The 72,089-nt window shown below is 44.1% G+C and overlaps 1 pseudogene; it reads left to right on the top strand.

The window, feature by feature from the left end:
- Positions 1–31,900: 31,900 nt before the first annotated feature.
- LOC142766272 (uncharacterized) lies at positions 31,901–70,529 on the top strand (annotated as a pseudogene).
- The last annotated feature ends 1,560 nt before the right edge of the window (positions 70,530–72,089 follow it).

Raw genomic sequence — 72,089 nt, 5'->3', positions numbered from 1 at the left:
ACGAGTTCAAGTTAATAAACACCAAAAACTAGTTTATTATTAGCAAACTTGTTTCCTAAAAACTGGGTGCGAAATTTGATGAGTCCGCTAGAGCATTACAAACAAAAACTGTATATCTGCTAACGCGTCGTCTTCGTCTTTGCAGATGAAACTCACACTGAGTCATGCCCGTGCACGAGGGGCCCAAGTCACATGGCCAGAAGCACGAGCGGCCGCGAGACTGTGGATGCTGATCATTCATAATATCAAACAACGTAGTTAGTCTCTGTGGCATTAGTCTTCCTTTGAAAAAGGCATCACTCCGATGCGTGATAGAAAGATGAAAAAAAGGGAGCCTTTCCCTTGTCTATGACAATATGGTTCATGCGGACAACCTGTACGACTTCCGCACTATTTCCCGTTTTGAACGGATGTGTTCATGGGCGATGACATTGTAGTTTAGGTCGCTAATTCATCCTAGAACCTTATACGGACCGATGTATCTACGAACGAGCTTTTCTAATAGGCCGCGGCGTTGGATTTGTGCCCTTATCCACACTCGCTTATATGGAATGTACTGAACTTTTTTTTTTGCGGCGCAGGTTGCACTAGCTTGCATCCTTGTGTTGGTGTTGGTGTATTCAGTGCCGTGGCAATCTACATGCTTCTTCGTTCCATTACAGAAAGCTGTCAACTTCACAAGACTCGCAATTGTCGTTGTCGGCGTCAAGTGTCATAGTGGCAGTGCGGCTGTAGACCAGCTGAAATGGTAATACGCGAATGGTCTTTTGAATGGCCATATTGTAGACGAAAGTTGCGTATGGCAAGATTTGATAGGATATATGGGGTTTAACGTCCCAAAACCACCATTTGATTATGAGAGAAGCCGTAGTAGAGAACTCCGGAAACTTCGACCACCTGGGGTCCTTTATCATGCACCCAAATCTGAGCACACGGGTCTACAACATTTCAGCCTCCATCGGAAATGCAGCCGCCACAGCCGCGATTTGAACCCGCAACCTGTGGGTCAGCAGCCGAGTGCCTTAGCCACTAGACCACCGCGAAGGGCCAAGGCAAGATTTCGTCCCACAGTTTGTGCTGAATGTCAACGTACATCAAGTGCATGTTAATGATGGTGTAGTTCAGGCGTTCCAACAACCCGTTAGTTTGGATATGGTAGTTTGAATGGTCTTCCAGTGACTGGTGTTATCATTGTCAATAACGACTACATAAATCAGTCGTGAAAGCTGCTCTTCAATCGGTAATCACGACGACTGGGGCTCCATGGCGAAAAACAATGTTCTGAACAAAAAACTTCGTGACCTCTGTTGCCGTTCGTCGCTCAGGACAGCCGGTTTCAGCATCTCATGTCAACTAGTCAGTATCAACTATGATTCATTTTTTTTCTCAGGCAAACATAAAAATGATCAGAGAAGGTCCACTCCAACCTGTTGAAATGGAGTCATAGGAGGCTCTATCGGCTGGTGAAGGCCGGCCATCTTTGCGGGTGGTATTTTGCGCTTTTAACACTCTCGGTATGTCTTCACCTAACGCTTCGGGAACGTTAGCAACTTAGGCCAGTAATAATTCTGATGAATTCTGGTGAATGTTCGGCTCACTCCCATGTGACCTGCAGGCACTTTATCTTGACAGGCTTCCGAGAATTACGGTTTAATAGATAATGCTACCACGTGTAAAAACTTCTCTTTGCAGTGTTCGAAATTCATCTCGTAGAGTCCATTAGCTCGGAGGCAGAATGAGGATAAGCCTCTCTGAAATACACGAAGAACTTTTTCGTCATGTCCGTGTGCTCAGATTTGGGTGCACGTTAAAGAACCCGAGGTGGTCGGAACTTCCGGAGCCGTTCACTACGGCGTCTCTCATAATCATATGGTGGTTTTGGGACGTTAGATCACCCATATCAATCAAACTTGTTCGTCATGCTCTTCGAGGTACTCTATCAATGGGAGCTTTCATATCAGCCCGTTGATGTGCGGCAATTTTCGAAGTTTCTAACACACAAACCAGTGGGAAGTCCTCCTCTTATGAATGAGCCGAGTCGACTGGTGAGCCCGATAAGCAGTCAGCAGCATCATTTTTTCTACTACACTTATATATGACCGTACTATCGTATTGTTGGAGCCTCCAACTCCACCTCGCAAGCTGTCACGATGGATTTTTTCAGCTTGCCAACCAACAGTTAAGTGAGTGGTCGTCTCTCACGGCACGAAACGGCCTGCCGTAAGACATACATATGACCTGAACTTTCTGATCACCCATGTGACTGGCAAGTACTCTTTTTCGGTTGCCAAATGCTATCAGAATTTGAAAGAATGCGGTTAGTATATGCTACCGCTTTCTCTTCTGTATTTTGCCATTGCACCAGGACCGCACCTAGGCCAAATTGCTGGAATCTGTATTAACTTCTGTACCTGCGGTTTCGTCGAAGTGGCCAGGATAGGTGGGGCTTGCAAACGTTTCATTAGTTCGTTGAAAGCGTGCTCTTGTTCGGTGCGCCGAATAAATGGACGTCCTCTTTTCTGAGTCTTTTTAGAGTATTCAATGTTGAAAATGCCTTACTAACTTATACAATGAAGTCTTGGTCAATCCCCTGAGTGTATATAAGCCATATGTAAGGTATCATTGTCATATTATTTATCATGTTTGAACTACAACGCTGTCTTCATTATTTTTGTAGCACCTCATCCTTTTCATAGCAGTATTAGATGTTTTAAATGTTCTTGGGGAATGGGTACTGAGCATGAGAAAAAAAGTCTGACCAATTCGGGCACAACTCGACTGTAATAAGACGTCAGAAGCCAATTTTTCAAATCAAGAATATAACCCAAACAAAAGCTACCTAGAGTTTCAGTGCACACACTGTCATATCGTACAATGATCTCATAGAAGTTACGACGGCGTACAAGTTTCCATTGTTTCCTTCTTCAACAGTAGGCAGGCAGACCAACGAGGCTTAGCCAATACGCGCTGTAAAAAACAGTTCGTTTGCTGACTAACATGAAAATGACAAAGCCGTAACCCAAAGCTAACAATCTAGTCGAGTATGTTCACCATACCAAATGAAAGTACCCCAGAACGAGAGTACGGAGGTCAGAGAAAAAAGACAGAGGATGGTTGTGATAATATAGGCAGTAGGAAGAGACAGAGTGGTGTGGACAAGAAATAATACAGCGTGCCAGGTCTGCACATTTAATAGGTCTGCGTTTACGGACAACGGCAACAAAAGACCACAATCTCATGCTCCAGGAAGCACCCGATTTTTCTCTCCGACTAGACCAAAGCTTTCTAGCCAAGCCGGCGTTGTTGGCGAGCAATGGCTTCTTTGAAAAATTGCCGTGCTCTTGCTACAGCCCACATCACATCCGCTAAAGGACAATTCAGACAAGGAAGAGATGTGCGCATGTGAGATAGAAAGTAAGCGAGAGCACTGTGAATGGAAAGTACAGGGACCCAAGTTTGCGTGACAAACTGCGTAAATAGCATACCAATAAAAAATACAGCAAAAACGCAAGCAAGAAAGTGGCGGGGAAAACCGGAACTAAGGTTTTTGGCGCCAGCAACCAAGTGAGAGAAGCTAGTAAGCAACTATAGCGGAATGGTGAGGAGGCAATGACTGCCAGAGTTGCTTGGTTACACTTTGTTGCTTGCTTTTGAATCATTTCGCATGGACAGTGACGAATTGCTGGCATTGTGGCCGCAGGACATGGGCCTTATAAGTTGTTGCTTCGTTTGTGTGAGTGTTGTGGCGCATGCATTGTGTTCGTTTGTTCACCTACTCATGGTTGATCTTTAAGTGTCTCATTAGCGGTAAACACTTCAGTGCTGTATTTTGAAAAGTTCATTGCTATAGCTGTTATGTATGGCATCTTTTTGTTGATATCAAAGTCTATAAGATTGAATAGGCACAGCACAGCAGTGGTATATAATTCCTGTTTCTGTAAACCTCCACTAAAGCAATCATGAGTCATAAGGATAGTTAGAAACTTGCGCACAGCACCAAAAGGAGAAGGACGATTAGACGCAGTGACAATGCATTTGAGGTACCTTTAACATTTAGTTATGTGATGAAATTTTATTTTACTTCTAACATTTTTTCAATGAGTCTGTGACAGCTATACATAACCGTAACTAAGTTCAGTGCATAAAAATAGGCACATTTACTATATAGACGGTTTCATGGTTCCAAGTGTTGTACCCCAAAAAGCTTCTGGTCACCTCACTTACCAGCTCTTCTCATAGAAAGTGGAAGCGCGTTCTACACTTCTTTTCAAAGGTAAGCAAAGTCTCTCTTTTGTTTTTCACATAAAAGAAACGTGCGTAAAGTACAAGAGAATCGGTTAGAATTCCTTGTAGCACAAAACAACATTTATTTCATTATTTTTTGTCAAATATGTTGGAGAATAGCTGATTTCTGGCACTCTGCCTTTCACAAACAATACATGAGATAATTACTTCAAGGCAGCTGTTTAAATAGCTGCTTCGGCAGTCCATCGACCGTTCATACTAGATATGCAAAGCAGCATCAAATTACCAAATTTTATATTCCCATAAGAAAGGGATGACAAGGGCTTCAATAAATACAGGCCAGTCATCTTGCTTTCCGTACAAGCTTTTTACAAGCTTTTACAAAGGTAGTTTATACCAGAATTAGGACAACATCAGAATTGAATCAACCAAATGATCAAGCAGGAGTTCGTAAAGGCTACTCAACCATTCAGCACATTCATATCATCAATCAGGTGACAGGTAAATGCTCCGAATACACCCAAGCACTCTACGTAGCCTTCATAGATTAGAAGAAGACGTTTGATTCAGTACAGATACCATCAGTCATGTAGACAATGCGGAATGGTGGCGTAGGACAAGCATGTATAAACAACCCGGAAGAATTCCACAGAGGATCAACTACCGCCATAGTGCTCCATAAAGAAAGCGACAGAATCACCATTGAGAAAGGGTGTAAGACAAGAAAATACAATCTCCCCAATGCTATTGACGCGTGCTTACAGGAGGTTTTCAGAGGCGTAGAATGGAAAGAGTTAAGGATAATAGTGCGAGGCCTGTGCAGAACGTGTAGCACAGTCACAGCGGAAGCAGCAAAAGCGTCCCTTCCGAGCCTTTTCTAAATCCTCTTAGAGCAACTGCTACAAGCACACTTGCTGGACACCCACTACGCGGTAAATAATAATAATTTGTGTGTAGTAGGCCAGCATTCTCTATGCTATTCTTGGTCATTCTCTGGAGAAGCGCGCTAACGGCTACACACTTTCTAAGAATTTTGTCCAACTTTTTATGCACTAGCTGATGACGGTTGATAATTATGCCTGTATGCGCCACAGTTATAATCCAGAACAAGTTTTCTAATGGGTTACAGCATTGTACGACCCACTCGTTACGCGAATCACATTGTGTGCCACCTGGTTGTTCTGGCGATGTTTTCAAACACTTTGTTACTCATATTAACGCGATTCCTTTCCCGACATCAAGCCTGTCTCAGTCCAGTTTAGACACGAGATCCAAGCACAGGCGTGGCTCAGTGGTAGAATACTGGGCTTGCACGCAGCGGACCTAGATTCGAATTCCATTGCGTCATCGTTCTTTATTAACTCCGTTTTTTCTATTCTATTCCATACTTATACACCAGCAGTGACAGCGGAAAACTTCGACGTCACACGTAAATCGTGCTGTTAGGACAGTTTTCACTGTTATAGTAATAGAGAGTACCTTAGTAACACCCCCCCCCCCCCTCATCGCTGATAACATCTCATTGCTGAGTAACCTAGGGGATGAAGTGCAACTCAGTGATACAGAATAACACAAGGAGGGCAGAAATATGGGCCTTAAAATCAATCTGTACAAAATGAAAGTAATGTACAACAACATCGGAAGAGGTTAGCGCTTCGAGATAGGTAACAGTTCATTTGAAGTGATAAAAGAGTACGTCTACTTAGGACATGAGGTTACCGTGGAGCCGAACCACAAGATTGAAGTAACTAGAAGCATAATAATGGGTTGGACCATAATCGCCAAGCATTCTAATATCATGATTGGTCGGTTACGACTAACCCTCTAGAGAATGTTCTATAATGGCTGCATCTTGCGGTATTTACCCAGGAGCAGAAACCTGGAGGCTTACAAAGACGGTTCAGCTGAAATTCAGGACTACGCAGCGAGCGATGAAAATGAAAATTTTAGTGGTAGCCTTAAGAGAAAGTAACAGAGCAGAGTGGATCAGGCTACAAACTTGGGTTAAGGATATCATAAAGGTGCACATTGGCTAGTTGGAACATACTCATCTTGATCATCACACAAAGAACAAAAACATAAGAAAGTGCACAACACAAGCGCTGTCTAACAACTGAAAGTTTGATAGAGAAAACATATCATATATATGCAAACATGAAGCCATAGAACACCTGAGATCTGTTATATTTCCTACGCCTTCATGTTTGCATACATATGACACGTTCTACTAAACTTTCTAATAAACATTTAGTTGTCGGACAGCGCTTGTGTCATGCACTTTCTTGTGTTTTTGTTGTTTTTGTGCGTGAATCGAGACGAGTGAAGGATATCATAGTTGAAATCAAGAAGAAGAAATAGACAATGGTGTAGCACGTAGCGCGTAGACAGGATAACCACTGGTGATTTAAGACAACTGGAACAGTAGGCAAGCGGTGGAGAGGACCCAGAAAGTTAGGTGGATAGATGAGATATAGGAGTTTGCAGGTATAAAGTGGCAGCTACAGGCACAGTACCGAGTTCACTGGAGGAACATGAGAGATGCTTTAGTACTGCAGTGGGCACAGCCAGACTTGTGATGATGATGATGACGGTAATGACGATGGCGTACTAATGTACAAAACTGCTGTTTGTAGAGAGGCATGCAGAAAGCAAGAACAAAAAGAAATCGGCAGATCCCACGTCCTGCGGGAATTGATGATATGCGAAGCACGAATGAGAAAAGTTCATATGTGACTTTATTATCAGCACAACATTACGAGGCGAATTTAAATTATACCTACGTTACTTCCATGGACTGATTATCATGTATGAATATGTCATTCACCTTTCACGTGATACCAAATTTGTTATCTCTTGAAGTGACATTTGGAGGTAGCGAAACGGCCGCGAGCACGCTATGAGCTTAGCATCAAGTCAAGACTTACATCACACGCATGTCACAATTATCATGTTTGGGCGTGTCATGAACCTCCGTCGTCTATCCACGTCAAGCGATACCAAATTTGGTATATGTGGAGCTAGCGAAACGGCCACAAGCACGCTGTGAACGCAGCATGTAGTCATGTTTTGCATTACACGCATATCAATATTATCATATTTAGACGTGGCAATTACCTTAGTCGTCCATTCACGTCTTCTCATACCAAATTTGGTACAAGTGGAGCTAGCGAGAGAGCCGCGAGCACGCTATGAGCGTGCCTGGAGCACGCTATCAGCCTGGCAATTCACGGGCGGCTGTGCCAGCGCTAGACATATGCCTTGTTCAGCTTAGGAACTGAGCACTGCTCTCGGTGAGTCAAACAGGCGCACATCACCCGGCCATGACGAAGTAACCTGTGAAGCCATTGCAAAGCTACCTTACACGTCCCGCCTACTACTCCTAGAATAATATAATTTTTCGTCGATGTCTGGAGTGGTCCCCACTGAGTGTAAGCTGGCGAAAATAGTGCCCATTTTGAAACCTGGTAAGTAGCCTACAAGCTACACCTCTTTCCGGCCTGTCGCCCTACTGAGTTGCATTGGCAAACTCATGGAGCGAATGATTGACAAATGATTGCATGGTTCCTAGAAAGCCGCAACAAATTTCCGCAAGAAATGAGTGGGTTTCGCCAAGGCAAGTCGTCTATCGACAATGTCATCGCACTTGTCTCTTCCCTTGAAAAGAACCGCTACGCAGGTCGAATCCTGACAGCCGTATTTCTTGACATCAAGGCAGCTTTCCACTAAGACTTTCACCGTGGCGTTCTCGCAGCCATGGACGATCTTCACCTAGGAGGGAATCTATACACATGAACTGAGAACTATCTAAAAGAGCGAAAAATATACATAAGCCTTCCTAATAGTCCGACACAGTTCTGTACAGTAGAGAAGGGTGTACCCCTGGGTGCCGTGCTGAGCCTGCACCTTCCAAAAAAAATCTCACCCTAATACACATAGCAAAGTCACTTTCTCGAGGAGTACACATCACGATTTACGCCGATGACATCTGTATCTGGAACGATTCAAGGTCACGTTACATCACCAAACAGCCACTACAAAAAGCTCTAGAGAACATCTCCACATATCTAGCAGCCCGAGACATGCACTTTTCAACAGAAACGAGCACAGTCATTGCTTTCACGAGAAAGAGAATGAGCAAATATGCACTACTCCTAGGTGGAGGGCCGCTGACCTATATACTGTCTCAAAGATTTTTGGGAATCATCATCGACAGAAGTCTTTCCTGGTCTCCTCATGGCAAGAAACTTCGAACTAGAATAGTAGCAGCAACCCAACTTTTCAAATTTATGGCTTGAACACGATGAGGATGTAGATGCCGCTCAATGGTATACTGCTTGAGAAAGCATACATTGAAGGAACATTATGCTATTGCCTACCCGTGCTTCACCGATTATCCACAGTAAATAAGAGAATTTTGGAAGCCGCACGCAACAGCTGCCGGCGAACATGTCTAGGGCTCCCGAAGAGCTTATCAGCATTGGGAAGTGTAGCGGAAGCAGAATGTCTTCCACTGGATGTCATCTCCATCCAAGAAACCGTGCGTACCCATCTTCGACATGTATTACAGAGGTAAAAAGCATTTGCTGTACCAAGTTCACCTAACGCACAGCAATTGTGCGTTCAGCCAAGCTGCACGAATGTTTCAATTCTCCCCTGTTAGTCCGCGACATAAAATAATGCCTGCAACATTTCTTCCCTCGGCACTTTCGCCACTAACTATAAATTAAGTTGTAGCTGGCATCAATGGGGCAAAGAGACGAATGTCACAGGCTGCGGTGTTGCAGACAACTCTCCTCTTTTTAGCCGAGAACTATGCTCAGCACTCGCATATTTTTACCGACGCCTCAAACACTCAGGAGACTTCCGCTTGTGGACTTTATGTACCTTCTACAAAACATAGGCTATCCTGTCGACTGCAACGGAAGACATCCTCGGCAGCAGCAGAACTTCATGGCATCAAAGAAGCTGTCCTTTACATTTTGCGCCAAACGCCGCACCGATGAGTAATTTTCACCGACTTCAAGGAATCACTACAGATGTTGTTCAACCCCCCAAATAAAACTAATTATCACCCCGTTTCATTCGACATAGCATACCTACATCACCTTGCTGTTACCGCAGAGAACTTTATCACATTTCTGTGGATACTGGAGCATTGTGGCATTTCCGCCAAAGAAAAGGCAGATGAAGCAGCACGCAAAGGTCTCCGACACCACTATTTCAGACGAACCTATTTCACTAAGTTATATGCTGCTCAGACGGCTAAAAAACTTGCAGTTAAAGAAAATAAGAGACGCTGGAATCTTCCGACACACCATTATGCTTTCGTTCACTCAATCGACTCCTATATGAGAACAAGACTCCCATTCAAAATTCCTCGACATCTGAAAACGTTATACCATCGTCTACGTCTAAACAGTGTCTATGTTAACAGCCTACGATTCCGCTTCGCTCAGTCAGCGAGTCCGTATTGCAACAACTGTGGCTCCTTCGAAACTGTGAAACATATATTGTTTAAGTGTTGAGCGTATGCTGATGAGCCTGCGCTTTATGAACATTGCATGCATTCTATAACCAAGAAACCCTTCTCTCTTGGCTGTGTGTTGGGACCTTATGCTTGCCCCGATTTACAGAGGCGTGCCATGAAACTTTTGTTTGCGTACGTGGACAGCATCGGTCAGTTAGACAAGCTGTAGCTGTAGCTTGCCACAACAAAAACACTACTAACGCGTGTCCTTATTCATTAGTCAAACAGATGGCCATTTTCTTTCTTTTTTATTCTATCTTCTACATATTTTGTCTTTTTGTCTCTCTCTCTCTCTTCTTACTCGTACTTTCAATCCTCAATCCCCGTCCCCACGCAGAGTAGCAAGTCAGCGAATTTCATATGGCAGCTAAATTCTCTGTTTTTCAATAAAGAGTTCTCTCTCATTCTCATGTTTTACATATAAGCCACATGTCACAATTATCATGCTTGGACGTGTCATTTACCTTCTACGTCTATTCACGTTACCTAATACCAAATATGGTAGAAGTGGAGCAAGCAAAACGCCGGCGAGCGCGCTGTGAGCGTAGCATATAGTCATGTTTTACATGACACGCATGCCATGGTTATCATGTTTGGACGTCTCATTTACATTCGTCCTTGATTCCCGTCACGTAATGACAAATTTCGTTTTTGTGAAGCTAACGAAAGGATTACGAGTGCATCATTAGCGTAGTATATTGTCTTGTTTTTACATGATACTCATGTCATGAATAATATGTTTTCACCAGTCATGTATTTTCGGCATCTATTGACGTCACGTAACACCAAATTTGTTATCTGTAAAGCTAGTGGAACAGCCTCGAGAGCGTCATGAGCGTGACATGTAGTCATGTTCTTACATGACAACCGCTTCATGATTATTATTATTGCACCTGTGATGTACCATCGTCATTAGTACACGTCTCGTAATACCCAATTTGGTATACGTGATGCTAGCGAGATGACCGCGAGCAAAGCATCAGCGAGGCATGTTGTCATGACAGTCCACAAAACTTGCGAATAGCTCACTGTTATAAGCGATCTCGGTCTGTGTCAACATAGAAATAGCAGCAGCACGTGCTGCTGCCCAAGAAACTTCCAGTTGCTTCAATTATCGTGCCCCAACGCTGAAACAGATAACGCGTTTTTTTTTAGTTGTGCCAGAATAAGAAAAAAACTCTTTTTCCGCTTTCTGGTAAACGCAAGGCGCTGAAACTTAATTACCAACTCCAAATAGAATTCCTTGCTTAGAAGGGAATGTATTTTAATCATTTGGCGAGACAAAGGCGAGAAAATTGTTTGAATAAGCGGGTTACTCGCTAAAGCAATCGTTCTCCGCCAATGCCTCTAGGCTACGCTGGTGCATAGAACCGAAAGACATCCAGCATGTTTGCAACTAGTGAAAGGGTTGGTTGGTTGGTTCCTCAACACCTTGGCACAACCCACCTATGGGGATAGGCCATGAATGGGATGGTACCTTGCGTTTTAAATAATTCACTCTTTTGAAAGGGAGGGTTGGAATAATTAGGTAATATAGGTAATAATATAAAGGTGCTAAATTTCTAGAAAAACAAAAACCTTGAAAAGAAAAACATGATAAACACACAAAAACGAGAAACAAGTTTTATACATAAAATAACTGGTTATTTATTTTTAGCATTTTAATCTTTTAGATTCTCGTAAGAAATTTGTAACAGCGGTAAAAAGGCTCTTGTGTGTGAATCCAAATGCGACTGCGCAAAATGAAGCTAAACCTCTATGGCCTGGTATCCAAACTAGTCGCACGAGTCGCACCTGTTTAGGAATGAGCGAGTAGGAAGTTTCTAAGGTACGAGAAAATGTTGGTGAGTTTAAGGCAGTAAAGACCGAGAGACAGTCTGTTAGAACAATCACCGCTGATAGATCTTGCAGCACTTTACGCAACGCTAGGACTATTGCCAGAAGCTCAGCTTGGTAAATTGGGGGAAAGTTGGGTAACAGAATTGAGAAAGCCCAATCTGGAGAGAGTGATACGATTCCTACGCCAGCCTTTTCTTCATAAACAGAAGCGTCAGTCGCTGTCACAATGGATGTTTCTAGATAGGCCAAATGATCTTCCAAAATGCCGTTTATATACTGATATGGTAATTGTTTTTTGCATTCTTGGGATATATATCGTCAAATTCAATCCTAATTGCATCTACAGTGTTGAGCACAAGTATTTCCCAAAGGTTAACTCTTGAGGACTCCAAAAGTTTCTGTGTAAATATTACTTGAGGGCACCGTGATTTAGACCGTTGGTGGTTAAAGAATGAGATCTGCTGGTTAATGAGCACACACTGTGACCTCCGCTAAGGTGATGCATAGATTTTAAGGAATGTACGTACTGTTAAAATATGAAATCTTTTGATAAGAGAAGGCAGGCGGGATTCTTCATATACGATATTGTTCGCAACATATTTAGGTAGCCCTAAGCATAAGTGTAAAGATTCGCGTTCTAACAGAATCAGTGGTCGAACTTTGTAGGCCGGAGTGCCAGAAAACAAAACACAGCCGAATGCTAATATCGGTCGAATGTACACGCAATATATCATGACGAGCAAGTCCCTACGCCAACCGCCACGATAACTACTAAGCCTGCGCAGCATCTCTACAGCACGTGCTCCTTAGCAGCCATGTTCTCTATGTGGGGACTCCAGCTAAGTGTTCCGGTGTAGGTTAACCCCATGTACCTAATTGACTCGACTGGATGTATGGCGTCTTGTCGGTACATTAGTGAAATTCGCACTGGGGCATTTTGTGCGAAAACTATAATTTTACTTTTGTTTGTATAGAGGCATAGATTGATAACCTTGAGCCAGGTTTCCGTCTATTCATGTATGTCTGCAGAATCAGATACAGTGTGTGAATGTCCGCTGACGCAGCAAAAAATTGCGATATCATCGGCCTACACATAGACCTGTACATCTTGCTGTATGGGAATGGTACATAGTATTGCATTAAATAATAAGGGCGATAGTACTGACCCTAGCTGTATACCTCTCGTTTGCCTATATATTGAAGAGATGACACAAGATTGCGAGCAGTAAAATTTTCTATCACCTAAAAAAGCATCGATCCAGGCCACAAATATTGAGGTAGTCCTAAGTTCTGAAGTGAATCTAACAGCTTCACGTGCTCTACGCTATTATAGGCTTTTGTGATATCTATAATTACCAAAGTGGAGTATTGTTTCTGATATCGAGCATGTTCAATTCTGCTTTCGAGATCCACGTGCTCACACCAACTGGAGCAACCACATCTGAATCCAGTTTGACATGGGCTCAGTGTCACTTTTTCTGACATCCATTGATCTATACGTTTACATAAAAATTTTCAAAGAGCTTTACCATTTCGATGTAAGTGCAATGGGCCTGATATTATCTAAGGTAAGCCCAGCGCCTTGCTTTTTTGGGGGCGAAGCTCCTTAAAGCGGCACCCGTTCGTCTCTTGTAGTAGTAGTTGTGGTCGTAGTGTGTAACTAGTCTTAAGTTTTGACCTGCAACGTGGTGCCGGTGGGAGATTTCTCCTGTGCGTTGTCAAAAAACAAAAAAAAATCGCAGCGTGCGCGTTAACTAAAAGCCCAATTCTCCTGTCTCCCATTCCCCATTAGCCTCAATTGACATGTACATTGAGCACTATCTGACAAGAAAGGGTTGCTATGTTATACTCGCTGGGCGTAAGTTCCTTATTTTTAGAGAGGTTTAGCGAGCGTTGGGCCGCAGTGCCATGAATAATACAGTGAACTAGTATATACCATGAACTCGAGGTGGTTAAAGGTGGGAAGTAGACACAAAGCGCAAGCAGTAAGAAAGTGTGCGTGTGCCACCTCTCGTTTAGTCTTTGGAATGTCCGCTGGATGGCGATGCTTCTATATGGGGAGTGTATAATGAAAAGATGCGAGATGGTGCTGGAATGTTGAATAGATGGACGAACGGACACACATACATATGCTTGGACAGACGCACGGATGACTGCACGGACGGATGGACGCATGAATGGACGCAGGGGCGAATGCATGGACGAACGCAAGGACGGAGAGACAGATGGCTGTGAGGACGCACGAACAGACGCACGCATGGAGGGGTGGATGGATGCATGGATGGTCACACAGCGGACGCATGGACGTACGGAAGCAAGAACGAATGAATGAACGGATGCTTCACCCAACTCTCCATCATTCAACCCGTGGATATGCTGCCATTTTTTTATTTATTTAACTTTACAGTACTTGGGACGCGCTAGAAAGTTCCGCCTTTTAACACGTACCTCAAACGCTAAGCAGCGTCTGCGTCTACATGAAACGCTGATAGCGTGCCATCGGCACTTTCCACAGCGTTATGAAACGCGCGCCGAATCAGACCACTTTGGGTAGGGCTACATGTACAGGGGCTCCGCCCCCCCCCCTTTAGCCTTTCGTTTAATACCAAGAAAAGTTGTCACCGAGTACAATGTAACACGTGTGACAGTGCACATCTTACAGAAAACAAGAATTGACAGCCTGGCGGCTTCCCCTCACCAAACAATGCATGTCAGCACATGCTTTAGAAAAGACAAAAGTCAGCAAGCAGTGAGGTAGCTTTCCATTGCCAAATAAACGCCTGCGGCGGTGCATTGTTTACAAGAGACAAAAACTGACACACGCTGTACGGAAACCAAAGGCTAACAATGGGGTAGCTTACCCTCACTAATCTGGTACGTATGGCGATGCACGATTTACAACAAAAAAAAAACGAACACTCAATGTGTGAAGGCTTCTCCTTACTCATAGACCTCGTGTGACAGTGCACAGTTTACAGGAGACAAAAATTAAGTGGTAGCTTTTTTTCGTTGGACTGTACAGTGGACCAAATTTGGACTGTCCATGGCGAAAAAACTACCAGTTAGTTTTTGTCTTCTGTAAAGCGTGCACCACCACACGTTTTGTATGCGTGAGGGGAAGCGACTACACATTTAGCGTTCGATTTAAGGGCGAAGCTCCTGAAGGTGTGGGTCCATCCATCCCTGGTACGTATGTTGTTGTTGTTGTTGTTGTTGTTGTTGTTGTTGTTGTTGTTGTTGTTGTTGTGGTTGTTGTTGTTCTCCTATTGTTAGTGGCGCATACCCACTGTGGGGGATTGGCCAAGAATCGAGTGGTTTCAAAATTTACTGTTCAGATTTGGAATGATGGAGGTTTAACAGAAAGATTACCGATAGCCTAGGAAATGGTGGTGCTTAATGTGATGCATTCAAATATTTACATAAACGACTTTATTCTTAGAATATAGCAATAATCTGATTTTATACGTATATAATTATGTGTACCTGTTAGGATAATGAAACTGGCTAATTAGTAAACCTATTAGTTTCACCAATATAGTCCCGGACGGCCGCGTATACTGTCGCATTAGAGAAACCAGAAATGGAAGCTTCAAAAGACAACATCACAGGCAGAGATAACTTCATACCAATACCACGTAAAGGTATTTCTAATAGGGTTTTTCGTAATGTGTTAAACCGCCTGCAGGTCAAAAAGAAAAGGTCTATTGTTTCCAGTTCATCACAGAATGCACACAGTGGGGAAGGTGCCTGAACAGACCTATGTTTATAAAAATTTAGATTTGGTACCCGGCAATGCAGCCTTGTGATAGATACTTCTTGTTTTCGAGTGCGGCAAAAGTTTCTTCGCCAGGGATATATTAAATGGCGAACTTCTGTAGAGTTTGTTAGTGCTGAACCTTTAAAGACTTGCATAAGCGCACGTCTGCGAAATCGAGCAGCAGTCACATAAGGGAATGATAAACAGAGCGCTACAATTGGTTCGCTGATTGACGACTTAGCTAAGGAATCGGCTATTTCATTTAGAAACAAACCTGTATGTTCAGGCACTTAAACTAATCATACTTTTCTCAAATGCGCAGGTACCAGTGCACGGAACGCCTTTGTTACATGATTATCAGCACCAACAGAAAGTGCCACACAGAGAGATAGGGAATCTGTTATTACGACAGCTGATGTAATTGTTGTACCTAACTTCCGTAAGGCGAGCACCACTGCCAGAAACTTAGCCACAAAAACGGGTATGAAAGCGGGTAGTCGAAGGGAATAAATCCAATTTAAAATCGGGCTGAAAATACCAACCTCTGACTTTTCGTCGTATAGCGATGCATCTTTAGCAATAATAACGTTCGTTGTAATACGGCGCAGATGATCTTGTAGTAAACGATCCAAATCATTATGGGGAAGTAATGTGGCAATATTAGGAAAAATGTCGTCGAATTGAATTTCCACCGGGGCTAAATTATCACGACTCGGCATGATGTCGCATATACGTACGTTTAGAGTCTGCAGTAAATTTTGCACCAGTTAAATTTGTGGCGTGTGAAATCGCAGCCATCTAGCAGCAAAAAATGGTTCCGTGGTGGAAATAAAGGCTGTTTCTGAATGTCGTAATGGTGCTTCATAAATTCTTAAGAATGTCTGAACAGTCAGAAGGCGAGTTGTACAAGAAAGCGGAGGGAACCTCGATTCGAGATACAACACATTGTTGGCAACTGTTTTGGGAAGGCCAAAGCATAAGCACAAAGCTTCTCTTTCCAGAAGAATTAGAGGCCGCAACTTGTAAGCTGGAACTCTAGAAAAAAGTACACAACCAAATTCCAAAATGGGACGAACGTACATACGATATATCATTACCAATGTGTCCCTTCTCATACCTATGCGGTAGTTGCTTAGCATACGTAATATGCAAATGGCCCGCACACCTTTTCCGGTGATATATTCGATATGAGGTCACCAGTTAAGCGATGTGTGATAAATTACTCCAAAACATTTAACAGATTCCACCTGTGGTATATCCTCATGATGGTAAGACAGAGAGATGTTTACAGGGTATTGCAGCGGGAAAACAATGACGGCACATTTACTCGGATTAAGTAAAAAACTGTTGCCATCAAGCTAGCTCTGCAATATATTAAGGTAAGTCTGCAGCCGTTCATATAAGGTCTGAATGTTATCTGCCATTGCAAAAATTGCGATATCGTCTGCATAAACATAAGTTGTTATATCCTGTTTACGTGGAATGGTGCTCATTAGTAAATTAAATAGCACCGGGGAAAGCACCGAGCCTTGATGTACTCCCCTCGTTTGAGTATGACTAGATGATGAAAACCCATCTTAAAAACAATAACATTTCCTGTCTGCAAGAAAATTGTGCACCCACGCTACTATGTATGATGAAAAATCAAGGTATTCTAATCGATGTATCAAAATACAGTGCTCCACGGTATCATATGCTTTAGCGATGTCTAAGGTAACTAAAGCTGCATATTTTTTTATGTAGCCGAGCTAATTGAAGCCGGCTCTCTAAATCAACGTGGGAATTCCAAATTAAACAACCAGCATGAACCCAGTTTGACAGGGACTTAGAATTGACCTCATGGTAATAAGTTCGTTCATTCGTATATTGATGATTCTTTGAACCAATTTCACTAAGTTTGATGTCAGTGCGATTGGCCTTATGTTATCCAACGTGTATGCATCATTTTCATTTTTTATCAACAATGCAATTTTGACAAGTTTCCATTCTGGAGGTATCCATGCGTTCCCTAACGAATAATTCACTAGTTCTAGCAAAAGATTAGGCGATTCCTGGAGTAAACATTTCAACATAAAGTTCGTAATCCCATCTGGTCCGGGAGCCGTCCTTGGTAAGCATGATACTGTCTGACTCAATTCAGCTAAAGAAACTTCTGGAAATTCATGCAAGTTTACCAGAACGGACTGAAAAGCCAAAAAATTAGCGGTGAAGCAGCGTTCTAAACCTTGCGCTATGTCTTCTAGAGAGGTGTACATTTCTTCCGGCGTCAAGACACATGACTGCAACGTTAAACGTGCTGGCAGTACTTTTCTTGTCCGAAGATAAGCGAACGAAACACGCTTATTTTTAGATTTAGAAAGTTAATCAAAATGTCTACTGTCATATTTTTCTTTCGCGCGGTTCACTGTACGCTTGATTACGCCAGCAAGGAATTGATAGTCCTTCCAGTTTTTTGAGCTCTGATTAGGAAGAGGTTTTTTCCAAGCAGCTTTTCGTCTTCTATAATCGCGCGTACACTTATCATTCCACCAACGGAAGGGGGGGGGGATCGTTTATTGGATGGAATAGAAAATTCGGAATTTTTTCTAGATCCCTCCAGCATTGAACCAATTGTAGATGCAATCTCCTTAGTACTGGCATTTCCAAGCTTAGAAATGGCTGAACGGAGGCAGGTTTGAAATTTGCTATGGTTGACTATGGAGGCATTTGCTATGGAGGCAGGTTTGAATTTGCTATGGTTGATTTGCTATGATTTGCTATGGTGCGTTTTGGATGATCTAAAGCTATTGTTGGACAAGTAATGTCAAAAACTACAGGTAGATGGTCGCTGTTAGTTGCCGAATCTAGAACAGCCCTTGACAAAACCTTGATTGCATTGGAGCAAATCGTTAAAGCTGATACTGAGCTAGTTTGACCTCGGACGAATCTTACATGACCTTTATTCAGACAGGAGAGGTTGTGATCAATAGTCCATTCCCACAGTCGCCTACCACAAGAATCTGTCCTTTTACCCCAAGACAAATGATGTGAATGAAAGTCTCATGTGAGTACAATGTCCTTTCTACATGCTACCAAAACGCTGTCAAGATAACGCGTACTTTGCACACCAGAGGGGAAGTATCAATTTACAATTAAAAAGGTGGTGTCCGGGGAGATACAAGTCTAATGCTAATATTTCACAATCCAAGTCTAACATTCTGAAAGAAGTTTTCGCCCTATGGCATAATTTACTTGATACAAGGATCATTAAACCACCACCACGTGATGGGCGATCTAATCGAACAGAACGAAAACCTGCAAGATGGAAATTTTATCTGGTGTGAGCCAAGTTTCTTGTAGAATTATAATATCAAGATTAAAACTATTTCAAAAGTAATGTAAGTCGGTTGAGGCTGAGATAATAGAACGGCAGTTCCACTGTAGTACCCTCAACTGACTTATGGTGTCTAGCGCACCGCAGAGGCGCGTGTCGCGCCCTTGTTAGCATCTTCACGCGAAATAGCTAATTCATTCCGTTTAGATTTGGGCTTGAGATCGGTGAAGATAAGGTATCTGGTACGTTTATTAGTTCGTATATCGAGTTCCATATCTGTAGCAGTACTTGTGCTCGGCTGAGGCGAATGTCGGTCCAAGTGCACCTGTGTTCCTGACTGCTTAGCCTTGCCTGCAGATGCAGAAAGTTCGTCCACTACATTGCGTAGCTGTGTGGCATCGCTGGTAATGTCTAATACTTCAGGTTCTGTACTATTCTGTACTGTTTGTCCAGTCTGACTATGTACCTGACCACCCATAGTTGTACTTTTGCCAACTGCCCACTACCTCGTCCTTGCAAACATCCCACTACACCCCATCACCGATCCACCAGCTCACCACCAACTATAAATCAAATACTGTTGGGAAGTAGCTCAAATGAAATGCAAGATGGTCGCGTACATGTATCCAGGTGCGCATTTAAGAACCATTGATTGTCCCACTGTGTCCATCCTTGTTTGTACGTGACCGCCTTTAGTTTCACCGTTGCAACCTACCCACTTCTTCGTCCATGCAATGATCCCACTACGCCCCATCACCCATTCACCACTTGACCGACTGTAAAGCTGTTGTAATGAAGGGAGAACAGAAGCGACTTATATCTACCACTTACTAATAATAAAATTCCTGGTATTAATATATACATAGTTTGTCACATCTTGGATCATGTAGTGGGCAATATTCGCGGACGATTCTCGGTTTAGCGACTAAACCCTCCAGTGCTTCGTCCCACTGAACATCATTCACTCCGTGGATATGTGCGATTTTTTAATAATGGAATCACTTTTGTCATTCTCCAACCGTGTGGAATCCAAGAGCTTTTAAGTAAGTGATTATTATTTAGAGTAGGTCAAGTTGGTATATTTTATGTACTGATTTTATCACTGACGTCGTTATGCCATCAGGAGCAGAATGGGGTAGTGTTCTGACTACGTTTGCTAGTTCTGCAGGTGTGACTTCTTCAAAATCCTTAGCCCTATGGGGGCACTAGGCTTGGTGTGAGAGAATTGTCGTAAAGCGACTTTTTAGGCCCTGAGCTATATCTTCTAGAAAGGTCTTCAGTTCAACTGGTGATGATACTACAGATTCTATATTTCTTAGTACCGGAAGAACTTTCTTATTTCTCAGAAAGCGAAAAAGTGATTTTCTATTGACCAGCTTTGAGAGGAACTCACATCGGTCATTGTTAAATTTGTCCTCTGCAATAGCGATGGTTCTCTTAGAAATAGCGGTCACGTACTTATAATCACTCCAGTTCCTGGGACACTGGTTGAAAATTATTTTTTTGCAGCTTTTTTTTAATCTATAAGTCTGCGAACAGTCTGCATTCCACCAAGGGTTGGTAGACGGTTTAGAACATTTAATGGTGTATTGGGTCTCGATGGAACAAGGGTAGCGCGTGGTTTATTTATGTTACATGCAGCGTGCTGCACGCGAGCAAGCGAACGCTGGTTCCAATTTGAGATTACATGTTTGAACTTTTTTTTTTCTTCAGTTTTTTTTTCATTGTGCTTTTTTATACCTATAGATACACCTATTCAGGACATGACAGTGATGGTTATAGGTAGAGTGCACCGAGAGTATCTATATGAATCATATCACAATAAAAACTAGAAAGGTGTGGACCGTGTAGGAATGTATGTTTCAACTCCACTAGCGAAACACCTGGTTAGCGGCGAAGCATACAGTGCGCGCTTGTATTTGCCGCATTGAAATTGCTGCTGATGGCCCATTAGGAGTTAGATACAGAAGCAAAAAAGAAGGCCCTGACAGAGGAAGTTCGCTTTATTGTTCTGAGAGTGTGTTCTTCTATGAGGCACCTGTGTGCCCAGCCGTAACAACGCATGTAGGGAAGGGTGTTACAGCTTCGGTAACGTCCTCAGATCTGTGGATAATATGCGTTTCTTCACTTACATTAGACCAGCAACAAGCACCGTCGCCTGGCAGATAAGCTTCACGAAGTGGCGTCTCAAATGTATGGCTTCATCATAGCGATTCCCACTAGTGTCTTAGGTTTTAGATAAAAAACTTGAGTTCACGGGCACATTTCATCACGGATTCTGGCACGGCTGCTATACAAAACGTTGCGCTTTAGGCAATGATGAAGATAATATAACTTATATATGTTTAGCATGGACCGGTGGGTAATGGTGAGACTTACCCTATTTTTGTGGCAGAAACAAGTGCATGTTGATTCGTGACGATGACACAACACGCCGACAATGCGAGACCCTCAGGTATTTCGAGCCTGAAATGAAATCGGAGATGAAACCCGCAATAAAGGACTTCCCCAAAAAAAGGTGACGAATCAAGGTGCACTATGAGCAAGACCGCTGAAAAGAGCCTTTTAAAGGATTTGGTTGACAAAACTCCTGGGTTTACTTTTAGGCTCTAGAAGCACCTATAAATTATGACTGCAATGTTAATGTGACATATAGATCAAATTATCAGCTGCGTATTTTCTTTCTGCTGTCAGGATAACGATCGTTTACGAGCACAATCTCAGCATTGCAGGTGGTTGAAGACTAGCGTAAAGACATCGAGCGAGTAGTCGCCACAACTACACGTTGGAAAAAAAGAATATGACTCCATATCTACCAAGTGATTGATGATCGAGCAGCTTGCTTTGAAGGTTAAATCTGGTAAAGCGTGAATCTTCTGTGCATCCTCTAGACCATCCTACAAAGACGTGCTCTATCAGGACAAGGAAAGTTTTAGGACGTTCAACTTCAACAAATTATTATTATTATTATTATTATTATTATTATTATTATTATTATTATTATTATTATTATTATTATTATTATTATTATTATTATTATTATTATTATTATTATTATTATTATTATTATTATTATTATTATTGCAGCGCCTCCTCCCACCTCTAGTACGTCAATATATGACCAAATTTTCCGCCCCCACTCTCATGTGATAAGAAGTGGCTGCCCCCACCCCTTGCGAAACACGTGGAACTAGAGGAGACCACACTGCAGCCACCTTGGGTGTCGTCCGCTCCACCACATTTGCTTCTTCGATGTTCATGTTGGGTAGCAGTATCAAAGCGCAATGAGTGATGTCCGTCGAAAGAGAGATGATTGATTGATTGATTGATCGATATGTAGGGTTTAACGTCCCAAAACCACCATATGATTATGAGAGACGCCATAGTGGAGGGCTCCAGAAGTTTTGACCACCTGGGGTTCTTTAACGTGCACCCAAATCTGAGCACATGGGCCTACAACATTTCCACCTCCATTGTAAATGCCACCGCCGCAGCCGGGATATGAACCCGCGACCTGCGGGTCAGCAGCTGAGTACCTTAGCCACTAGACCACCGCGGCGGGGCCGTCGAAAGAGAGAGGCGGCGCACGAGCGAGCATTATACGTCATTAACACCTTCCGATTTCTCGAATAGCACGGATAGACTTGCCTCACTAAATGCTATTCTAGAGTTAAACGTTGCCAAGTTTAGGTTCCAAAGACGGCCTGTCCGGACCCTGAGCTCAGCTGAGGACTGAGCTTCAAGCGTTAATTGACGTATCAATACGGGAGGTAGCGGCCCGATACTGCACAAAGGTGGCCAATCTTTCTCAGGTGAGGGAGTGCGTTACCGCTGATGTTCACTGCTTGAGCCGCATCCTAGGCTTCTTTAGTGAAAATCCATTATAACCCGGAGAACTTTTTTTTAATCTGCTAAGAAGTTGCGTGGCACGCGAACTCAAACATTAGACCTCTAGCCCGCAATGCTGATACTTTAACCGCTACGCCATCGTGTCTTGTTAACGAGAGCAATCATTTTTTTTCTGCAAATACCAACACATCCTCTTCTGCTTCGCACAGGACAATATGCGATATATCACAATGCTGTGTTGGTACAGCTTCATGCCATAACTTCAGTAGGAGCCTATATTTTTCTTTGCTAAAATTATGAAAATTTCTAGTGTTCACAATAAGGAAGAACCAACTTGAATGATGATGACATATGTTGTTTAATGGCGCAAGGGCCATTGATGGCCAAAGAGCGCCAGGAAATGATATTGGATGGGAGCAATGGTTATGGTAAATGGCTGTAAAAGGGCCTAAAATTCTGCGCTCTAAAGATGCGTAAGACATATTTTATTAAAATCATGAAAGTGAAGCGAAGCATGCCTGGTGAGAATGAGTCTTTAGTTATCATGACATCATAAAATAAGAGCGTTATATTAGCACCGATTTCTCGCCAGCGCCCTTGGTCCCAAGGGCCGGGAGACAGGTGCTCTTTTGGATGTAGCGTCCGCAGCAGCAGCCTCTTTTCAGAGGCCATGCTACCGATCACTTGAGTAGATAACATGGAAAGTATTTACTTCCTATGAATGCATTCAATACATATTTAAAAAGAGGTTCGGGACCAATAAACATAGCTGGGTGAAGTGGTATGTGTTCCTTGTACGCTAGTGGAAAATGTTTTTTTCTGTAAGCCACTAGCTCAGAGCATTCAAGGAGTATGTGAAGTACTATAAGTGAACGGCAACATCTGTGACAGCTGGGTGGGTCACCACCGGACAAAAGGTGTGTGTGCGTCCTATTCTACACGCCGTACAGAGACTGACCTCTGTACGGCGTGTTTTCGACGTGGGTGGCCAGTTACCGAGGTATGGTTTAATCAAGTGTAACTTGTTACGAGTTTGTTGATCCCAACACTTCTGCCAGTAAGCCCCGAGCTTTTTCCGTATGTTTGGTTTTAGCTCCATTATAGGGACAGCAACTGAGGAGTTGGCAGAGCTTCCGTTAATTGACCTGGCGAGCTGGTCGGCCAAAACATTTCCTTCGATCTCGCAATGTCCTGGCACCCAGCTCACGACGATATGTTGCTTGGAAGTATAGGCCGCGCAGAGTATTGAATAGAGGGATATTATTATAGGGTTTCTGTGTTTTTTAAGATTTTTCAATGCTTTTACGACACTCAGGGAGTCTGTGTATTTAACCACCCTTGGCGTATTCAATTCTTTGATGTGTTTAACGGCTACGAATAACGCGTAAGCCTCGGCTGTAAAAATGCTTGGGATGGTGGACAGAACGCCGGCATCCGAAAAGGATGGGCTGACCGCCGCATAGGACACGCCAGTATGGGACTTGGATGCATCAGTATAATATTCTGGACAGTCATATTTATGTTGAAGCTCTAAGAAATACATCCGAATGTGTATGGGGGAGGCATGCTTTGTGACAGCTACGAAAGATGTGTCACAGTCTATAACCTGCCACTACCATGGCGGGAGCCGCAGAGCAGGGGTGCTGAGGTGGTATTCAAGCAATGGGACATCTGTTTCTTCAGCTAGGTCTCTAACACGCAGCGAGAAAGGGCGTGCCATTGCGGGTCGATTGTAAAAAATTTGAGAGCAAGAACCAACTTGAAGGTTTTTTGTTAGAGAACAGACATAATCATCTGACTATATTAAAGGATAAAACAAAAGTGGCCTTGTTAAGCAAGACACGATCGAATCGCAAACCTGACGTTGGCGAAGAGTTAAAGGACAAGAAAGTCGAGGGAGGGTACAAGATATTTAATGGCTAGTCCACGAAGCATACACCTTTTCGACATATTGTGCTGCAATCATGTGATTTGAGAAGCTGTGATACGCTACACCATAGTGCCATTCTTTCGGGCGACTAGATTATCCTCCCATATTGGTTATGAGTGATCTGGAAGGCAGTCGGCATATATTGGTTAAAGCTGTTCTCTCTAGCGTGTATAGTATAGAAAAGCTACTAAAAAACCTTTGCATAGAGAGCACGATGTTTGTTTTGTTGTTATTCTGTGGAAGAGTTTTATTTTTCAACTGATATGTTAGCCGAAGAGGACTTTTTAAAGTTGACATGAATAAAATAAACATAAATGACGCTTGTCTCTGATGCTCGTCGCGAATCGTCCTACAATTCTTTACTATCTCTGCGCAATGTTAATGTTTCGAGCAACGTCTCTGGAGCGTGACGAAGAGTTGGTGTACAAGAAAATGAATCAGAAAAAAAAGGTCGACTGCTGAGAAGGTGGAAATGACGTTCTCCTGACGAAAGGCCGTAATCTGTAGTGACTCCGGCAAGAGATATAGGATTCTTCGATGTATATAACAGGGATAAACGAGTTTCGTTTTTTGGGGGGGTGGGGGACGCGGGATCACTACGTCACTGTCGTATCGGTGCCCTTTTTGGAAGTGGGCCAACGAAGCACTCTGCAGCAAACTGCCGTACATCTCAAGAATGGTTGTAACTTCGAGCATTCTAAGCAGTGTTAGAAAAAGAAATCGTTTGTCTCCAAGAATGGACAAGCAACATCAACCCCTTCTTGTTTCAGCGATATACGGTAGATAGAAGGCTAAGACACGAACAACTCTGGCTAAAAGTTATGGTGCCTCGCCATGTCACCTTGTTATGTGTGAGACAGGTTGGCACTCGGTTAAAAAACGTCAAGGTCGCGTTTCTTGGACTGTTAGCAACAGGAGATAGCACCCTCGCGTTTTCGTGTGATTAATGTGATAGGAAAGAAATGGGAACAAATTATGTGTATTTCCTTCGGCTCTAAGAGCACCTGCTAAAATGTGCAAATATGAAATGCAAGCAAACAGTTAATTGACTTTACCGTTTACATTCAACGTTAAGCTTTCGCGTTTATTAAAATTTTCATAGATTTCAAAATGAAGGGCGAAGCAATGCACATGAGCATCATGTATTTTTTGCATTCACATTGTTCTGTGACTGCACCAAACCGCAGCGTTCAAGCGTACAATGGTATTTTTTTTCTCCCTACAACATCATCATCGTTCAATGCAGTTAATCTTATATGCAAGATTTTCTAACCAACAAGCGATGTCATTTGGAAACGCCGAAAATGGGGCAGCGCTTTACACAGAAAAGGTAAGTCAATGCGCTGATTCATGAAAATTAGGATACAATCGCACATTACGCCCTTATTAAAATATATTACGGCATATTCACGCTATGAATTATGAAGAGTGGGGTGAAGCGTCAGTCTCTCTTTATGTTCATCCATCCATCCATCCATCCGTCCATCTGTTCATACGTCCGTCCGTCCATCCGTTCGTGTGCCCGTCCATCCGTCCATCCGTTCGTCAGGCCGTTCGTGTGTCCTTCCATCCGACAGTCCGTTCGTGTGTGCGTCCGTCTGTCAGTCCGTTCGTGTGTCCATCTGTTCATCCGTCCCTCTGTCCATCCGTTCGTGTGTCCGTTCGTGTGTCCGTTCGTGTGTCCGTCCATCCGTCTATCCGTCCGTCTGTCCATCCGTCTTTCTGTCCGTTCGTGTGTCCGTCCATCTGTCCGTCTGTCCGTCCGTCTATCTGTCCGTTCGTGTGTGCGTCCATCCGTCCGTCTGTCCGTTTGTCTGTTCATCAGTTCGTTCGTCTGTCTGTCTGTCTGTCTGTCTGTTATATTGCTACGTAGCTATCGCATGAAGGGTGAGCCATTCTGTGTACGTAACAATATGTTTATGGTGCGGGCTTAGGATTAGTTCTTCATACCTCACAATAAAGGATGCCTGTCTGTCTATCCGTTCATTTGAGTAACAGACGGACAGACACACAAATATTTCACCCCACTTATGATCACTTACACCATGCTTATGCTGTGAATTTTATATCACAACAGCGCCTTCTATCCTCATTATTCCTCAACTATATTATAATCACTATTGTCATCTAGAATTGTTATTTCCAAGGATAGATAGACACAAGCCATCTAGTGTGCAAATCCTAAAACTAACTAGAATGGCTACTACTACAGCATTTTATCAGGAGGGAACGAGCCACACCCTCAGCAGCTTCGCCCCTAAAATGAGCAACGCAAAGTGAATTAGAGTTGCGCAGCTACGTTCCGACTTTAGTCTTTCCATACGAAGTAATAGCGGTACGTATAACTTTGGAAAATTCATGGTACAGGTATATCAATGTTGCTATGTGTATCCATGACATAGTCAGGCATACAAACTATATACCATGCTTTTCCAACGCTCCTGTTAATCAGAGGAAGATGGGTGGTCTTGGCAGAATTCTTCGTATGAGTGAAGAACCTTTACTTTACTATCATCGTGTTTCATTCTTAATACGACTTGATGTAGCCTCATGAGACCGCATAAAATTGATTGCTGCCATGCTTACCTTGCAAAAATAATCCCTCTTTTTGTTTAGCAACACCACTATTTTTGCTTTTCACTTCATGGCTGCAAATTATACTGACAAGCCTATCATTGCACAGTCTGCCTAAAAGAGGTATAGGAAAAAAACTAGCTTGCCTCAGTATTTGAAAGAGGTATGTACATCATAGAATACAGTTCGTGTTTCAGGTCCATGTTCAGTTTAAAGCGAGAATAATGGGGATTCGCGATTTTAACGCTGTTCAGGACACTTTCCCCAATCTCGATTTGAGTGGCTAACTTCAGGGGCGTTTTTAACGCACTGACACTTCATTATTTTTCTCTCTGTCTTCCGCTCTTTCTCTTAAGTGCACCACCCCTGTAGACATCTACGCAATGAACAGTACAATCTTAGTTCCATATTAGAGCTCAATACGATCAGAGCACACCGAAGGAAACTTCACGTTCAAAGGGCCATACATCAGGAGCTGGCAAAGGCAAAAGCAAAGAGAACATGGAGAGGATAAGGCTTGGTAGGTGAAAGATTCTCCCGTTTACATGGTTTTTTCTTTCTGTTATATGCATTGCGCATTAAAAATATGAGCCTGACAATGACCTTCAGAGAGGAATGTCTTTTGTCTTGCATTAAGACATTAGTGGTCTCCATTCAACAAACTTCAGCTCTCATTTCTATATAATGTGTTATTATTATTATTATTTGATTCGCATACACAGATACACAAGGACACAGAAGAAAGAGGGAGAGAGCAAGCTGGCAACTGCCACCCTGAGGGGCACAAGGCCTGCTCACTCTTTCGGGAGAAAAGAAGAAACAAAGGAAACCAAGATTAGTGGGGAGAAAGAGGAAAGAAGATGATGAAGGGGAAAAATGACGAAGACTGACGAGTATGGGTAAAAAACACAAATAAAAAGAATAAGAAATGAAAAGAGCAAAAAAGAAAGAAAAAAAGATCATCTTTAAACGGGTGGCCAGGTCCGTTCGGTTCATAATTGTAAGGAGAGCTCGGTGGGCCTGGTCGCGTCGGCAAGCACTACCACTCGGAAAGAGGTAGTAGTCTAAAATCGCACACTTGAGTCCCAGGAATTTATATTCCTTTATCAACAAAGACCGCTGCGTAGCAAATGTGAGCCAGTGCACTAAGAGATGCTCAAGTGTTTCGCAGGAGCCACAAGCTGCACCCAATGGGCTGTCCACATGCCCTTGAAGGTGTAATCGTTCACGCACCAGCACAGAGCCCACTTTCTGTTTGTACAACAGCGCTCGGGAGCTACGAGGCAAGCCACGGCCACGAACACCGGGTGAAAACGCTCCATTTGCCACACCCTGGTCTAGGGGCTGCTCTAGGGGGTGTCGGCGTATAAGCGTACGAGCGTTGACCATCGTACATAGAATTCCCGGACAGTCACAACCATCATGGTTGCATGATGATGCAAGGTGATCCGCTTCTTCATTGCCTGCAATACCCACGTGCGAAGGTACCCACTGTGCAGCTAGGCATACCCCACGTGACAAAATGTTGTTAATGGATACCATGATGCTGCTGAGAGTTAGGCGATTGGTCTCCTTGCTGGTGAGTCTGCTAAGGGCACCACGAGAGTCAGTGAGGATGACAACCTTCAATACTGGTAACCCTTCTTGTACGTACGTAAGGGTTACATCAATCACTGCTAGCTCGGCCGTCACCGACGATGAGGAGTGCGGTATTTTAAACAACTGCCTGATAGCGGTTGAAGGGTAGAAGAAAGCTGCAGAAGCGTTCAGGCCATCGATACGTACAGAAGCGTCTGTAAATACTTTTGCATAGCCATCGAAGTTTTCAAATAAGTGTGAATGGGCTAAGTGGTATAGTTCCGAAACAGGTTGGTCGCAATTTTTGCGTATTCTCGGAATTGACAGATGGGTAGGGAAGGCACTTGTCCTGTGCTTTGTTGATGTTAGCAACTGAATAGTTTCGCCGGAATCGACAGTAATGTCATTGAACAAAGCCGCCATTTTACCCATCAGAGAATGTGGGTGCTGTAACAGCCTGTTAAGGAGTGTCTTGCCATGTGGGGCTTGGTTCAGATGCTCCATATGATGTACCGCTCTCTGGTCAGCTTGCAGCCTTTGCGGCAACTGGTGTGCTTCAATCAGTAGTGAGATGGATTGTGCTTCACGAGGTAAACCAAACAGTACTCGGAGGGCAACACTATGATCCCATTCGAGCTGAGACATAAAGCAGGCGGTACATTCAAGGCTGGCAAAGCATACATCAGGCAAGAGAGAACAGCTGATTGGTAAACCTGTAGCGCCATCCTCTGATCAATGCCCTCACCCCTAGCAGTCAAGGCGGCTACATACTTGAACAGGGACAGCGATTTTCGCCTCACAGTTTTAACAATGGGGCTCCAAGAAAGGCGATTATCGATGATTACACCCACGTAGCAATATTGGTGTACCCACTGTATCTGTGTGTCTTCGAGGTAAAGCCTGCGAAGGCTCCGACGAGCGCGTTGCCTTGGATTATACGCGATCGCAGCTGACTTCGCAGGTGAAACCTGCAGTCCAACTTCCACCAAGTATTCTGAAGTTGCATTCAGAGCTCGCTGCAATGTACCACGAAGACGTGGACCATGGTGTGATGGACCACTGACCCAGAGTGCAATTTCATCAGCATAAATTGCTATGCTTACAGGAAAGTCACATTCATGCGGTAATCAGCCTGAAAGTCCAGCAAGTACGCTGTTATAGAGAAGCGGTGACAAGACGCTGCCTTGCGGGACGCCACACTTCACAGCGTGAGGTTGACTCTGTACTTATCCAATTCGCACTTCCATTCTGCGCTGAGATAAAAAATCACGGAGAAAGAGTAACAGGCGACCTGAATTTCCTTCATTCATCAGTGCACAAATAATCGCCTAATGTGGCACCGAGTCAAGCGCTTGCTGTATGTCGAGAAATAGAAAATACGCTGAATGTCGGTGTGCTAGTGCAGATTCAAACAATGATACAAGATCTGCTATGCTGTCGACGGCTGAACGGTGGCGACAAAATTCACTCATGACATCAGGGAAGAAAGTGAGCTCCTGTAATCTGGCGTCCAGACGAAACAGCCCCATACGTTCCATCAGCTTCATAGCATTAGAAGTTAGTGATATTCGCTGGTATGACTTCAGGAGTTGTGCAGGGCAACCAGGATTTAAACTGGGCCTCACCACAGACAATTTCCATTCATAATGAATCATACTAGCTTGCCACACTTCGTTGTATTTGTCCAGGATACTTTGATGAAAGACCTCATCAAGGTTTCGCAAGGCTTGGTACGTAACACCATCTTCACCTGGGGCAGTGCGACGGTAACAGAGGCTAAGTGCATGACGCAGCTCGGTCAAGGCAAAATCTGCCTCATCCATCTCACATGGAGGTCCATATGAAAATGTTACGAAACGATGACTGGCGTTGTCTTTTGACAAAGTACAGGTGAAAATATTTGCAAAATCTTGCGCAAAAATTTTCGGAGACCATTCAGTCGTGACGCACAATGCTGTAGCTAAATTCTTGCAGACCTCAGGTGTTCGGAGAGCCTTCAAAGTGCACCATACACTCCCAAAACCACTCGCCATATGCAACGAGCTACACAATGCAGCCCAGCTTCTTCGACGAAGTTGTTTTGTGTGCCGCCTAATGGCTGCATCTAAGCGGTTACAAAGTGTCCAATCAAAGTTTATTTTGGAACGATGTGCCCTCCTGTAAGCACGTCGTCAACAAGCACGTAGTGTGAAGAGCTTTAGGTCAGGGTTTGGCTTGTCTATGCTTCACAGTCGTCGTACTGTAGCTTGCTGCAGACATTCACTCACTAGTTTGAACAGGTTATCAAGTGATTGCACCCCGCAACTTGCTGACGGAACTTGTCCCAATTTGTCACTGTGTATGCAGCACTCTGGCCGCTAGGAGAATTCTCTGGAACCAGCCAATTGAGCAGATGATCTGAACCCCATGGGTCAGCTTCGCTTGACCAAGTAAGACGCACACCTCTCGTCGATATGGCAAGATCAATGGTGGATTGTTCATTTCCTCTGCCGACAAATGTGGATGAGCAGTCGTTAAGGGTCTGCAGATTATGTTCAACAATAAGCTCATTGATTTCAATTCCACGATTGTCTTTAGAGTGACAACACCAACGAGGACAATGGGCATTGAAATTTCCACGCAACAGGAATGACGAGCCACACCGGGATAGCAGGCACTCCAGCATTGTGATGTAGGAAGATTGCGTTGTCCGAATATATATGCTTGCCACAGTCGTAGTTGTGCTGCTGAGATTATTAGCAACTGCTAGACATTCAAAGTTGGCGTCGCAGAGGTCACTTGCGTAGATCAGTGCAAAATTAACATCAGTTCGTATGTACAACGACGCTTTCGAAGCATTTCATGGATGCGTGGTGTCTGTACACTGGAAAGATGCATACGCCATTACTCTGCATTGGGTATTTCTGTGAACGCCCACGTAACCCGGAAGTCTGAGCTCGTCATTTCTCACATTGGTTTCTTGGAGAGCTATAACATTCGGTGGACTCTTCATTGCAAAAAGCCTAAGAACGAGATCAGAATGGAGCGGTCGTAGAAACCTGACTATCCACTGCAGCACATAGGGACGGGGATTGCAACAGGTGTTAATGTTGCTTTTAGTGAGGACTGTCGAGAACTGGAACGAGAACCTCCAAGAGCTGTTGTGAGTCTAATGCTGCTGGCGTTTGACGACCAGCTATGAGAGATCTGACGACGTTAGCAAGCACATTAAGCATGGTTACATGTTGGGCATCATCGTTGCCTGGAGCCATTTCTGGGGCCCTGTTTACAGTATTTTCTACTGCAGACATGGCCGAGGTGCAGGTTGGTTCCGAAACTTTTTGTGGCGTGACCTTTGAGAAGGTTGTGTCCGACGGCTTTCATAGTAACGCTGGCCATGATGTTGCCGAAATGCTGAAATTGCGCCTCCCTTCGTTGCTTCGATTCCCTACGACTGTACTGTTCTTCAGACGTACAGGTGCATCTTTAGTTGTGCCGTTGTAGCTACTTAACGGGTGCTATGGCTAGGCGTCTCTTCTCATGATGCTGTCTTTTTAGCTTTTTCTTTCAGGACCTTCCATTTATTTTTAAGCTTGGGACAATCTTTGTCCGTTGCCAAGTGTTCGCCATTACAGGTATGGCAGGGAGATGTCGCACTGTTGCAAAGTTTTACGTTTTGATTCGCGCCACATTTAGCACAGACCACAACGCTAGTGCAGAAACCCTGTACATGTCCAAGCTTGAAACATTTGTGGCATTGTAGAGGCTTTGGTATGAAAGGTCGGACCGGGTACCGCACTAGTCCGGCCTTTATGTGACTAGGTAGCTTTTTGAACCCGAAAGGAATCTTCACACACTCCGAAGATCCAAGCCTTCGAGCGCTGATGACTGCATGGTGGCGTGCAGACTATAATACTTTTCAAACATCATCTACATGTTCTAGGTCTTCATCTAATATAACCCCAGCTGTTACATTAGCGCCCTGTAGAAAAAAAGCCCACACGTTGACGTTGCATAGCTGAGATAGACCTAGCAGGGTTTGCATCATCTTCTCATCTGTTGTGTCTACGGCAATGATATTTTTCCTGGGATTCACTCGAACTTTTTGAATCAGACCAGGGGCAAGTTTGAAGAAAAAGTCATTAAGCTTCTGTTTGGAGATAGCGTTCAGGCTATCTCCAAGCAGGTCGTAGTCACGATGCTGTTGCATATTATGGTCTTTTCACTTGGTGACGATGCCGCCAATTTCCGTCTTGGCCGTCGATGTTTAGTAGGTAGAAATGCATCCGAGTCATCGAAGTAGCACCAGACTCGGAATCGGCAGCTTCTGATGTCACTGAAGAGCTGAGCCGCTTCCTTGCAGTGGCAGGTCGACCCATGCTACTAGGCAGGTCCACCACCATCTCCTCCATAGCGAAACTTGCTAAAAGGGTCCCTCCCCCCCCCCTCCCCAGCAGAGCAGAGGTCTTGAGGACCAGTACAGGGCGTGCTGGGTGCCAAAGATGCACGACGACACAAATAAAAAGGAAAAATTTCACCAGCCAAGAAAACTGACTACCGGACGACAAAACTTCCCATGTGTTTTACAAGAGGTTTTACGAAACTACCATTCATTTGTTTCCATGTAGAAGACTTCAAGTTGCTCTTTAGTCATGTGGATCTCGTTTTGTTCTACACACAATACGTCCCCTTTATAGGCTACCTTCCGCACTGATTCCCCTGTCCTGAAAAGGGCCTTGCACTCATTTCCTTTGTAGTTAAAATATGTTTGACCAATCATATTTTTTGTAGTTAAATATGTTTGACCAATCATAAACAAATTAGTTGACCTCCCCTACAATTCTCTCATAGTCATTACGTGTATTCGGAACTTAAATCCCAATATATCATTGTTATTGTTATTATACAATTTCTAACTCTCTAATACACTTTCAAACTTCTCTAGACAACTGCCAAAGTTTGTAATGAAGGGGTTTAAGAAGGATTAACAGCCGAAGATCACTCTTTAGTATTTTTGGCTAATCACCCAAATAACTCGTAGAATTTGCTACGATGTCGTCCGAGCGCCACAATCTCTTGGTTCATGTGTCAAGATAACGGCGCTGATTTTTGGCTTATGTACGCTTGAAGGCCGTCAAAAAGGGAATCTGAAAGTTCATGTCTAACATAAAACACCATGCTTATAGGCTAGTAATTTCTCGGAGAACGATGAATTATACTGGAGTGTGCAAACAGCGCACTGTTAGATAACCTGCTCACTTTTAAAATGCATGTGAGGACAATAAATATTTACAACTACAATTGCAAAACAAATACCATGCAAATTGCCTCCCGTTTGTTTACGTAATAATATAGCTAATACACACTCCATCTAGCCTGCAGTGCCATATCATCCAGGAAACTATATAAATACGAGTATTCAACGAGATGTAGTTGAGTTGTATATTTAATGCTTATCATGTAGCCCGTGAAAATAAAAAGTTGGGAACTTGACTAAACATGTATCAAAGCTTCATAAACAAAACCGATGGGCTAACATTCCACACAATTGTTATTAACAATCCACACAATTGTTTGTTTTGCTAGTCCTTTCTGATATTGACTTCATTTTTATACCCATGATGTTATGTAAATAGTGTACAGGTGCTATTTAGTATTTCCGTTGCGTGTTTGAAACAGTAAATTATTTCTAGAGCAACAAATGTTTTTCGCAATTTGTCTTTAATGGAGAAGAACGCTAACTTGAATGAAATGACATTTGCGTTGCAAATGCAGATGGATTTCGAATAACCTGAGAAGGAACAAATCGGAAACAAAGTAGCCACCCTACAGTCCCACCGGGAATTCACCGCTGCGAAAAAAAAAGCTGGCCAACAAAGTCTCATCAGAAGTCGGACAACAAAGACGTTTGTTGCTTCTCTCCCAGAGGGTTCAGCAAAGCGCAGTCCCGGTATATTCGTGGTGCTTTGCTTCTCGAATCCAATTGCGGCTACAAGGCCGCCAACATTTCTTTTCGGTTCTACGGGTCATCCCGCTTGTCGTTTGCTATTGGTAAGCAGAAATGCAGCTTTGAGAATGCCGTTGATTTTCTTGGAACGAGAGATACTATATATATACACTCGCCCCCTGACAAGCTCATTCGTCTGCTTGTATCGTTACCATTGTTTCACATTGCGCGGCCACTCTTGTGGTGCAACTTGCGTGCCTCTGTTGATCTTGGCTTTGCAAAACGTGCACGGTAACTGTGATTAAGGCAAGAATTCCACCATGCCAGTACTCAATTTTTCAGTTTCATAACTGTGCTTTTAGAAATAGATCTGACCACAAGCGATGTTAAGCTTGCTTTTTACAGATAAATCATCTATGCAAAATCCTTCATAGATGGGGCCAAACACGTTCAATCCTTGAATTTACGGTCCATAGTTCCGATGTATCATGGGAATCGGTGTTAGGCGAAGCAGGCGTTGGGAAGCTGATTTTGGTATAATTTCATTCGGCGAAATGTTAATAAATAAGGTCAAAAACTTGTACGAAAGCTGTACGCGGAGACGTGTCTTGAACTGTCGCATATGTTTTACATAACCCGTTATTTCCAGTTGCGTAACAATACGAACAAAACATGGGTATTACGAATACCAGAAGCGGTAATCTGCTATGTAGCGCTCGTACTTGCGGGGAAGGTAGGGCTGGCTAGTGCTGTACGTAAAGGGTGTTTTGCCTGAAAAGCACCGAGCAGTCAAAAATTAAAAATGAGTGCCACGCTTCTCCAGCTAGCGCAGTATTGTTATTAGCTGAACGTAGCACGTCAGAATATATGTTTTATCCACCAAGCACGATAATGAACAAAGATGGCTTAATGAACTTTTAAAATAGATATTCTAAAGAAAAAAATTGGTTCAAGTTTTGTAGCTCTTATTCAGAAATAACAAAAAATTTTTAGTTACGGTAAATTCATAACGCTGGTTAATTTTTTCCCGGGCCTGTGCAGAGTCCGCGAAATTAAAAAAATACCACTTCATTTCCGCTCTATGTGCGGCGCTTCGAGTGCCCTCAAATTCAAGTTGAATGAATTAGCGAAGGCTTCTCACGCACGAAGATCGCTTGAACAGGCCATAAGTGACTACGCTGGACATTAAACGATGGTTTGATGGTACCATTTAAAGAAATGAGGAAGAAGGGGGCGAAAGAAAGAAACGAAGACAATAAACTTCGATGGAAAAGCTGCCACGCACATTGCGATAAGATACCGGAGGCAGGATTCGTCTCTGGTCTCCTATCGCAATGCACGTGACAGCCGCTTTTTTGTTGAAGTTTATTGCCTTTGTTTCTTACTATCACCCCATTACCTTTTTTTAAAGTACCATCCAACTATCACTTAATGCCTATCGTAGTCACAAATAGCGTGTTCAAGTGACCTTCGTGCGTGAGAAACCTTCGCTAATTAATTCAACTCAACTTTGAGGGCACTCAAAACGCCACGCGTCAAACCGCAATCACATCGTATTTTTTAAAACTTCGCGCACTTTAAACGAACCCTGAAAATATATAACCAGCATTGTTATCTTACTGTTACTTGAAAACTTTGTTACTTCTGGATAAGAGCTACAAGTCCTGTATCAAAATGTTTCTCTAGATTTAATATTTAAATAGTTCATCAAGCACTCTTTGTTTATTACCGTACTTGGCGCATCAAAAAAATATTCTTACGTGCTACATACAGCTAAGAAGAATACTGCGCTAGCTGGAGACGCATAGCAGTCATTTTTAATTTTTTATATTTATTGCTTGGTGCTTTCAAGCTGAAACATCCAGTATGTAATCGTGGCCCAACATTAGTGGAAAGCGCTAAAGTATGCCACTAACGTTAACCCGACGTGCCATCTCTATGATAGGAGCACGTATGTAATGTTCTAAAAATCAGATATCCAGCATTGAAACTCTAAGTAACAATTCACCAACGTTACGCTTGCATATGGTATTTTCTCAAAGGACTTTAAAAGCCTGGCATGGCTCTGCGGTAGAATACTTGATTTCCACTTTTTGGGACCCTACCAAGATTGCAATCGTTGGGTCAGAGCTGCCAATTTTAAATTGTGTTAATGCATTCACATTTAAATTACCAAAGTATCTATTTCTAATTCATAGGTAAATAGACAGTCAGTCAGGTGTGGCCCATACCCGCTTACGTCATGTATGGAACATACTCGTACACGGGTACGCGCCACACAAGACTGCAGAGAAGTGTTTGGGTGAGGTAGGCAAAAGAGAAAGAGAGATATATATATATATAAATAGAGAAGAAAGGCAGGGAGGCTAATCAAGCTTTGCTTGGTTGGCTACCCTAAACATGGGGTGGGGAGAGAATAATAGAAAGGAAAGAGATACAAAAGTTTTCACATTAGTCAAGTCATGACCCACCAGACATACACGTTCAACTCTATTATCCTCCCTACACATTTTGGTTTACGCGGAGGTAATTTGCGGATTTTGAATACCTTCTACCGCAAACGAGAAAACCGCAAGTGGACATGGAGGAGCCCTAATGGCGAAAATAAGAACAAAATAGACTTCATAATGAATGCACACCTAGGAATCGTGCAGGATGTGGAAGTGGTTGGCAAGGTATGATGCAGTGACCATAGAATGGCACGGTCTCGAATTCGCCTAGACTTGGAGAAGGAACGACAGAAACTGATACGCAAAAAGCCAATCAATGAGCTAGCACTGAGAGGGAAAGTACAGGAGTTCAGAGTGTCGCTGCAGAACAGGTACTCGGCTCTTAGTGAGGAAACCAACCTTAGCGTAGATACAATGAATGATAATCTGACGAGTATCATTACGGAGTGTGCAGTGGAAGTTGGAGGCAGGGTAGTTAAACAGGACACTGGCAAGCTTTCCCAGGAAACGAAGAACCTAATTAAGAAGCGTCAAAGCATGAAAGTGTCAAGTACAACAGACAAAATAGAACTGGCAGAGATTTCGAAACTGATTAATAGACGTAAAGTATGCGATGTAAGAAGGTATAACATGGAGAGAATTGAACACGCTCTGAAAAACCCAGGAAGCGTCAAAGCAGTGAAGAGGAAACTTGGGATAGGCAAAAGTCGGATGTATGCACTAAGGGACAAAGAAGGCTAAATAACTACCAATATGGATAGGAGAGTTAAAATAGCGGAGGAGTTTTACAGAGATCTGTACAGTAGCCGAGACAACCACGACCTTAATACTATAAGAACTAGCAGTAACCCAGATGACACCCCACCAGTAATGATAGAAGAAGTCAGAAAAGCTTTGGAGAGCATGCAAAGAGGCAAAGCTGCTGGTGAGGATCAGGTAACATCAGATCTGCTTAAAGATGGAGGACAGATTGTGTTAGAAAAAGTAGCCACCCTGTTTACGAGGTGTCTCCTGACGGGAAGAGTACCAGAGTCTTGGAAGAACGCTAACATCATCTTAATACATAAGAAAGGAGATGACAAGAACTTGAAGAATTACAGGCCGATCAGCTTGCTCTCTGTTGTATACAAGCTATTTACAAAGGTAATTGCTAACAGAGTAAAGAAAACATTAGAATGCAATCAACCAAAGGAACAAGCAGGATTTCGAACAGGCTACTCAGCAATTGACCACATTCATACTATCAATCAGGTAATAGAGAAATGCTCAGAGTATAACCAACCACTATACATAGCCTTCATAGATTACGATAAGGCGTTTGATTCAGTAGAAATATCAGCCGTCATGCAGACACTGCGGAATCAGGGCGCAGATGAAGTATATATAAACATTCTGGAAGAAATCTACAGGGGATCAACTGCTACCATAGTGCTTCATAAAGAAAGCAACAGAATACCAATCAAGGGTGTAAGGCAGGGGGACACAATCTCCCCAATGCTATTTACCGCGTGCTTACAGGAGGTTTCCAGAAGCCTAGAATGAGAACAGTTAGGGATAAGAGTTAATGGAGAATACCTTAGTAACCTGCGCTTCGCCGATGACATTGCATTGCTGAGTAACTCAGGGGACGAATCGCAACTCATGATTACGGAGTTAGACAAGGAGAGCAGAAAGGTTGGTCTTAAAATTAATCTGCAGAAAACGAAAGTAATGTACAACAACCTCGAAAAGGAGCAGCGCTTCGAGATAGGTAATAGTGCACTTGAAGTTGTAAAAGACTATGTCTACTTAGGGCAGGTAATAACCGCAGAGCCTAACCACTAGATTGAAGTAACCAGAAGAATAAGAATGGGGTGGAGCACATTCGGCAAGCACTCTCAAATTATTACACGTAGACTGCCACTATCCCTCAAGAGGAAGGTATATAACAGCTGTATATTGCCGGTACTTAGCTACGGAGCAGAAACCTGGACACTTGCAAAGAGGGTTCAGCTTAAATTGAGGACGACGCAGCGAGCAATGGAAAGGAAAATGGTAGGTGTAACCTTAAGAGACAATAGAGCAGAATGGATTAGGGGACAAACGGGGGTTAAGGATATCATAGTTGAAATAAAGAAGAGGAAATGGACATGGGCCGGGTGTAGCGCGTAGACAGGATAACCGCTGGTCATTAAGGGTAACTAACTGGATTCCCAGAGAAGGGAAGAGAGTTAGAGGGAGACAGAAGGTTAGGTGGGCAGACGAGATTAAAAAGTTTGCGGGTATAAATTGGCAGCAGCAAGCACAGGACCGGGTTAACTGGCGGAACATGGGAGAGGCCTTTGTCCTGCAACAGACGTAGCCAGGCTGATGATGATGATGATGAAGGTAAAGAGGTGTTCACGAGAGTGCACCGTGGCGTAGGCAGACGGATAGATAGATAGGTAGATAAATAGATATATAAAAGGTGTTCACGAAAGTGCACCGAGACGTGGACAGACGGGTGTACGGACGGACGAATGGACAGACAGACAGACAGACAGACAGAGAGACAGATAGATAGATAGATAGATTCAAAGCTGAAAAATGACATAATTTTGTCGAATGCAGCAGAAACCTTCACCAGCGTTTAATAAAGTAGATTTGATTTATTGATATGTGGGGTGTAACGTCCCAAAACCACCATATTATTATGAGAGACGCCGTAGTGGAGGGCTCCGAAAATTTCTATCACCTGGGGTTCTGTAACGTGCACCCAAATCTGAGCACGTGGTCTTACAACATTTCCGCCTCCATCGTAAATGCAGCCGCCGCAGCCGGGATCCGATCCCGCAACCTGCGGGCCAGCAGCCAAGTACCATAGCCACTAGACCACCGTGGCTGCTCAGCATTTAAGAAAGTGTTGGTCGCTGCAATATCGCATAGTCTTATGATTTAGCGTTTCGTTTATTACTCAATAGTTTCATATGCGTCCTGGAATAAAAGAAGGGAAAGCGGAAATTGGCTGGCACTATAGGATATGTTCAAACAGATAAGTACATCTATTGGACCACAGCCCAGAGTAAACGTTGGTGGACACCAGGGATTTCACTGCCGAGGCTTAGCCCTAAATCAAAGAAGGAGCTGTTTTACGGCCGTCCGTATACCACGAATTTCGAACGTGATATAGGAAGTGGCCATGGACTAATTCCGGGATATAGCTATGGTACAAAACGGCATTACCATAGTTTTTTTTTTTTGGCAGCGGGAATCTCCCTTCGTTTTGCTATTTCATTCTTTCTGTGGCGTCCTGCTGCTCGCAACCTTGACAGTAAAGCTCCCGCACAATAACTTTCTCAGTAAATGTGCTAGTATTGTTTAAAATTGGGAGAATAAAACTGATTCAAAAGTTAGAAAAAAAAGCATGCGACATTTGCGGGCACTGGCACTTCTGTCACAGCAGAAGCTTGGTTTCCAGAGTTTCACCTATTACAATATTATCTGAATTGTTCATAGTAGTTTTTTTTTGATAAGGCATTACCTATATACCGCCTTTTATGCCTCTTTTTTTCTTATTCAAAATAATGATCCTTCATCTTTTACTACTTTGCTTACGTCTCCACTCTGGTAGTCCTACTATCCTGATACGGAACACGACTACGAAAGTGACGGTGGCACTGGCACCGAAACAACGTTGAAGGTTTCCACACAATTGCTATTGCAATAAGTAAATAGAACACGAGAAAGCCAATAAAAAGGTTGACTTCAATTATAAACACGATAAATCGCAATGCCGAAATAAAAGCCTTTAAAAAGAAGCACGACATCGTGCTAATATCAGTGAGTGGGCGGGATTCTGAACTGTGAACTGACTCTTCGATCAACAATTTTCCTGATACCTGATAGACAGTTCTTCACTTGTACCGAAACCCCCAAGTCATGTTATAAGATTAAAAAGAAACGCTGTGCAGATTTGTATTCAGAATGAAACGCCAATAGAAGCAAAACAAGAAGACACTCATTTATTTCACTGAGTTTTTTCTACTATCGCACTTGCTATCGGAAGGGGACCAGATGATAGCATATATGAAAGCAATTATCCGCAAGTGAAAAAAGAAAAAAAAACACCAACAACACGTTGACGTTTGATATGTTTAGTTCACGATAAAGATTTGCGTGCCTGACATGTTTAAATGCGTTACCTGATTTGAAATTAGCCAATAACCGTTTCGAACACAACCTATTGAAATATTATGCAAATAATTGAGAAAGCTTACAGCAAGTCAAGAAAATTTCCCATGAAGAGAGAGCATTTTCGATAACGGTATTTTCTGACATGGAAGAACACATGCTTAATCTTGTTGGTAATCAATAGCAAGAGTTAAGCATGCAAAGGGAACAATAAATTTAAAGGGACTACTTCGTTCACATTGGTCGCTTTAGCTACCTCTTCTCTCCACGAGCAAGAAAAGTTGTAATGCTTTATACCCGAATGTATATGCTTTATACCCGAGGGGCACGGCAGCAGGCTTCGGGTGCAGACCGCTAACCCTTCTGCTCTCATTGTGCAGTTGTTCATCGGACTGTTAGTGATACCGACGAGCGACGGTCATTCATCGGAGCCCGGACATCATGATGCTACCCGATGATGTAGGCCTGCATGTGTCAAGGATTCCGGCTATCAACGATGCATATGATACCACCACTCCACGCATGGGCACTTTGGTGGCCAGTACAGACGCTGACTTCAATAGTTCCCTGTCAACGCATTGACCTACGTGGAGTAGAAAAGGGGCACGTCAAGACAGCTCAACCCAGGGGTACGGCAGCAGGCTTGAAATTTAGACCGCTAACCCTTTTGTTTTCATTAGGGAGATTTGGAATACCGTTTGCAAGTGCTGTGGGCATTGCGGGCGAAGCGGGCGCGATAAGAGCTTCAGAATAGCGTTTGCCCTGCTGCGAACCGCAACGCATGATCGCAGCGACACTGTAGCCTCTAAACCAGCGCTTGCGGGCCTCATGCGGGCCGCCATCACCGCACGCATTATCGGATTTTCTGCGTGCGGTCCGCGAACGCGAACGCCGACTCGCATTTCGATGCATCCACAGTAGCAGCGACCGCACCACAAGGGCTTGCGGTGCGCTATTTTAAAATTCCCTATTGTACAAGTAAGAAAACGTTAAGGCAAGTGCCTTCGCTCAAATAACGCATTCCTGGTTGTGCTACCGTGCCCAAGGCTGGCCACTGTCCCAACAACGCAGCCATAATGAAACAGCTGCAAAATATTTCCGAAGACTTGAAAGAAATAAAAAAAAATTGATTGGTCTCAATCAATGCTAAACTGCAAGACTTAGTAGGACCTCATGAAAAACTGTCGTGCTATGTAGAAATGATGAAGAATATGCAGAAAAGGATTAACAATATAGAGCTGGAGGTCGACGACCTAGAAAATCACCCACGTAGCTCAAATCTCGTAATTTACTGCATCCCTGAAAATTATAAAAAAGATAGTAATGTGTTACAATCCGTTGTAAACGACAAAATTGTCAAGAATGTTCTTAATAGTGAGCCTGTGTTTATTGATAGAATACATAGTTTCAGTAGATCTAGAGCCAACGGTAATAGGCTCGTTAACCTAAAGCTCACACACTTCACTGAAAAAGCGAAATTACTCAAACAGTGCTTCAGGCTGAAGGGATCTGATTTTTCTGTGAGTGAATACTTCTCGAAAAAGGTGATGTGGGGAGACCGCTTTGGAGCTTTGCCAAACCCAAGAAAGAAGCCGACGAAAAAATGTCTCTCGCATACGATAAACTGTGGATTAAGGACGTGCAGTTTCTTTGGGATGCCTCAAAGGAAGAAGTGGTTTTGGCCACGCCTCTGCGTTTACTAAGTTCCCAAGAAGAAAAACCAGAGCAGTGAACAAAGGTCGGCACGCTCACGTTTCCAGCCACACCGGAAATGACTTTTGGTAATTTAAGTGCCCGGAGCCTACTGAACAAAGTGGACGCTCTTGAGCCCTTGATAATCAGACTTGAGCCAGACATCGTAGCAGTCACAGAGACCTGGCTCACAGAAGTCGTAAACAATGACCAGCTAATTCCACCTGAATATATGGTCATACGAAAAGACAGACCAACATGGGGAGGAGGGTGGCGTCACCGTAATAATCAACAAAAAAATTTCATTCAAACTACTGCCTCGAATTGATGACGTTGAGGCAGTATTTTGTAGGATAGCTTCTGGTTCTCACACTATCACTGCCGGTTGTGTTTATCATAGCGCCACAGCCAATAGTGACGTCATCCACAAACAACATAATTATCTACAATGCCACGTATAAAAAAACTCATCCTGCTTGGGGACTTCAACTTACCAGAGATAAACTGGAAATTTTAGGTTTTTCTAACCCCCTTTTCAGAATTAATCTGTAACATGATGCTCCACTTCAACATGCGGCAGATAGTGGATCAACCTACGCGCCCTACAGATTCCACGTCAAACATTCTAGATTGAGTTTTTGTCAGTGAACACTTTGATCAAAAAAATTTTGACTTCCAAATACTGGATGGCATATCCGACCTCTATCTAATATATTTTTCTGTGCCAACACAGGGTTCCTTCACAACTACGCAACTACACAAGCCTTCCTTAATTTCTAAAAAACAGATGACACAAGCATAGTTGACTACTTTATGTTCCAGTACTGTTCGTTTGAAGAAATCTAAGCCGACACTTTTACCTCCGTTTACGTTCTCTGGAACAAGTTTAAGTGAATGGTACTTTTCTTTATTCGTAACTACGGGCCGTCAAAAACAAAACTAGTGGTTTTAATCCATGAAGTGCTTTCAATAATATACACGCTAAGCGCAAAGTTAAGATGCTTAGAAAATCATTACAATTACGACCTTCACTTCTCACAAAGACTAGTATGAACACTGCAATTACCGACATGAAATAAAAAATTAGATTTGCCAAAAATAACTACTTCTCAAACGCTTTCCCAAAGTTTTCAAGCACCGCCTCTCGAAAATTGTGGGACCTCATAAATCCAAAGAAGTGGGATGAAAACACTGCATCGTACGAAGATAACCTTAGCCTGGCACACTTGTTTAATGATTACTTCCAGTCTGTCTTCACCTCTGAAAACAGAAAGGACCCTTTCTATCGAACTATGCATTCGTGAACCAGTACAAGTCCTCTCAGTAGACACACAGCTGCAAAATTTGTACACTAGAAAGAGGATGGGAACAGACAACATGCAGAATACTTTTTTGAAGCGATATGCCGTGTGGCTATCTAACTATCTGAGCATTATATTCAATAAATCGTTGGCCTTGTGCTCTGTTCCTGGGGAGTGGAGGATAGCCAAAGTCATCCCTGTGCCCAAATCTGGAAGCAAGTCTGATGCTTCAAACCATAGGCCCATTCTCCCTACATGTACAGTAGGCAAGCTTCTAGAGCGCATAGTATTAAAAGATATAACCGCATACATTGAACACCATAGCATTTCATTGCCATGTCAGCATGGTTTTCGTAGAGAGTGGTCAACAGTGACACAATTAGTTGAAATAGTGCATGACATATCGCTGGCTATTGACAACCAAAGACAAATAGACCTAGTACTGCTAGATTTTACCAAGGCATTTGACTGCGTGTCCCATAGAAAGCTAGTCTTGAACCTTTCTTCCGTTTTGGGTGACAGTGCTATTGTTCATGGGATCCCGGACTACTTAACAGATCGTCAACAGTTTGTGCGAATTCATGATGCAGCATCCTCATCAGAACCCGTTACATCAGCGGTACCACGGAGCAGTGTTCTCGCACCTATGTTATTCCTTTGTACATAAATAATTTACCATCCACACGCAATGTAACATTCCAACTCTTTGCAGATGACTGTATCTTATATCGCGAAATAAGTTCATCATGAGATCAAGAGACACTTAACGAAGCCCTAAGCCATGTTAATCACTGGTGCTAGGAATGACAAATGAAGATTAAAATTAAAAAAAAATCTGCAGTACTCTCAGTAACTCGCAAAAAATCAAATCTGTCTGCAACTACACAATCAACGACATTGCAATTCCACAGGTGAAAGGACACAAATAGCTCGACGGACACTGCCACACGATCTCAGGTGCGAAACCAACATAAAAAACATCCCTTCATCAGCCCTAAAAAAGTTTTTTTTTCTTAGACATTGACTGCGACTCCCACTGGTATCTGAAACAGAACTACTGGCCTACACTACACTAATTCAACCAATGGTGGAATATGCCATAATTGCGTGGTTTCCTCATACCAAAACACTTCTATGTCAACTAGAAGACATACAATGGAAAGCGATTCGCATTGTGTTCAACAAATACAACAGTACGGATTCTCTCCCAGAACTGCTTAAGCAAGCTTGATTACTAACCACAGAATGCAGAGTTAAACTATCAAGACTAAAGTTTCTCTTCCGATGTGTCAATGGTGACAATAAGAATGATAAAACCAAGTTCATCTCATCAAACACTCCAACGATAACACTCCCAAACGTTTACTGAAAACTCAACCAACACAAACTGCCTAAAATACTTTTATTTTGTTCGTGCAATAAGGGAATGGAATAAACTAAATAAATCTATCACTAATACAAAGCCTGTAAACGCGTTTGTGACTTCATTACAAAACACTCTCCTGACCATGTAATTGCAATAGCCCTTCCATTTGTTATGTTTGTACTTTTTGTATTGCAGATTTGCTGTTGTAGTCTTCTCAATGCATCTACGCAATACAAGCATGACACTATTTTTACTCCTCAACTTATGCTTACGCGTATTGCTTATGATGCGATGTACTTTAAATTTCTTTACTTGATCAACACTGGTTAGCTGCGTACGTTATTTGGATGGTACGCAGAGTAACAAGTACTAAGGAGCTATGTACCATTTCTTTTTCTTGTTGTTTCTTTATTACTATTATATGTGACACTCTGTTTCTCCTGTAATAATATCGAATGGAATAGGCAGTATTGTAAAATAAATAAATACATAAATAAATAAAGTTCCTTAGAAGTGTCGCTGCAGGTTTAGTAGTGAGACGGCACATGAATCTTTTCGAGCAATATTTGCCTTAAATATGCGGCTTTATGCAAAATATTTGGTGTACTAGAACACTATACATAATACGTTTGCTTCGAATGATTGATTACGCATACCGCTATGTAAGTTGCCTAATTGAACGATATTCATAAGAACTGTTACTAAATCAAAAAACAATAGCTCCTGCCTTTCTTTTCTGCGTCCTTGTAAACTTTTGAGCGTGAATGATTTATTGATTGATATGTAGCGTTTAATGTCCCGAAACCACGATATGATTGTGAGCGACGCCGAGTGGAGGGCTTTAGCAATTTTGACCACCTGGGATTCTTTAACATTCATCCAAATCTGAGCCCACGGGCCTAAAGAATTTTCGCCTCCATCGAAATTGCAGTCGCCGAAGCCGGTATTTGATACCACGACCTGCGGGTGAGCTGCCGGGTACCTTAGCCACTCGACCGCCACGGCAGGAAAGTTATAAAAGTACTTCACAAGAGCTCCACAATTGCAACACTTATTTAGGCTGATGCGAGCACCCATTCTTATGCTCTTGACACGATACTCTGGTTTTTTCATAATTGTCCAGCGCCTATGGGCTACTTCCAAAAGCGCATTTCTAATAAGTGGCAATGTATACCACCCTAAATCAGAGAAATAAGCTTACAATCGCAGCTCACTGTAATGCGAGTGGTTTTGGTTCCGATCTGCATCATGGCGCGGTTATGTTGCTGTTACCGATCTCTGTTGGGGCATGCCTTCCTTCCACTTCTCTTCCCTTTTCATCCGGGTTAACCAATTTTTACATGTTGCCCCATCTTATTCCCTTTCTTATATTCGCATACGTGAAGTTTCGAGCACCTTTATAAGCATATGGCTATTAACATTACCGCTAGGACTTGTTATTCTTAAGAATCAATAAAACTTTGGTAAGCTCTTTGGATTTAGTAGCTACGTTATAAATAACTGAGCATGCAATAGATGCCTAATGTACCACCTAATTACTGTGAAAACCTAATACACCTTTGCTATACCTATGTCATTGCTTCATTCAAATAGCAACAAACTGTCCTTGGCTATGTCTTCAGACATTTCTGCATTATACTTGACGCAACTATGGTGCGGCGGTTGCTGGGCTACCGCGAAAGAAGTCAGCTATGCCAGTGTAATATTGAAGCGTGTGGTCTAATTAACGATTGAGCACTTATTTGGTGTTAAGTGTATGTTTTTATAGTTTCAAATACAGGTTTTTAAATACAGAAAGGCAAAAATCATTCACACTCGCCAACTAACTGTGAATCAGCACCTCTTTATAACGCCATACTTGAACATAAATTGAACATTGAAAAGGCGCAAAACCATTTCAGAGAACAGACACATTGTGAGCTGTGACGTGATGACGGCCAACGTGGCAGGTCATTGTCCTTATAATTACCGAATAAAAGCTACGTGAAACCAGCAAAACAGAACATGAGCTACCCGGAAAACGTTCGGCTGTCTGGACCCTTCAATCACAGCTAATCTGGTTGTCAGATTGTATTAGGGGCTTTGGGGACGACCACCTCTCACTATAGCCACGCTGCCAAATATCCACAGTTCTTCCATTAGTTTCCCGGGCAGCCGACATAGAGGCGCCACACGTGGCGCCAAAACACAATGTGTAAAAGTTCTGGATCTGGAACAGAACTTTTCTTCGCCGCCAAGAGAGCTGCGAGAAAAGGGAACGAGAATGTCGCACAAGCTGATGCAATAGCCAAGCAGAAGTGACACCTACACGTTGTGAGACACCACTGCTTTTAAGGCCGGTGCCTACCCATTTGCCCACGCCCGAAGGATGGCCAATGGCTTTTAGGTTTGTCATCGTGTGCAACTGAGAGGAAGGAGCCAAATATATGGTGGGGTTACTTTACGGCAATATTTCTTCCTAATGCAGCAGGTCTCCGTGGATAGTCACTCAGGTAGAAAGAGAATAGAAACAAATAGAAACTAAAGATCACAGAGCGAGATGTGCTGACAGATCATTATAAAACCGTCGCTATCATTGTTCCACGGCTCGTACTAATGTATCTGCTTTCTATTTTTTTTACTCGCCTAAGCAACTTTGTGACTATATCATTTTTTTATGCTATTACGGTTGCAGTGGATGTGAATCGAATGCTCAAACAGAAAGAAGCAACCGTACCACGGCGCTAGGAGCCGTATTTCGCTATTACGTACGTTACCTGTCAGTGAAAAAAATGCGGTGTCATGAACTCATATTTTCTATCAACCGGAACGACGTTGCGCTTTAACTTGGTCGTAGAGACGAAGTCCCAGCTCACAAACTCCGAAAAGTCTCCCCCCTCTCACCCCGAAAACAAAAAATAAACAAAAGCTTCATAAAAAGTAAAGGAGCGGGAAATAGCTCTATAGATAAAAGATGCGAGATTTATTACACACGTAGTTACCGCGAAGCGCGTGCTAGCGGATATGACGGCAGTAAAAAAGTTATGGTTTCCTCATGCTTTTTATTTCCTTCTGCCTACACCGTTCCAAGCGTCCAGACCGAGACTATATACTGGAAATAAATAATAAATGACATCATATTCCAGAAGTCTTGCAAGCGATTTATTACTCAGAATTAACTGCGCACGAAAGTTGTCGGAGGCTACCGGCATGCTTGCGCGGAAGACGTATGACGCCATGTCCTAAACAGCTTATTTGCGCTGCCTATATTTCTATGTAACTTTGGTTTCAAGCATATTGGCTTTGCCCGATCGATCATTGTCCAGTATTGCACAATAAATAAGCATGTGTAGTTCTTCTAGGTTATTGAAGTACTGACGTCTTGGACTATAGGTTGGTAGCTCGCGAAGTGCATTAAATGAGCTTTGTCATTCGCAAATGATGACGGGCACGCTCAATTCGCAGCTTCGCAGCATATGCCTTGGAAAGCTTACGCAATCACTAAGCAGAATAAATATATATATTGGTTAGTGTCTTTCTAGCCGCAATGCATACCTGTTTTACGTTTCACTTTTTTAGCCCTAACTGCCAATAATACGCTTTAAACATTTGCAGTAATCTTTTTTAACAAAAAAGTATAGAACAGAGAAAAAAAAAGGCAGGACATGTAAGACTTAATTGCGCCAGGAACGTGAAAAGGGAGAAAATAACGGTCATGAGAGGCGAAGTGGCCAGGAGAAGGGCACGTATGTATGTTCGGGTGTAACCTGATTGCTTCCGTATCATTAGGCAGGTTGCACTGACCACAGATTCTGATAGAAGGCCTAGAATATTAGCGAACGTATCGGCGAAAAATTGAATTGCATACGAACATGAAGTAAAATGTAATTCAATTCTGGAATGGTGAAAAGGTAATGAAGTTTAAAAAGCTAGAGATGAGAAAGTTTTGCAGTAGTACGTATTTTTACGTAGACAAGTTTGTTTACGTTGAAACGCAGTTCATATGAAAATAGGGTAGCGTCATAGGCAAAAGGCAATGTCATTTTTGCAGTTTTTTTCTTTTTTGCTTGTTCTAATGTTTTCGCAGCATTTTTTTACGTTTGAAGGATATATGAAAAACTAACATCAGAACTCTATGTTATTCGAGGAAGCCATCTTGAAGTATTTACGTGAGAAGCCAGAATAAATACATACCCCACTGATGGCACATTGAAGTTAGCTGTTTTTTTAAATCTGATGGGCATGAGGGGTTTAACGTGCCAAATCTACCAAGTGATTGTGAGAGATGCCGTAGTAAAGGGCTGCGAAAATATCCACCTCCTGTTGTTTTCTCACGTGCACCCGAATCTGAGCATACGGGTTTGTAAAAGTTCTACGGAAAACAATATACACGCGAAGATCTCTAACTTTTATTTATATTCTTGTAGGCTGCCTAACTTAGAGCCGGCAGTTGTCAGCACACCATTATTGGTAGCTTTATTCTGAGCGTTCCTTGAATAAGAATCAAATAAATGCCTTCATGTAAACAGAATTGACATGGTGAAGTACGATGGAAGGAATTTCGTCATACAGATGACTACCGTGTTTCCCCTTACTAACAACCCGCTCAAAAACAAAGAACTCTCTGGCTTTAAGTGGTGAGTGGTGTTTTAATCTGCAATATCCTCATCATCATTAAATTCTATCATTATTGCCTTCTCGGCATTCGGCCTGCGAGTAAACTGTGTGTGTCGAGTGAATTTTGTGACATTAAAACCCAGCAAATATTTGATTGATATATGAGTCATGCTCTCCACGCAATGAAATGAAGATAGTACAGCACAACACATAAACACAAGAAAATGGAAGAAACACATCAACATAACTGAAGAAAACATCAGCAACAACTTTACCGCGTGCTATAGAATTGACGGTCACAGCTTTGCCTGCCTCGTCTCAATAACAATCTTCCGTATTACCTCTCAGTTCGTCCTTATATAAGCTACAACACTGTTCTTCCCTCCAGATCAACGACTTTGCACGTGTGCTTTTCCGCCACGATCTGCCACTGGAGCACTAAATAGAAGAACTGTTTGCCATTTGTTCTCCAAGACGACACTGCCACTGCCGAATTATCCAACGTGTGTGAGAAGGAACCCAGCTATGTGCGATATATACATGGTGTTCATTCTCCTGCGCACGCCACTCACCAACTCTTCACGAAGACACCGTGGACTGGACTGGTGACTTCTACCGGCAACCGTCGTTTATTATTAGTAGAGGGAAAAATTTATATTGTTGCTAAAAGGCAATGCCCCCCCCCCCCCCCCCGTGACTTTGGTGAAGCACCTATTTTATGGCGAGTAATCCTATCTTCAGTATTCTGTAAAATTTTCTTTTCAAAAGAATATCTCTATTTTCTGTTTTCTGCCGATATGTCATTGAATAAAAACAGCAGGCCTGCGCGCAGATCACAGCACAGTTACAGCGAACGCTGAAAGAGCGCCATTTCTAGAACCGGTTGAAATCTCTTATGGGGCCACTAATGAGTAGGGGGTACGCTTGGAAAGTACTCACTACTTTAATAATTGATTAGGTACCTGTTGACGATGAAGAATTATGATTGAACACTTTGCAAGTGATTGGAAGCTTCCAACGACCCACTCATTACGCAATTCGTATTGTGTGACGCCTGGTCACAGAATGCGCATGTTGTGACGCCTGGTTGTTATTTTACTCTTCTACCAGTTTACTTAGGCATGTTTACGCGGTTGCTTACTGATATAACACTTCAATAGGCGTTTTGTGCTTAGGGGTATTGAGCACGCCTGTGCTCGATACCCCTAAGCACAAAACGCCTATTGTGCTTAGCAATATTCCACCACAGGCGTGGCTCTGTGGTGGAATATTGCGCTGCCCCGTAGAGGATCCAGATTGCAACCCAGGGTGTTTCATCCTAGATATCTTCCTTATTTCATTTTTTTCTTAGGTTGAGTGATAACAGTTACCAACAGCTGTCTGACCCTTGTGATTGCATAATAGTCCTCACTGTAAATGGTGCTTTGTCACGCTCGTGTTGCAGCCATTCATCCGGGAATGAAGACTGCCGGTTTTCATGCGAAAACGTATTCAGTAAAGCTAGTAGAAGTTTTAAGGAGTTAGTAAGCCAATACTTCTGCATGACCTCAAAAGAATGTCTCGCTTGCGCGGGACGAACAGCAAATCTTGTTCTTGTTCACCTAATGTCCGTGGCGCATACTCGCTGTGGTGTATTCACAAAGAATTGAGTGGTTTTAAAAAAAGTGTGCAGATTTAGAATAATAAAGATATAATAGAAAGATTACCGATGATCTAAGAAATTGTGGTGCTTGATGTAATGCGCATATATATATATATATATATATATATATATATATATATATTTGTTTTTATATATATATATATATATATATATATATATAAACAAATTTATTCCTAAATAGAGCAATACTCTGATTTTTACACGTACAAAGATTACAGCGAAAGCTGGAAGAGTGGCATTTGTAAAGTACCCACCACGCCACTCTTATTTTTCGAATCGTCCACTATGAAACTATTCCTCTTTTTTCGGTGAAAAGAAGTGTCCACTACGAATTTGAAAGACAATATGTGCCCGTTGTTGATGCGGTGGGCATCAGAGGCTGCTGAGAATAAAAGTTTGACGCCTGGTTACAGGATTCGTATTGTCTGCCACCTGGCTGCTGCTTCTCTACTCTTATACACTTCGCCATATCACATCTATTAACGCTGTTTTTTCCCGACATAAGTAGTGTGTAGGATTTTTTTGTTTTTTCATTGGAGTTTAGACTACCGGCATGGCTGTGTGGTATAAAACTGGGTTGCTACTGAAAACGCCCAGGTCGGAATCCCACTTCATCCTGGGTATTTCTTTTTTTAATCGTGTTTTTTTTTATTCCGAGTGATAGCGGTTACGCACACCTCCTACTAGGGTAGTGAAAACAGCCCTTGTTGCGATCTCATAACAGCTATCGCAAAAAAAAAAAACATTTACGCTCACTCTCATGCCTTGAAAAATAACGAACCACGATAGATTTTGTTTCTTGGCCTGCGTGATTTGTGAAGAAATACCATGACGCGCAGTGTGAAAAAAAGGAATCTGCCGCCCGAAAATTCTGAGTTGTAGAAGGCAATGAAAGATCGTCATCTTAAGTTGCAGTCAGTCTTCTTCAACTTGAAAGTGTGTTTATGCCAAGAAATCTTTGAAAAATGTATAAGTGCATGAAAAGAAGTGCACGAGGGCATGAAAGTGGATAAAAGAAAGTGCATGAAAGCGTTCAAGGCAGTGCAAAACACACAAATCTATTTTGAGGCATTTGTGCAGGCGCACGGGAAGAAAGATGAGAAACACAAACGGGCGCAATCTAACAACTGGAGTATTGTTTTGAAAACGTTCACCTAATGAAACTCTCAGATATACACAATTATGTGAAAAAAACATAAACAGCGCATGTGGCACTACTTAAGATCACATGCTCAATCAATATAAAACAACAGGGATCTCTTCTCTTTCAAGAAAAGCAACCGAAGGGTGGCGAACACGCTTTTCTGTCAGCTTGTTCAAGTATTACGCTTTCATTATCTCTCTTAACGTTCATTTTGCATGCGTTTATTCTACAGTGATATTAATAAAACAAGGCGCGCATGCGCACTCATTCCAGTGCAGTTCTAAATGTGTAGTAGACAGACTTTTCAGACTCGACATGCTCCCTTAGCCTGGAGTTAATACACCTGCCAGGCTGCCCTACATATACATGACCACACGTCAAAGGTATACTGTATATCACATTGTTTTAACAGATAAGCCGTAGCTTGTGTTTATTCCTACAGTCTATCGGTACACTGCTCAGTTTATTTCATTTCTAATCAGCCAACGCGTGCACTCCCCCGATTTCATTTTTGGCCGAAAAGACCCCTTAGCCTCGCAACTTCAAGCCACCTTTCTTATTCTGTGAGATAGCCCATGCATGTATGGGACTGTTGGAACTTTCGAGCTTGAATCAATTTGTCTATTCATCGCAAAAATAGCTTCGTTTCCTGTTTAAGCTTCTTTCTTAGCCTGATACCTACAGCCAGAATCACAAACAACGGATACCCTGCATCCTGCAGCCGATGAACCTGTTCATGAAACGAGCTATGAGAAGTTTGAGTACAAAATTTTAGCAGTGCAGACCAAAAATAATTTGTGGTATTGTCATTCATGACCAGCTTTGAATGATCTGAAGCTAAATTCATGAGCTGTTTTCCCGCCCGAGGCGAAAAAGTTCAATACACGTGGTCTGCCAAGAACTCTAGCTTCAGATATAAAAAAGCAGCGTCTTTTCAACCGCTAGTTTAGAAGTGAAAGTTATTTCCTTTCCTATGGAGTCAAGAGCATCTAACCCCGTTTTCGTGAAATCTACTTCATGAACTTCGCACCCTAAAAACAAGTAGTCATCCCCATATCTGTAGACTTTCTAGACTACACCTTGTGAGCACACTGCCAAGTCTCGATCTATGTATGGATAGGTCAATAAGTACCGGGGCTACTTTCGATCCGATGTATTCCTTCTTTGCCTGAATGAAAGCGTTTTCGCAGAACCTTACGTGAATGTCCTCTAAATAAAAATGAAGTTGCTCAAGGAAAGACTCGACGAGCAACCCGCTCGTGTTGCGAAACGTCACTTCATCGTTATTTTCTGTGATGCCCTCTTCGACACAGTGTATCAAAGACACTTGCGGCAACAAGTAACACAAGTCTTGAGCAGCATCTAGGTTGATACCCCCGCTGTTTCTCCTGCTACATGATGGCCGTAAAATTGTAAGACTTTCAAAATTAACCAGCAAAAAAGTATCGTCTACGTCCACATACTTCAACAATTTTGGCAGATACCTCGCCGCAACAAGTTGCCACGCCCCCCGCCCCCCCCCCCCTTTTTTTTGACGGTCAGCCTAAATGCAATTTTTTATGGGTTTTTGCTGTGAAAGACGTTGTCAGTTTCATTTCTTTTGAGTTCATAACATCAGAAGCAAGTTTTTTTAGGTTACATTTCTGTAGTAGCTATACAGCCTTCTTTCTTACGCTTTCCACACTCCCTTCCCGTGCTTCAAAGTGTTGAGCGTTGAACTTGAGCATGAAATCTCAAGTTTTTGTCAATGAAATACCTAGATGCTAAAATAACATTGTGCCTACGCTTGTTTTTTACCAATGTTTTGGCCACCACGTCGACATATTCCAGAACACACCTCTCCTTTTCCTTCTCATGTAGACGCCACACAACGTCTCTTGTGAAGAATAGCTTGTCAACAAGGTCGAGTCTTGGCTCCACGCATAACTCTGGTCACAACCTCAGGACTACTTGTTAGTGTTCATTCACTCCAATATAGCATAGTAGTAGAAGGCTTTTTTTCGGCGGCTCCTTCTTTTTCTTGGGCAAGCTCCGACGCACATGCTTCCACCGGGCCGCGGTCAGATGTTTGCCTGTCTACAACAGTAGCGAAAAACTTTCGCGTTGAGACGCCCATCAAAACAGACGAACAGGCCGCTCTTAAACACGACACAATTAGAATATTGCTGATTGTCCTTTTCAGTCCAGCCGATGGAGGAAACCATTAAGACACAAGCGAAACTTCCTCTGAGCGCTGTCCCATTTTTAGGAACCAGCTCGGCATTAGCGACCAGCACACGCAGACCACGGTAAATGGCAACAGATCCAGTGGGATAGTTGAGTCAAATTCGGGCACAAAGAAACAGAGCCGAAAAAACTAGAAATAAATTGAAGAAAAACTGCAATTCGGCCAAGTTGGAACACAATCATCTTAAAGTATTTGCGCAGGCCCACGGGGAAAAAGGAGATAAATGCAAACGGGCGCATTCCAGTAATCGATTTGTTTTTTGAAAAAGTTCACTTGACAACTCTCACATCTGCGTCATCTGATGCAAAAAATCATGAACAGGGCACTTGGCACAACTTGTAACCACATGCTGAATGTACACAAGACAAGAGCGAAATTTCTTTTTCAAGCAAGGCAACCAATAGGTGGCAGACGCAGTTTTTTTGCTTGTCAATGTAACACGCTTCCATTACCTCTTGCGAAGTTCGGTTTTGATGCCTACGTTTTCAGGTGGTATTAATAAAACAAGGCGTCCATGCGCACTCATTGAAAGGAATGCTAAATGTGTGGATGTATTACCTGGTAGATGTATCAACACGACGCTAAGGTAACATATGTCAACCCTGAAAAGTTGCCCTACTACACAATTTTTAGCACTGCATTGCAACGAGTGCGCTTGCATGTCTCGTTTTATTAACACCAGCGTATAATATATGCATCAAAACCAAACTTTGAGAGCGGTAATTGAAGTCCATACATTGAAAAGCCGAAAGAAAAGTGTCTTAGCCACCCATCGGTTGCCTTGCACGAAAAATAAATTTTGTTCTTGTCTTCTGTTTATTCAACGTGGGATCACGAGTTGTGCAATGTATGTTGTTCATGTATTTTTTTACAAGATTGCACAGATGTTAGGGCTTTTAAGAGAATGTTTTTGAAAAATTGTCCCCGTATCTGCATGTTACACTGCAAATTTCATCTAAAGACAATAGTCTTGCGCCTGGAGAGAGTTAACAAAAGGTTTACTTGATTTTCTGCACAAGAAAATTGGTTAATGGTGTTCTGGAGGCGCTGCGTTAGAGTGCCTCGAGCGTGTAGCGAGGTGAACGAGTGCCTCAATTCACGTCACACGTGAGACATGAGCGCTATCGGGCAGTTATATTGGAAAAAGAAGCACGTGACGGAAAAAGAAGCATTCCACACCTTAACACTTCTGAGACGGGCGTACGCGCCCGTCTCAGAAGTTATAAGGTGTGGAATGCAAGGGGACGGGTAGGTGCCACCGCCGTGTCAATTCACAAAAGCATTGGAAACGCTTGTCTTCTCGTGGAAGCATTCCATGGTCAGCGCAGCGTGATAATTGCTATGGTCCTTAGAATTACTTATAGATGCCTTTTCCAGTAAAAGCCGCACAAAGAGAACATATACGTGTTGTTATGTTGCCTCAGATAGGCGCACTAATTGATTTTTAATTGACCTTCACCCAACTGTGAACGCTGAATCTTGAGCAATATTGGTGGGTGCTGCGGATGGGGTCGGCCGTTTGGAGTATCGTCTGGTGCCATTTAGAATATCCGATACCGGTAAGGGTCGACAAACAGACAAATGTACAGACAGACAGACCAAAATTTTTGCGTTGAAGGCCCCCAAGAAACACTATCGTCTTTAAAAATAAACCACTTGTTGATTGCATCTGTTTGGGTTTTTCATCCTCGTCCCCGTGGACCTGCGCAAATACGTCTAGATAAACGTGCTCTCACTAGGTCGAATCGCAGTTTCGCCCAAAATCTATTAATGTAATTAACACCACGATCACAGATTGCCTTCCAACGCCTACATTTCTGTGTGAATGAAGTAGGAAAAAGGGGAGGGAAGAAATAAGTGCAAGGACAAAGAGGTTAGCTAGTTCTTAGACCGAATCCAACCCTGTGCTGAGAAATAAAATAAGGGGAATATATTATGATAGAAAGGAGATGTTACAAACACTGAGAAAGTGAGAGATGATGAAATGTAGCTAAAGAGGAAAAAGCAAAATTAAAAAGAATGCGACACTAAAGTCTCTCTCTAAGGCCACTTCTTCGGAAAAAAATGTAACAAAGCTTCCAAAGACTTCTGGGCTGAGGATGGACTTGGCCAATGACGCAGAATCATTCGTTCCGACAAAAAGCGATCATCTAGTCTATCTAGAGTTTAGGGTACACTCGCACAGAAGATGGGTGATTGTTTCTTCGCAGTAGTAGCAATTGGCCGTAAAGGTGCTGGCCATTCCTACAAGAAAGGAGTGTAGGTTCGTGAAGGCCCCGCCACGCCACAAGCGGCACAGAAGAGTCGCCTCAGCTCGAGATATTCCTTAGGGAAGATGAAGCTTGACATTGGGGCTCAAGTTATGGAGGCTGGCGTTTGTGAAAAACATCGAGTTCCACTGTGCCAGTTTGAGGTCAAGTGCAAGCGAACGAAGCCTTGTACCTGCGTCGGTTTTTGAGCATGGGCTGGCTGTGCATTGCGTACCGTCATGTGCAGATCCAGAGACCTTATCTGCGTGGTCGTTGCCATATACATCGCACTGACCTGGTATCGACTGATACGCTACGCTGTCTTGTCTCTGAATTGCTTGATCGTGAAGAGGCCTTATATTGGCTACTAACTGTTCATTAGGTCTATGACATAACGGTGACATCGCACAATGAAAAGGTGCCTTTGGGTGCAAGAAAATGGGCCAATCTAATTGTGAAGGTTATTGAATTGTAAAGTCCACTGCTGCGCGTGTAGTTGCGAGTTGTTCAGTCATCGATGGCTTCAAATGCGATGTCTTGAATTTGATTTTGATGAACTCCGCGGAAATAACCACCACCACTGCTGAGCTTACTGAAGAAATAGAGCTATCTGTGCAAATGCGAAGGCCTCCGTTGTGCTCTTTGTGTAGGAACCGTGGTGTAGCCTGTTCCAGGCCTACATGCGAGGACTCTTTTTTTTTCGTTTGGATGCCAGAAATGCTAGGAAGAGCTAACGTGGTTTTTTGTCAGATACTGCCCAAGTATATATTCTGCGGTTCTGGCAAATAAATCTTGTTGTAAGTCAGTGCCGCTGTCTGTCTTCTTCTTTCTCTTGTCCCTCGTTATTGGCGCTGTTTTTTAAGTGAACTAAGAAGAGCTTTGAGGTGGTGTACGCACCACAATGGTAGCGGCGGCCGTGCTTCATGCGCGAAGTAGGATGGAAGCACAGCACTATTGTGAGCTAAAGTTGCTTACAACACTGAGTGGGGCCTTGAAGTTCGAAGTGAGGCGAGGCGATGCGTAAAACTTCAGTTATTTGTCTTAAGCGTATTCTCAAACATCAACGTGGATATATGTGTTGATTGGGTAATCACGCGCAATGACTACTGTCGCTGCTTAAATGCGCATCTCGGAAGGCCTAGGCCTCTTTGCAGTGATTGGGCTTGAAGCGTCTGGAGGACGCGCATGTTTGTTCTCCAGATCTCGCAAAGCACAACTAAGCTGTAGCGCATGAAACCGAGGAACAGAACATTGCAAAGATGACACATCGCTGGTGCAGATGCACCCCTCGTTATTCCGGCAAGAAATTTTAGTACGTGGGTGATCTAGTTACACTATTGCCAATGATGGATGAATGTATTCGGATGTGCCCTTTATATTGGCTGGTGGATTATGCTACTTAGCCATAAAGCTAAGTACAATAACTATGTCTTGAAGGACTGAATTTTATTCGCGCCTTGGTTGTAGCCACCTATCAGTTAGCCTCTTCCTGGGTACTTCTATTCATTTGAAGTCCATTTTGCCTTCATTATCCTTAAACGCCAGTTCTTTCAAATATTCCAAGCTATATTTTGTACTATAGGGTGGAGCCCTTCACAGAACATTATCAAATTTCAGCCGTTTTCTCTTCCTCTCCGCACGCACTACATAACGTGTCTATGCCTTCGTATTTCACTCAGAAGTCTTGGTCCGCTATGCTCCCGTTCTGGCCTCTAATAGCAGGGAACTACCCCGAAAATTGTCCTAGATTTTTTCTTTTGCAATTATCTCCTCGAAAGTTTGTTAGGTCTCCAGTGGTGATTTTGTCAGCATTCTAATCTTCCACATGTCCCTCTCTGTTTTATTCACCTTTTTCTTAACTGATGTTTCATTTTGGCTTTGTATTCTGCTGTTGTCTAAATACATGCTCGACAATTTTCGAGTTCCCTTCCTTCATTTAGTATTAACATTCTTCATATACAAGTAGCTGAAAAATTTTCTAGCCACAAGCTCCTCTCCGATTTTCCTCAATCGCTCCTCAAAGTCTACTACTACTTACTACTAGATTCCCTGCACTCGAACGATGTTCATCCCGCGCCCCCCTGTACCCCCTGAATTTGGGTACATATACACACAACGCCACCTCTTCAGCCATTCATAAACTAGAGGTGGCCTTATACTACAAACACAGGAGAGAATGACCCACAGCAATAGCAGTTTCGCCCCTAAAACGAGAAAGTTAACAGAGACATGCAGTTAAAGAGGAATAAATCGGTGAACACGTTGTTTTGTTTTAGGTGTTGTTTAAGGTAAAGAAAAGACGCTTCCATGAAAGGCCAGCTTGTGCTCAGCGTAACAAAAAGCAAAAAGTTTTAAGGATGGACTAAAAAGGAGGAGCACTCAAAGCTTATATATAGGAGGATGACACATCCAGAACAATAGACCGCATGCATCGATCACCTGCTGTCAGAGCTACTGCACTAACAACCAGAGAAAAGCGAAGCTTGAGGGCTCTTGTGTAAGGCTGTACATGAATAACAGTAAAGGAGGAAGAAAAATGAGGTGCAGGATGCTATGCCGCTGTTTTCTCGCGAGCTTCTTTGTCTGGTCGCCTCAAAGTACATATTTCATGTGGCTGCTCATTGACTACGCTTGTGTCGCTGCACCACTGTTCTACCATTCTAACACCAAGTGTGAATCTTACGAGTAACTGCAGAGGCCCAGTTTAATGGCTTCAGCAAGGCGTCGTCACTTCTGACTAAATGAGGCCTTGGTGGTGGGCTCACTCGGAATGCTGCTCTTAGCAGCTACATGAGCACAAATGCAAAAAAGAAAAAAGAGGTTATCACATGACAAAAAGTGAACGTGATACTGTGAAGCGGGAAAATTGACGCTACTTTGTTAGCATCCGGGGGCACACTGGAATCATTGTTCGCGATTTGATATATCGCCGCTGTTACACCTGAAGACTTTCTCGCTTGGAGCATTTTTTATATGTTAGGAACAACCTTGATCTGATATCTGATTTGCTGGCGTTGTTAGAGCAAGTGCTTTTTTGTTTTTGTTTACAATAACTTATTGCATCACAAGAAATAGCGGCCGCGATGACTTGTCTGCGTACTCCATCTAAACGAGCATAAGATTATTTGATGTCAGTGTACACTATGATATCAGTCATCGTTACACACCAGTGGAAGAAATTTCTGGAGCTCTCCACTATGACATGCCTCATAGTCATATTAGCGTCAGGAAAGACAAAATTCCAGCACCTATTATCCTTGCAAAGGAAGCCATCGGCAAGGAAGATTTATCAACGTTAAAAGCAACAGGCATTCAAGCAATGCAAAGACAAAAAAAAATCCAAGTACTATGTGTATCGTTTTTAAAGGATACTCTAATATATATTTTTGTGAAAATTATTTGTTACTTTCTATTATTCAGGTAATGTCTTACGAAATGTCAGCGTTGCTGCCTGCCAAATTTTCTGTAAAGAGGTGACAGCCTTACGTATTCTTCATGACCACACATTGAGAATAAAAAAAAATGACACGCAACGAAGGCCTACTGCTCTACGAAATCACCACAGCTTTTGTGTGGCTTTTGTAAAGTGAATTTCCCCTATGAACAGTCGTTATATCCAGGTGCCGTAAAAGTCCAGAATGTAAACTTTCGGTTGAGCTGTTACTTGATTGTAGATTAAAAAAAACGCTGGAAGCTACGGACCCAGAAAACAAGGCGAATGCATGAAGTTGAAACTTGAGTTCCAGCTTCATCTCAAAGCCTGTTTTTTCTGTGGCAATTGTCTCTTGCAGGTTAGGTGTCAAGGTGATTCTAACACGTTCAATTGCAACACCAATCCACGAAAACGAGCATCAGGCCAAATAGAAGAATAAGGTAGACACAAGGCGTAAACTTCATTGAAAAAAAACGCAATTATAAAATGTGATGGAGCAGGTCCAGTCACTGAAGTTACAAATTGCTAGTATTGACGTCACGAGTGTTTGTTCAGTGGTGCACTCCGCCAACCAAAGGTACGTTCTGAGTACAAAACAACTCGTGCGATAAGGCCTTGCACACCTGATTGAGTGCTGAGTAAAGCCCTTAAAACGTTCATGCTGCCGAGGATGTGTAGGAAGCTGCCGAGCTTATCACAAGAAACCACGCTCTGCTCACACGGCGCTATCGCGTCTTTGGCGAAATTAAAAAGCGAAAATCGGAGAGTGCTTTCTCTCTCTCCCTCGTTGTCCTCTTCTCTCGTATTTGAGGCACTGTGCTTAAGAATATTTTGTCCAGTTACTCTTTTTTATATATTTTTCTTGCCTGTGTGACAGCTGTAATAGACTTTAGTGTGCTTGATCTGGTACTCCAATCTATAAAAGCCTCTCACCACTCCTCCGTTGCAATTTTCACGCCCGATTCTCCTCTGCCACCGCCCTCCCCCTTTTTTCTGTCTCCAGTTCTTTCGTGGAGCAATGATATTATCTGGGCATGCATTGAGGTCACAGGAAAGTTTAACCAAATTTATAGTGTGTTCACCAGTATGTGCGCCTTATTTATTTACATTGACCTCTTTCTCTACTGAAACTGCACTGAGATGCTTATAAACTTAAAATGATGAATTATATATTAATAATAACGATCGAGTATCAACAACAGAAGTTATGCTTCTATGCCAAACGTAAGAATCTCACCAATTTCACCTGTTTAGCTATGATGCACCAACAGCGCAATGATAAGATGACGATAATCATTGACAGAAAACAAGAAACACATGAGCATTATTCGTAACTACTAGGGGGCTTTAGAATACCATACGCAGAGAATGCAGGCGCTATGGGCGTAGCGTTGCGGGCGTCTCTTGACGGCAGCCCGGACGAGGTTCGCGCATGACACATGCCCAACGCAAACGCAAAGCTTTACGTGCACTGTGTTAAAGCTCCCTAATATTATAGGTGTTGCTGTACCGGTTTAATTAGCCTTACACTGAAGCATAGTCAATGTTTTCAGCAGCTAGTGATTCTTCCGCCGTGAAGTTGCATGATGCAGGACTGACACGAACTGACAGGTCTCAAGTCATGAGCAATAAGAACAGAAAGCTAAACCATTATAATCACTACTTAGAACCGCCCATCTCTTTTTCAGGGGATTTATTTCTTCATTGCACTGACTTTTCGGCCTCGGGTTGAGTGCTTGCTTTCCTGTCCTTTCTATCCACGATGTACATGTGCAGTGCTCGACTTCGCATCCCCACCAAAGTCTTACAACAGGAGATGTGGGCGCAGAAAGAAAAAATAGTGTGACAATTTTTTACTTGGTACACTGAAAGGCAGGTATGAAAGAAATCACGTAAATGTGAAGTTAAAGAAGGCAGAGAATAAGAAACTTTGTTTAACGCAGGCAAGGTGGCCTTGCTTTATCTGAGCAGTTGTGTGAACAAAAAAAATTATGCACTATATCATTGAGGACTATCAACCTGATTAGGGTATATGACAGCTGATGATGTCAATGACCTTCAGTCTTATTTTGAATACAGAGGTTTCATGCAGATTGTTTTAAATGCGAAGAATTTCTAAGCGAACTCCAGCGACTTTGAGCGTATCTATCTATCTGTCTGTCTATCTATCTATCTATCTATCTATCTATCTATCTATCTATCTATCTATCTATCTATCTATCTATCTATCTATCTAGCCGCCTACGACTTGTAGCTCTCCTGGCCGTTTCGATAATGGTATCGATACCAAACTTAGTATGGCATAACATTACTGTATGAAGAACATATTTGACTAGTCATAACATGAAAATCATGGTATGTCATGATTTACATTTCATGGTCTTGCAGCTCTTTCGGTGGATTTGTTCACATGGCATGTTGCAAAACTGGTACGCTATGGCATGATTGCATGGCAAACACAAGCGACGGACCCTAACATGAACATTTTGACATGCGTGTCCTGTAACAACACGAAAACTTGCCGAGCTCATGATGTGCTGGCGGCCACTTCGCTAGATTTACATGTACCAAACTCGGTATTACGCGACGTGAAGGGACGACATAGGCAAATGACACATTCAGACATGTTAATCACGACATGCGTGTCATGGGACAACATGACTGCATACCACACTGATGATGCGCTCGCAGCCGTTTCGCTAGCTTCACATATGCGAAATGTGGTATTACGTGAGAGAGATAGATAGAATAAGAATGAAAGAAAGACAGGAAGGTTAACCATCCATGGCTCAGCCTGGTAGGCTACATTGCACTGAGGAGGGGTTAAGGGGAATCAAAGTTAGAGACAGAGAAATAGAAGGAAAGAAATATCACTCATGCCGTCAACAAAACGGCAGTTATGTGCTTTACATAACAGGCGGTGAGCCACATCTGTGTCTTGATCAATTGAGCGCATTCGTTGCATTACTTGTATGCGCAGTCCCATGCACCCAAAATCGTACCGTTGGTAAAGCCATGATAGCGCCACTTGCGTTCTCAAGCCGCGGACTTCTGAAGGCTTGCGAGAACTGGAGTGATAGTGTCAAGCAGTTGCAACATACTTTGAGCTGTCCGGATCGGTACTACGTGGCGCCAATGAATGACGAAGGTATGTGACTGGTGCAAACATGATAATCATGAGATGCGTTTTCATGACGACATGCCACACTCAATGCGCCAATACATTTCGACGTGACGCCGTGAGCGTGCTCGCCGGTGTTCATTTCGTCACGTCCCGCCGGCGTTGCCACGCCAGGCGCCGAGCCTGCCATATCCTCGCAGGCGCGCACCGTGCTGCGTTGCATTAACGCATACGCGTTTTAGCGTGTACCGCGCCCCTGTGTCGCGAAAAGAGGGAGACGTGGTGTTGTCTGGGTAACGCATTGGTGCGAAACGCAGCATGTCGCATTTCGCACCGGTTGCCATCCGGGCCGCGCCGACGGACGCTGGTCGCGCCTGGCGTCAGACTATAGAGTGCTTCCATTTTGCTCACGTAGCTGTTATATTCAGTTTCGGTTTTAGATGCGGAGCATCTAATACTCGAGGCTTGTAGTGCGACGCCGTCCGCAAGCTTCCTCCTCCTTCTTCCACCATCTGTGCATCCCTTCCTCCTCTACACACCGCGCGCGCTTCACTCCTCCTCCATCTGTGCACCCTTCCTCCTCTACACACCGCGTGCGCTTCTCCTCTTCACGAACATTCGCTAGCTGTATAATGTAGCGCGCATGCGCCGTCACGCTTCGAGAACATCGGCAGCTGACGCGCGCGCATGCGCCGTCGCGCTTCGAGAACCTCGGCAGCTGACGCGCGCGCATGCGCCGTTGCGCTTCTCCCCCTTTTCGAACATTCGACAGCTGACAGTGCATGCGCCGTCGCGCTGTATATATACTCAAGGTCGGTGCAGCCCAGCGTTCAATAACGCGCCAATGGCGAGCACTGCGTTGCTACCGTCTGTGGCGTCGACGTCATGACGATGTACCTCGCGCCAAACCCCTCTCGTGCCGCCGTACAAAAGTACGTCGACGAGGCCGTGCAAGATTACAGAAAACAACAACCGCAACATCGACCGTTCATGCTAGTTGGCGACTCCAACGTCGACGTCATCAAGGACGATTGGATAGTCGAATACATGGCGTCGCGACACTCGCTGAAATGCGCAACGCACGATGACTGCAAACACCACCAGCCGACCACCATTCGCGGAACCTGTATCTACCACGTCTTTGCAAATTTTGACCTACGACCGCTGCAACCCGATCCACTCACTCTTCACTTTACCGACCAAAAAGCCATCGTGCTCAAAGTTCGTCGCAATAAATAAACACCGCCCTTTCGCATACGTGTCGTACGTGTTCACTCATTTAACACCCCTCCTACAACCACGTTAACCAATTTAGCCAGCAACCCAAGTAAGTCGCAATTTAACACCCCATTTCACAACCACGTTAACCAATTTAGCCATCGAGCCAAGTAAGTCGCACTTTAACACCCCGTTAACCAATTATATGCTCCGCATCCTCCTCAGTGTTCCCCCGAGGGAAGCTGCGGGCAATTTTTTTTACTTTGTGTTCTTTCACCCCCAGGGGGCGCGTCTGTCCTTTATGTATATATTCGATGTGTTGCGTACAATAAACGTCTTTTTGTACGGTGGTGCTGCCAGTGCTTCTTACGTCTTTCGCAAACATCACATTGGCGACGAGGGTGGGACAAACACGTCAAGCTACCTTCAGCATCGAGTGTCGTCCGGGTCCGCCCCGCCATGAGTTTCTCCGGCCTTGCTCCGCCGCCGCCGTTCCTCCCGACGCCCGGCCGGCCGTCACTTTCATGGGAGGAGTGGAAGCAGACCTTAACAGTCTACCTTCTAGCGTCCGGAGCAGCTGAGTTCCCACCAGCGCGACGCAAGGCCATTCTTCTGCATTGTTTGGGGGCGGAAGGGCAGCGTGTTTACCGGACTTTACCTGCAGGGTCAAATGCCGCAGCATCAGCAAGCGCCGCAGCACCGGAAGTACAAGAGAAGCCTCCCGCGGCCGGTACTGACGAGTACGAGGCTGCACTCATCGCCTTACGGCAGCAGTTTTCCACGTCGCGTAACGTCGTCGTCGAGCGTCATCGTTTCCACCGCCGCAGCCAACACGCAGGCGAGTCCGTTCATGACTTTGTTGCTGCTTTACGGGAGCTCGTTTCGCATTGTTCGTTCGCTTCACAAGATGATGCTCTGCGCGACCGATTCGTTGCCGGCGTTGTTTCCAACCGCGTAAGTGAACGGTTGCTGCTCGAGGGTTCCTCCCTTTCGTTCGAGAGCGCAGTGCGGATCGCTCTTCAGTTTGAGCAAGCAGCTGAAGAGCTGAAGGAATTTTCTGCTTCGGTCGAGCCTGTTTCTGTACGGCGTCGTTCCCAGTATTCGCATTCTTCGCGAAACTTCAATTTCCAGCCAAAAGCGCATTTTCAGCAAAACTCTCCAAGCGCGAGCGGTTCGCGTGCGCCGCAGGGGCCCCGCCCCCCTCGGCGAGACAGAGATAGCCGGTCCGTTTCACCACACTGTTTCCGATGCGGCTCGCGGAATCACCGCGCATCAGCGTCACAGTGCCCTGCGCAGGGAAAGAAGTGTTTGTTTTGCGGTATCAAGGGCCACTTTCAGAAAGTATGCAACCGCAAGCGTCAAATGCAAGGCAGGATTCGTGAAGTTGGCATCGATGACGATGCTTTGTCAGGGGGACGTTCTGAGCAAGTTTTGACTGTGCAGCATCCCGCTCCCAGCGCAATTTGCATACAAGTACGCGTAGCGGATGTCAAGTTGTCATTCCTTGTTGACTCAGGGTCGTCTGTTTCAATCCTATCAGAGCAAGAATTTCACCAACATTTTCAAAGCGGTTTGCTCCTCCCAGCTCCGCATGTCACTTTGACTTTTCGAAGTGGCCAATTTCCGTGCTAGGCTGTTTCCAGGCAGACGTTCAGTTTAAAGGGTGCTCTGCACCACTTCTTTTCTACATCGTTCGCAAAGGAACTTGTCTGATAGGCCTTGACGGCATGAAGGCCCTAAATCTTCGAATACAGGGCTCCACTTTTGAGTGCCTGCACACGTCCGTTGCCCCGCCGCCGCGTGTTAATGACCCGACATCTTGTCACATTCCGATGCAGTCAATAGAGCAACCCAGGCAAGCAAACCTTCCGTCAGCCTTGGAACACGACTTCGGTTCACTTTTCAGTCCCGAGTTGAATCTTGCTAAGCGGTTCACGCCTCGTGTCAAGATTCGGCAAGGCGTGCAGCCGGTATCTTCGAAGCTGCGCCGCCTTTCATATTCACTTCGGGAACCAGTGTCAAATGAACTTCACAGGTTGCTGCGCCTTGACATCATTGAACGCATCGATGCTTCTGATTGGGTTTCGCCCATTGTTGTCGTTGACAAAAAAGACGGCACCATCAGAATTTGTGATGACCTCCGGGAGCCTAACAAGGCTATTGTACCAGACAGCTTCCCGTTGCCTCATACAGAGGAACTCCTTCATGCCTTGGTAGGCGCGACACACTTCTCAAAACTTGACTTGGCTTCTGCCTACCATCAGGTTCTTTTGCACCCCAACAGCAGGGACCTGACAGCCTTCATCACGCATGAAGGACTTTTTCGGTTCAAGAGAGTTTGCTTTGGGTTAGCTTCTGCCCCAGCGGCTTTTCAGAAGATGATGGCCACAATTCTGGATGGCTTCCCTGGTGTGTTGTTCTACATTGATGACGTGATAGTCTTTGGGAAAAGTGCAGAAGAACATCTTCTGAACTTAACAAAGGTCTTGCAGAAAGTTAAGTACGCAGGCCTGAAATTAAACGACAAATGCCTCTTCGACGTTCCAGAACTTTCTTTCCTAGGGCATAAGGTCACTGCACAAGGTATCTCGCCGCTTCCAGAGAAAGTAGACTCGGTAATTAACACTCCAGTGCCAACAGATGTTGCTGCCCTCCGTTCATTCCTGGGTCTTGTAGAATACTATTCCAAGTTTGTTTCCCGCTTGGCCCAGGTGGTCGAGTCTATGCGCGTTTTGCTTCACAAGAATGAGCCATTCATCTGGTCAGCCGAAGCAGACAGCAGTTTCCGGAGGGTCAAGGAAAGGCTTTCTTCAAGTACAGTTCTCTACATGTTCGATCCATCACTTCCCGTCATCGTGTCGACCGACGCTTCTGACTGTGGGCTGGGAGCCGTTCTGCAGCAGCAAAATGGCCATGAGCTCCGCACAGTGGCTTTCGCGTCTCGTACCTTGTCACCAGCGGAAAGAAAGTACTCGGTCGGCGAACGCGAAGCGTTGGCATGCATTTGGGCGTGCGAACGATGGCACACTTACCTTTGGGGTCGCCATTTCAAGATTCGAACGGACCATCAGGCGTTGGTATCGTTGCTGTCTTCGCAAGGACGTAGCAGAAGGTCACTTCAAATTGCACGCTGGAATGCGCGACTCCTATGCTACAATTTCACTGTCGAGTACTGCAAGGGGTCCACCAACACGGTGGCAGATGCTCTTTCTCGACTGCCAGCTCCTGCCGCGCAGGCACAGCTGGCCAAGGATGAAGAAATTGTGTCGTTGGTCGAGTCGGCTTGCGTGACGAAGGAAGAAATCAAGCAAGCCGTCCTCAACGATGGTTGTCTGCAAACGGTCAAGTCGTTCGTGCTCGGTTCTTGGCCACCACAAAAGTCCATGCCAGAGGAGGCAAAACCTTTCTACTCTGTGCGCGAAGAACTTTCTGTTGTTGACCTTCTACTGCATGCAGAACGCCTCGGTGTGTCCTCTCTCACGGCTTAGTTCATCGCCGTTGCCCACGAGGCACATCCGGGCATCACGCGCACAAAGGCGCGACTTCGTGAGCTATTCTGGTGGCCACCGATGGACAAGCAAGCTGAATCTGCCGTGAAAAACTGTCACATCTGCCTGGAGGCAGATAAGTCTGCCAAAACATCGCCAGCGCCATTGCAGCCTATTGACTGGCCTGTAAGGCCATGGCAGAAACTGGGCCTAGACATTGTTGGCCCATTGGAACATGCACCTCACAATAGCCAATTTGCTATAACACTGGTCGATTACCATTCCAAATGGCCAGATATATATTTCTGCAGCGAAGCGGCCACGAGCACCGTGAAAGACTTCTTAACCAGTGTTTTTGCCCGTGAAGGATACCCGGAAGAGATTGTTTGCAACAATGGGCCGCAGTTCACTTCACGTGAATTTGTAACCTTTCTTCAAAACCGAGCCATCAAGCTGTCTCATTCGTCTGTATATTACCCCCAGGCGAATGGGCAAGTCGAGAGGTTCAATCGAACTCTGAAGAACTTCATCCAGGTTTCACTCCTCGAAAGGAGACCTATCCCACAAGCAGTTACGGACTACCTCTCTATTTACCGCTGTACTCCACAGGCTACCACTGGAGTTGCCCCAGCAGTTCTGCTGAATGGGTGAATGCCCCGAACCAGATTGGATGTTGTGGGGTTTTCGGCACCAGCGGTTGCAAAAGACCCAGCAAAGGAACTGGCGCGACTGCGCCAAAGGGTCCGGCTTCAACAGCAAAGCAGTAAGGAGTACACGGACCGCAGGAGAGCTCCTAAGCAGCCAAAGATAGCTGTGGGTGATTTCGTTCGTATCAAGAAGCCGTCCGTTCGCTTCAAGGGGGATCGCTCCTTTTCCTCGCCAACTGAGGTGTTGGGGAGGAGGGGACCTGCCTCTTTCCGACTTGCAGACGGCCGCACATGGAACGCCTCCAAGCTTTCCCGGGTTTCTAAGAGGGGCACGAGTCCACCATACCAACGTTCGGTGCTACCTGCGCCACAGCTTCCGGTTCAAGTGCCGCAGCCTGCCCTGCTGCCGCCGCCTTCTCCCGGGTCGCATCCGCCGCCTCCCGGCGTACTGCAGTCTGCCGTACCGTAGTCGCCTGCTCCTGATCCGCAGCTGCCTGTACCGGAGCCTGCCATGCTGCAGCCGCCTTCTCCTGGGCCGCAATCGCGGTCTCCTGGCGTACTACAGAGCTCTACAAGCTCATTACCATCTCCGGCCGTGCAGCATCCCCATCGGCCGTCCCGAGAGCGCCGGCCACCGGTCTGGCTCAAGGACTATCAGACCCACTAGTTGCCTGTGTGTATAGCACAGTGTGTATGTAGTGTAAATATGTATGTGTATACAGCATGTAAAATGTACAGTGCATGCATAGGGGTTTCTTACTAACACTTACTAACAACTAATCACTACATATAAGGGAGGGAGTATGTTATATTCAGTTTCGGTTTTTACTTTGTGTTCTTTCACCCCCCCATTCAAACAGCTGCAGGCCTTCCTGGGACTAGCAGGCTGTTACAGAGGGTTCATACCTCAGTTTTCTCTCACTGCACGTCCACTCACAGAACTCCTTAAGAAAAACCAACGTTGGCGGTGGGAGCTGCAGCAAGAGGAAGCCTTTAGAGCACTTAAGCAGTCCCTGGCCGACGATGTCGTTGTAAACTTGCCGGACCTCAACAGACCATTCGTGGTGGAAACAGACGCCAGTGGAGTCGGCATTGCAGCGGTGCTTCTGCAGGCAGCCGAGAGTGATGCTCAACTGCATCCAATAAGCTTCATTAGCAGGGTCCTCACTGAGGCACAGCAGCGCTATACAGTGCAAGAATGGGAGTGGTGTGGTGTGGGCAGTGGACAAGTTCCGACCATACCTTGAATTCACCGAGTTTGAGATACACTGTGATCACTCCTCACTGTTCTGGATGTTCACCGCAGACCAGGCCTCACCACGTGTAAAGCGTTGGGTTTTGCGGCTGCAAGGTTTCAACTGCAGGACCAAGCACAGGCGGGGTCTTGCAAATGTGCCAGCCGACGCCTTGAGCAGAGCTCCCCTTCAGCACTAGGGAGTTCCAAGCCCGAGTCTACACAAGACGCCGTTCCCTAGGGCTGTTCCAGAGTCCAGCCCACAAATCAGCTTTGAGGCAGCTGCTGTAGCATCTGAAGTGGACGGCACTACTGTCTTGAATGATGCAGGGCTCCTGCCCAGGAACAAGAGCAGGACCCCATACTGTCAAAACTACGAACTGTGATGAAGGGAGGGAAGCTTCCGCCCACTGACAGTGATTAAACTTTGATGAAAGACCTGGCGGAGACGACCGAGATGGAAGAGAGTTGGTTGCTTGTACGGTACCAAGGGAACAGGAAAGTACCTTGGCTACCAAACCATCTCTGCAACTTGGTCCTGCGACTGTCCCATGACTACCCGATAAGCGGCCACTCCGGCTTTTTAAGACCCTCAAACGCTTTTCTCAGAATTTCGTGTGGCAGGGTATGCGCTCGGACATACCGAAGTTTGTGCGACGCTGCCAGGTTTGTTAGCGCACCAAAGCCCACCGCCAGAAGCCAGAAGGGCCACTGCCCCCATGGAACAGCTCAGCGTGGACACAATTGGGCCTTTGCCTATGACGCCTCGACGCCACAAGAACCTTCTCGTGGTGATTGACAAATTCACCAAGTTCATTGAACATTTCCCATTACGGGCAGCAAACAGCAAGAGTGTGGTGACCTGCATGATTGAGGTTTTTTGCAGACATGGCACACCTGTCTCCATTTCTAGTGATAATGGACAGCCGTTTGTAAGCAGGTTGTGGAAGGGCCTCCTTGAGCATTGGGGCATACAAGACCGACCCACTGTTCCGTACCCCTTGCCGGGCAAATGGTGTAGCGCCACAATGGCATTATCAAGCAGTTCCTTAGGGCTTATTGTTCCAACCACAAAGACTGGAACCAGCACATCCCTCAAATTGGCCTGGCCATGCACACGGCTGAAAGCGTTGTCACGGGCTACACGCCTGCCTTCCTCTGTTATGGCCGGGTGCTGAGAACCCCATGGACACAGACTGAGGCCAAAGACGACGCGGAGCCTCCTGCAGCAGCATACCGTGCCTTTGCTACTGAGGTCTCCAAGTGTCTGCAGGAGGTACTTGACTTTTCCGGGGCACACCAAAACCACATGTGGCGCGCCAAGAAGACTCGCCACGACCAGCACAGGCGGCCACTGACAATACAGGAGGGGGATCTTGTTCTGCTCGAAGGCCACTCCCTCAGCAATGCCACCAAAGGCTTCTGCTCAAAGCTTGCACCCCGGCGTTCCGGTCCCTTTCGGGCAGTGAGACGTGTAGGACAGAATGACTTTGTTCTAGTGGACCTCAAAACGGGTCGTCGCCACGGTGTGAGACACGCAGATCAGCTGACACTCAATCATGAAGCTGCAGGC

The sequence above is a fragment of the Rhipicephalus microplus genome, chromosome 1, assembly GCF_043290135.1.
Source record: "Rhipicephalus microplus isolate Deutch F79 chromosome 1, USDA_Rmic, whole genome shotgun sequence".
Lineage (NCBI taxonomy): Eukaryota > Metazoa > Arthropoda > Arachnida > Ixodida > Ixodidae > Rhipicephalus > Rhipicephalus microplus.
The sequence above is the reverse complement of the archived record's forward strand: the minus strand, read 5'-3'. Positions and strand labels throughout refer to the sequence as shown.